This window comes from Spea bombifrons, chromosome 7 (genome assembly GCF_027358695.1).
Source record: "Spea bombifrons isolate aSpeBom1 chromosome 7, aSpeBom1.2.pri, whole genome shotgun sequence".
Classification (NCBI taxonomy): domain Eukaryota; kingdom Metazoa; phylum Chordata; class Amphibia; order Anura; family Pelobatidae; genus Spea; species Spea bombifrons.
In genome coordinates, this window is record NC_071093.1 from 2101312 (window position 1) to 2171008 (window position 69697).

Consider the following 69697-nt stretch of genomic DNA (forward strand, 5'->3'; position numbering starts at 1 on the left):
TATAAATCAATAAATAATAAATAATAATATTTAATTGTATTTTGGCTAGAAACATGCAAGACGTCATTCCGGGGGAAAATAATATTTTTATTTATTGATTTATATAGCGCCATCATATTTTTGGGGGCTCTAAATCCCACGTACAAGCGATGTGTATATATATATATATATATATATATATATATATATATCTATTATATATTGTTGGTTTAGTAAAGTCACCAAAGGGTTAAAGCCGTTTCATGCAGAGTTTTACAAAGTAGCAATTTGTGCGAAACTCTCCCAGACGCCACCAAAACCTCAAGATTTCGGCGCTGTTTAGAAAGCGGATCGTTTATGTAATAAGGGCAACAGACCGCTGGCGTTTTAACAGACGGACGCGGATTTCTATCACATCGCGTTAAATAACTCTAGAAAGTCCCGCTTAAATTTTGGAATTCTGGATTTTATCGACAGTTTTAAGATTTTTTTTCAAAAAATATATATATATTTTTTTTTTTACATTTCTTAGACTTTTTTTTTACTATTCTTGAAAAAGATCGAAACGCTCGCCTCTGGCAGGTGAAGGGTTAAGAGCGATCTAATTAAATTCCGTTTCTTGACGTTTTGCCCCTCGGAACCCGTTTGTGGAGCCCTCGTCACGTGGCCCCCCCCTTGCGATGCGAACGTTTCTCATGTCACTTTAGGTTCAGTAAGAGGTCAGCTTTTCAAACACTTTTGTAATTTTGTTTCTTCTTTTCATTTTATTTATTATCGTCTTTAATTAAAATCGCCTGGAATCGGCGACGGGATTTAAAAAGACATTTTTTAAATTTAAAAAAGAAATTTAAAAAATATACTTTCTTTTTTTTTGTAAATATTCAGTTTATAGTATAGTAAATTTGCATTTTAGCATAATTATTAAGTATGTAAAAATTTTATTTCATAAAACATTGAGCCAGACTGTTTTTAAATTGATATTTAGTTATTGCTCTGACAAAATATAGCATTAGAGAATTAAGAATTTCTATCATATGCTGATGTTACAGATTTAAATTATTTGCAGTTTTTTATTTTTATTTTTTTTCGCTGGTTTTTCTGCGAAATATCAAATAATTTAATAATCTAATAAAAAAACATTGATACAATTTCAGAATTAAATGTTATTTGTATGCCATATTCTAATCTTAGCTTTTATAATTAATCTGGAACATGAGCTTTAATTATTATTATTATTATTATTATTAGATCAAAGGGAAGGGTTAAATCTTCTAGAGTCGCCCATAGCATAAAGCAGTAGAGCTTAACTAGGGTATTTGTACCATAATTTAAATTATTTACTTTTCCCCATAATCTTTGCATTTTTAGCACAATTCTTCCCTTTATCCTGGGTCAGTGCTTTACCATAATCACCTTAATTTAATTCCTACCACTAAACGCCTTAAAACGCCGAATACGTGATGTCCGTGCTCAAATCATGAACATTTTAAATCTGCCGAAAGCTGGCCTTGTCACCGGTGGCCACGACCAGTCCATCAGATCTCAACGTGGAACCGAACCATTCCATCCCATCGGATCTCAACATGGAACCAGTCCATCCCATCGGATCTCAACATGGAACCAGTCCATCCCATCAGGTCTCAACATGGAACCAGTCCATTCCATCGGATCTCAACATGGAACCGGTCATCTCATCAGATCTAAACATGGAACCAGTCCATCCCATCAGATCTCAACATGGAACCAGTCCATTCCATCGGATCTCAACATGGAACCAGTCTATCCCATCAGATCTCAACATGGAACCAGTCTATCCCATCAGATCTCAACGTGGAACCGAACCAGTCCACCTCATCAGGTCTCAACATGGAACCATTCCATTCCATTGGATCTCAACATGGAACCAGTCCATCCCATCAGATCTCAACATGGAACCAGTCCATCCCATCAGATGTCAACATGGAACCAGTCCATCCCATCAGGTCTCAACATGGAACCAGTCCATCCCATCAGATCTAAACATGGAACCAGTCCATCCCATCAGATCTAAACATGGAACCAGTCCAAATCATCAGGAGTCCCACCAGTGTCTAAACCCAGCAGTTACGTTGAAGAAGTAGGCTCTTTCTTGATTGGTCGCTCCCACATAACCCCCCCCCCCTGTATCTATTGGGTGTTCTATTTTAAGTGTCTCTGTCGCTCTTCGATGTACTGCCCTGTTCTTATTGGTTATCGTTCTGCACTGTGGGTTCAAAGTGATTGGTTACCACGCTCCAGGTACTCAATTTCCATTGGTTAGCAATTGAATTCTCTGTGTTCCACTCAATGACATGGTCATAAAGCGCGTTCGTGTTCCGCATCCTGGCCGGCGAGTTGTGTCTTCCCCGTGACTCGGCTGAGAAGAATCTTTCTGCGGAGGGGTTCTTCCCCAAAACGCCTTAATGTTTCAGAAAATACCCAGTTCTACAGGACTGGAAGTGAACATGTTAACCCTTTACGAAAAGTAAAATACATAGCTGGATACTTTGATTTATATACAATAATTTGAGTATTATTTTGCAATTTTTTCTGTTATGTGGGAATTGTTTCCATTTTTTGGGGGTTAAAATCGAGATAAACAATTTGTTACATTACGGCTGATAAGTATATAATATAATAATATTCTCTCTTTTGCGATTACCTTAAAGGGATAAAATATGATTTAAAAAATTCTATGTATTCAGCCCAATATCTATTTTAATAAACCCGATCGGTTCTAACGCATCAAGAGGTTTACGTTGCAAAAAAATATTAAAACATAATTGTAGGAATTTCAGAACACGTGTATTTTTCCAATCGTTCCCAAATCCGCCAAAAAAAATAAAATATGTAAAGGAGGCTGGATTGGAAAGATCTGGTTTCATTCAACAGTTTCCAGAACAAATGTCAGCCCGTGATTCATAGGCAGAGAAACTTGGCATCTAAAGCGAAAATGCCTCAAATATTTGCTCATTCACACTCATCATGTCTGGGTGAGAACGTGTAATATTAGACAACATACCAACCATACGGCAACCACACGACAACCGTGTCCATAACCGAACAAGGAGTCGGTATCTAAAGGTACCTGGGTATTTTTTATACAACTCATATATATAATTTTTTTAATTTCTGCGAGGGGATGCCCGGAGCCCGGCGACCCGTCCGTCCGGAATCCTCCACTAAACGGCGTAGAAGGTTTGCGGAGTCCGCGTTCCAGAACGTCCTTATCTATATATCTGACGTACGAGAATTCCTGTGAATCACGGCTTCTAGGAATCGCGCCCTTCCAGTTAGATTTTGCGATCGAGTCGGATGCCAAGATTTTGAAAGTCGACTGGCGAGGGATTAAAAGCACAAGAAATACGAGAAGCAGATGACGGGAGAGTACTGGCGTCCCACGTGAGATACCGGCCAGACCTGGCTCGAGAACGAACTTTTAACCCCTTACGTTCCAGAGATGCAAGTCCTCGGCTTAGCCCCACTCACACGGTGCATGAAACTATCCTGCGGTGTCTACGGCGATTAGCGTTATGGTCACAGACTCTATAATTGTCCTCGTTCTTACTTCTTAAGGTAAACCTGTCACGTCTAACGCAGAGCACCTGGGTGGACGACCAGCGTAGGGGGTATTTACCCCCACCATCAACATATTTAAACATTTAATAGACAATACAGATTTTTTTCATTCTTTCTAGTCTCTCCCCTTTGATTATTACCCATGGCCAAGGATGCTGATAATTACAGAGGTCCACATCATAATTATTTTTATTAAATTTTTATTAATTTAAGACAAGAATGCAAATTATTTTTTTAAAAAAAATGGGGGAGGGGTAAATCAATTAAGAAAAGAAAAAACAAACTTTGTATTCCTTTCTGGAATAGATTTTGTAAATGTATGATATCTACACTTTTGAATAAATAAACTTATTCAAGCAGCAGTAAAAGGAAATTCTGTACATTAGAAAAATGTCGCATCGAACGGCGGATTCTTCTTATACTTTTCCTTTAAGAAACTATAAGCCATGGCTTAGCCATGAAACGCGTCACGTTTTTATATCAACAGAGCCCCCGGGCTGCGCCGTAATTCCATAGCGATTTATGGAGAGCGTCCGGCGCCGACGGGATGGACAGCACGAGTAATAACGGGCTCATTTCCTGAAGCGTTTGAAGAGGGGGTGCACGTGTTTGTTTGCAGAACCCTTGTTCCGGGGCGCATGGTACTCCATGTAAACCGTATCATCTGCACCCGACATGGAACTCATTGTGCCCACGCGTCGTGCCACCTGCAGGGGGAAAAAATCCCAATATTTAAAAAAAACCACAGAAACAGAAGTTGTCCGCAGATCGCCCCATCCAGTCGCCCGTTTCTCTTGCTATAAAGACTAAAACCTTAATCAGCCGTTGGTCTCGTCTTAGATTCAGGAGCCGTATGTCTATCCCATGCATGTTTAAACCCAATTACTGTATTACCCTCTACCACTTCTGCGGGGAGGCTGTTCCACTTGTTTTGGTGAAAGTGCTCACCATGGTTGAGAGGAGGAAGACTGGAATGGGCATGGGTAACACGTTGGCCCAGCTGGTACGCTGGTCAGTAAAGGCAGACAGAGAATACTTACGTGGGTAGAAGATTTGGATCCAAACTCTCCGGCCACCACCTCCTCCTCGGCATCGAGGTCAGAGGCGGCAAGGACCTTCTGAAGAAGTTGCTGCTGGTCCTCCCTGGTAGAAAAGGCCAGATCTTCCTCCTCCATCCCTGCGAGTTTTGTGATGACCTAAAAAGACAATAATAGATAAAAACAAACTTTAATGTGCAAGTTCAGCTGGAGCAAAAATAAGTCTTGAGACGTAAAAGTTCCACTAAATCAAAGAGAATTACCTTAAAGCTGTAGCCCTGATCCACCAGGAACCTCTGCCTTTTGGTGGAATAGGCCATTTCTTGAGTGTCCTGAGACACCAGGGAGTAGAAGAAGGCGTTGTATTCTTCCGCCACCATGCCTTAAGAAACAGAACAAAGGGTTAACCTGGGAAGAGACGCGCGGTGAATGTCAGCGGCCCCCACGACGACCGTAATAACTGCCACCAAAACATACATTTGCCTTCAAAATCCATTTACAAAATTTATTTATTTTTTTGGAAGGGGGATTTCTTTCTGTTACCTTTCTTTGCTCTCAGAACTCTTCCGAGACGCTGGGCCTCCTGTCTCCGAGACCCACCATGCGACGAGATCTGAATGAGCACATTGGCTTCGGGCAAATCGAAGGACGTGTCTCCCACCTAATCGGAGGTAAACAGCGTTAAACATTCGCCGTGAAACAGCCTACCGTGGTTAAAGCCGTTATTTATCACTCATCAGACTCTTCACTGCTGTACATTTTGAGCATCGAGATAAAGGTCTAACGTTACGACCGTATCCGGGGGTCCGGAGCAGACATTTACGCACCTTAGAGATAAAGATTGTGTTGATTTTTGGGTTGTGTTTGAAGTTTTGCAGAATCTGCATTCTCTCCCCTTGAGACGTCGGGCCGTAGATGTAAGGTCTGGGAGAGAGAAAGAATAAATCAGTAATATTGCGTAATGTTAGCTTGTTGTTGTTACTTCTGTAAGGCGCTTTATTCCGTTCGCTTAAAGCTGGGAGATCGCGTAACCAGACCAATTATGATCAGCGGCGGATCAGCTGCTAACTCCCCCAAATCCCATCCTCGGTCTTCCCGATTTTGACGTTTCTAATGAGGCTTTTAAAAAAAATAATGACTCTAAACTTTGCAGATTAAAAGATCTTTCAGGAAGATTTAGGGGACTGCCTTCAATCTGTCTGAAAGGAGATTAGCGGGATGATGATGGGAACGTTATTAGTCTTTGTTCATTGTTCCGTGTGAGCGGATAAGGAATGAATGCGCCGACTGTGACAAAAGTTCACACTTCCCCATACATCTGGTGACCGCAGATCCCCAAACCTGATCCCCGCTTTCTAAGAAAGTAGCTAGACAGCCGGTTAACTAATTTGGTGCCATTAAGGGGAGCGATATTCTACTCCGACCCCCCCGGGTGTAAGGCTTCGCTATTCTGTGTTAAAAGAAAGAGGGAAACGAGTGTTTCTGCTCAGTTTTCCAATTTTGGGCTGTTTGGTAGAGAATCTTATACCTGCAGAGCCTTACAAACAGTAACAGGACTCTTGATGCGCCGCTTTACTGCAAGTACAAGTTAGAATATAAAAGAGGGGGTTTCGGGGACGAAAACATCGGCAACGGCAATAAAAATTTAAAGCAAAATCTTGCTTATTCCTTTCAGAGATCCGTTTGTTTCACCTGCCTAACATTACATCGGCTGTGGGGTTTAGACAATTTATTGCAAATTAACATTAAAAAAAAAAAAACCCATCCAAGCGGTTCGGGGTCCTGCGAGCCAACGTTTAATTCATAGTTACTTGCAGGCAGAAGCAGCCTTTCCGGTTATATATATATTATATATTTTATAGTCACACAATACTCTAAAATGGTTTCTTTTCCTCTGATTTGATTTGTTTCTAATAATGACCGGTCTGCTACTTTTATCTTGCCGGAAGGGCCACAAGAGAGAACAAACCACCCAATCACTCGCACTACATGAGTGTTTGCTTCAGACGCACGGGTCTGAGGACTGTGTCGCTATGCGTTTCCATGCAAATCCTCATGCGGACTACACTGACCAAGTTAAAAGCGGTAGCACCAAACTGTCCCGGATCTCTGCCTGTAAAGTGGTTTTGCTCACGGGGGGCTCAGTTCGCACAGAGGGTCCCGCCAGGGAGAGGCCTAGTTGCTATTGGGCACCACTTACTTGTTAAGCCTGATGGCGTACTCCTTCAGCGCAAAGACATTGTCCGCAAACACAATGATCTTGTCATTCCTTCTCTCGTGGAACTTAATCAGGAACTGGCACGCTCGGAATTTATTGGGGTTCATGGTGTATAACAGAATGCGCTTCTTTGTTTTGATGGCGACGTATTCTCTGTAGAACTCCGGAGACATCGGGCACCAGACCTGGAGATAAATAAATAAGCGCGATGGAATAAAGGAGCATGTCGGCCGACCGGGAGCCAAGCGCGCACTCAGAACGAGAAAGGATTCTTAATGAATAGACACAATCCCCTTCATTGCCTTTAGAATACAAGTACTTAATACATGCGCGATTTACCAAGGCAACGGGTCCCTCCGGCCCTCACAGACAAAAAAAATGTCTTAATCACTGCTTTTATGCAGCTACCTGGCAACGCGGGCCAACATTCGCTGGACGTGAGGATGAATGACGCGCCAAGAGTTGCGTACGGGAACTAGATGAGGATTTTTACTGCCGTTTGTCAAATCAGTGATTTTTTTTAAAGTATTTTCCCTAAACATGCACATTTATTTTGTTAAAACTGGTCAAAAACTTGGTTGTCTGTTAGAAGTTGATGAAAACGCCGCTAAGATTCTATATAATTCAGGAAAATGTGTGTTTGCTGTATATTTCATAGGATCCCCAGCGTGTGTGCAAATCTGACGCTCCCATTGGTTACAACAGGTGTGCTCTCCTGCCAGCGATTGGCTGCATCGAGCGTCCAAAACCGGGGGGAACCGGAGAGAGGAGGAATCGTCTAAAGCTAGGGAGCTGCGGAGATTTTTCAGACAGTGTTTTTAAATCCAGATTAAAGTAATATATTGATTATTTTAAAAGGCATTCAAGTTTAACGAAGCTGCAGTTTTTTTCTTTCTTCTTTAATTAAAATCATAACGGTAAAATATATTATATCTCCACTGACAAAAATTAAAGCCGTGACTCGAACTAAATATAACCAGATATTGTGCATAGAATTGTTAAAAACAAAAATTCCCTGCAGATTTAATTAACGAAGATAAACATTATTGATCAGGACGGACACACGGACTCGGATTTTATCAATCATAAGTATCAAGAAACGGGGAGAGCGACGGCCTCTCCAGGGAACACAAACTACAGGCTAAAGGTGACCCCGGCCATTAAAGCCGGTCTGGTGAAATCAGGAAAGCAAAGAGCTATTTTAGCCCCAACCCCTTTGTGTTTCCTTCCAGCCGTACGCACTTGTCTGGCGCTAATTGAGCAGGAAAACGACAAGCGGATTAAATCACAAGCGGTTTCAGGTCGCCGGCTGAACCCCTAACAGCCCAGGGTGCAAAAAAACCCCACGAAATTGTCACAAAATCCCTGTTTTGTGCTAAACACTTTTGGTAACAAGTTTCGGCTCGAATCATGTTGTTCATTTTCACTACTAAATTCTTTAATGATTTACTTTTATAGAGCAAAATGAAGCCAACTATATTTCCCTAACTAATATCTCAACGTCGTGCGATTTCTATTATATAAAAACAAATTTAACACATATTTAACATAACACAAAGCGGACGCAGAAAGGATTTAATTCACTCACCTCTGCGCACTGCACCTTGGCTATGTAGCCATTATTCTGCAGCTCCATCCAGTTGGCTTCATACAGTTTTGGACCAATCAGGAAATTCAAATCAACGATTTTATCGTCCTCCCTGACGAGCGTCGCCGTGAGACCCAGCTTGCAATGAGCTTGGACTATAGTCAGGACTCTACGGAACATCTTGGCTGAAAGCAAATTAGACCGCGATAACGTTAATGTGTGACGAAGGGCAGCGCAAATCTCATAATTCATACACTTTTTGTCATTAACCCTAAAATGCCAGGAGCGGCTTTCTCAGTCTCCAAACATCAGAGGAAACGTGTAACCTTTTAACTGGCTGCCTTGAAAGGCTTCATGAGGAAGGTGGGAGAATACAAATCCTTAAAAAAGTTTGCTACGTCTATAATCTACAAAAGATAATTGCTTAAGAATGAAATAAAAAGGACTTAATTTTTATGTTTTCCATTTTTCACTTTTGAAATCAAATGAACTTCGTGACGTTTTAAAAATGCCTCCTTAATATTAGACTACCTGGAATGGTGTGCACTTCATCCAGTATCATCAGCCCCCACTCCTGGCTTCGCAGCCAATCCATCACACGCTCAGCCTCCCAGGACCGCTTCGTCGTGTGTCCCAGCATGGAGTACGTGCTGATTGCGATGGAGCATCCTATCGGCTTGTCCTTCGCGTCCGACGTGAAGCGGCAGATCTGACTGTCATCGATGGTCGACCACATCTTAAACTGGGCTTTCCACTGTTCTACAGACACAGCAGAGTTTCCCAGGACCAGGCAGCGCTTCCGAACCGTACACGCAGCGGTAACACCGACCAACGACTTTCCGGCACCTGCGGGAAAAGGAGGAAACTTAGGTCTGACCTGAACAGCCCTCTTTCCTACCAGGACACTAATATTTTATGTTAAGCATTTGCAATGTGTGTTTTTTTATTTTTTTATTATTATTTATAAGCCCCCCCCGAGCTATATAAACACTTGCACATAAACCACAGAACATTGTGCATTACATAAACCATTCCTGCATATCTATCCTTATTAAGCAATTTTACAAACATTTAAATCCATATTCTAATAACACAAATTCCTTGGATCTCTGCGCATTTTAACTTTTCTTTGGTTGCTTCATTTGTGTCTTTTCTCTTTACATATTGAAAATATACCCCAATATAATTTCCTTTCCTATAGTGGCGTGGATAGTCCTCCTCCTCAAAAATGATCAGTTTATTTGCATAGCAGCACATTGCCCCGTGTGTCAGGGTAGGATCCTCACCGCAGGGAAGCACTATGACCCCAGAGCGGGCACGTCCGTTCCCGAACATCTTGCGCAGACTCTTCTCCTGGTATGGGCGCAGGACAGCTGTGGGCTTCAGGTCAATGTTAATGTCAGGATTCATCGTGTCATTTCTGAAGTCGTATTCTGCCAGCAGAGGGTATTCCAGATGAATACATTGCTTCTGAAGATCTTCTATTTTTTCCTTAAAAATAAAGAACGGTTTATGATGCGATCATTCTTTATTTAAAGGCTGCGGCTCACGGAATACATGCCAACAAAAACCGCTACCTGTTTGACCTCAAAGGATACAGTCTGGGTTTCTTCCTCCTCCTCCTCCTCCTCTTTGTCCATTTGTTCATAAAACTCGAACAGGTCAGAAGGCACATCTGGCTTGTCCTGAGACTCGGGATTCTGCGAGGTTGAAGGACCCCCGGCTGCTTCATTCGCCTTGGAAATCTAGATCAAAAGAAAGCGATCAGTCAAGCACGAATAATGGTTAAAAGGTGACGTTTTATTCTGAACAAACAAAAAGCGCTGACCTTAAAGTCGTCTTTCTTAAAGAATAAAAACAGTGGCAGAAAGACGCCAAGCGAAAAAAAACAATCTACATGCGAGTAATAGCAATCAGAAAACTTTTTTGAAAAATAATTATGCAGGAACGTGCACCAAAAATATTTACAAATCATTTTATGCATTTGCAGGAGTTTGATAAATTCACCATTTTGTGTTGGTACTCGCTAAAAATAATTCAACAACCAGTAACTGATCAACTCAAAAGGGTAGGAGATGCATAGGGGAGGAAGATTTAAATATTTAAAGTGCCTGAATAGGTACAAGAGACATTTTTGTTGCAGTTATATTACAGATTATAAAGGTTGGACAAATGGCATTATGTATTGTGGTGTTTAATATCAGCCAGCAGGTGACAAGCGGTTTATGGATCAGGGCCGGGAAGGTAAAAGCGTCAGACTTACCGCAGACTTGCTGGTAAAAGTTTCCGTGATGAGCTCTGTTTCCTCCCCCTCTGCGTTCCGCAGTCTGCAGCTTCGGATTACCAAATCTTGGAGAAGTTCCTGAATAACCTCTGGATGCGCGCTCTCCACAAAGTACCTGGAATGGTCCACAAACAGGTACATTTCAGTACACAAAGCTGTAATAGGCAATGATTGCCCTCTCAGGGGACATGCAACTCGAAATATAATGGGTAAAGTGGTAAACACAATAAATACAGATCAGAGTATGAAAATTGAGAACACACTTTATGTGTGAGTAGCAATGCTAATACAAAGTGGTAAAGTTGCCATGGCAACCTAGTGATTGCTTCACTTTGCACCGGAATTCCTATGTATTCATACATGGGACACAGTCTCAATGAAAGGGGGGAGTTTACATTATGGGAAGTTGCTGTAAAGTACCTAAATAACATTGTCCACCCCAAAATATGGAGTCCACCTGTCACAGGACACCCTCACCTGTTGTGTTTCAAAACAAGCTTCACTTTTCCATAACTGACCGTGCAGAGCTGCAGAAAAACAAGAGGAACACATGTCAGAACGTCAAGATAAAATCTGTTTTGATCTGTGGTCATCAGATTTTTTTTTTCTATCACCGAGAGGAATCATTAACAAAAAGCGTCCGTACAGCTAAACTCACCTTAATAAACTGCACGATGCCATCTGGCACACCGGTTTTGCTCAGTTTCTGCAAATACTCGATGATATCGCTGGTCTGCAGCCCCACGCTGACAGCAGCATATAAAGAATAAGCAGTTAGTTTATATTCGTGGACGTGGACGGGTCTGCATACGGGCTCAGAGATGGCTACCAAGAAATCTTGAGCATATTTGTACACGGGAGAGAAGGCTTCGAGGAAGATGTGACCATCAGGGGCCTGACAGGAAGAAAAAAAGAAAGAAAATCACTGCAAATTGAACGCATTAACTTAACCAAAAATAATAATAAATCTAGATTCCCATATAGGATGCGGTCATGTATAGTTTGTTGTGGGAAGTTCTATTATAATGCTGTATGCTGCATTCAGTAGTTAGCCATTTGACATGAAGAGAATCCATCCCAGAAAGCTCCCGACCTCCACCTCACCGGCTGCTCATTTAACAGCCGTTTCAATCCTTAAGTGTTTGTTAATGTTTTATAACCAGTGGCTGCTGTACCCAAAACCTCACAATCGCCAGGATGAAAGCTTTAATTGCAAATATGTGAAAATAAGTCATAATATGGCACATCGGGGAAGAAAGCTCTGGTTTCAATGTTATTCCTAGTGGAATCCAAACAGGCGATCACTGACTCTACGACACATGGTGGTCTCCAGCAGACCTGTGCAAACGGACCAAAAACTTTTTCAAATAATTTGTAGTCCCTCCGTTTCTTGCCCCTTTGGTTCGCAGGGTTTTTCCCCATTTGGAAACAATATTAATTGTCACTCACACTCACTCTCAATGTCTTCCCACCTTCTCCACCAATCACTTCAGTGTCCCCGTCTCCTTTCCCACAGCCCCCTTCTATCTTTTTTCCCAGTGCACTTCTTCTCTGTATCAGCTGTTATCTAGGTATTTCTCCAAACGGGCAGAGCCTCTGCACACACCCGGGAGAGACTGTCTCCATGTTGCACGCCGTGTCTCTGCACTTTGTATGGAAACATTCCTAGAGGCCAGGATATTGCAGATGGATTTGCGGACAAAGTACATAAACTCTGTCAATAGAACAAGAAGAGGCGGAGCTGCGGGAAAGGAGACGAGGGAGGGATCAGCAGGCAGGAGAGTGTGAGTGAGAGAATGAGAGAGTGAGTGAGAACATGAGAGCAACAAAAATTCGGAGACCTCTGCTTCGTTGCATTTCTCATCACTTTTAGGGACATTAGGACGGAACTGTCAAATTTCGTTAAAGTCCGAAAGCACAAGTCTAATATCCAGTGTGCGGCCTGAAAACTCCTGCAACACATCATGCCAACAAGGCTTTCTGTGATTTTAGGTGAGAATCCAACACATACCACCCACAGTGGCCGGGACGCATGGTCTGCCTTAAGGGGCATTTGCAGTCTGTAATCTTTGGCTCCGTATTCATCGTGCTTGGTGCCATCTTCATCCACCTGCTTGCCTGCAGCAGAAGGAACGGCTTCTTGGTATTCACCGCCTGGCCCCTCATCCTCTTCATCCTCCTCATCATCATAATGACGCTTCTTGGACTTCTTCTTGTCTGTCGGATAATAAATATGCAAATTACATCTGAAGCTAAAACAAAATATACTTCTTACAAGACCACTGACATTCAGATGTATGTTTTATGGTACTGTGATCTAATCCCGTTTCAAGAGTCCCCTAACTGAGACGTCCTGAAAATGTCCCGAAACTGAGTATTTGGGTCCCCAGAACTGCTGTTAATCCTTAAGATAAAGTAATAATTCCAAGGAATCATTATCTGTTGCTTTAAGCGCCATCGAGGTCCTCAGCACAGCGTGTATGGACTTTCTAGCACCGGCCAAAATCTCCCATCTGACACCATCACCAAATAACATATTTATGATACTAAGTGTATGATAAAATAAGCGTTTTACACGGCAAAACATTTTAGAAACTAAACCCAACCATCTGATTTTTAGATTGTAAGCTCACACGTGCAGGGCCATCGCCTCTCCCGTACCAACATGACTTATATTATCTTACTGCTAATTTGTATATTGGGAATTATAACGCTATCGATTTCACCGTCTGCTATCGTAATAAAGCTGTAAATAATGTGACGTAAACTTTAACCCCTTAAGGACAATGGCCGGTCCCTAAACCTATTCAAAACAATGCATTTTGAGCCAGTACATGTACGGGCTTTGTCATTAAGGGGTTAAGGACGTCCCGCACTCTCTGTTTAGAGCATTTTATGTTTTATTCCAGGCAGCATAAACACTATATTAATTCTGGTCAGGATACAGATTGAATTCACTGCCACAGCAAGGCATTTAGGTAAAAATTGATAAATATTAATATTTAAGGGGCACAACCCCTTCAATAGCAAGGTCCTGGTAGTCTTAGAAGCTTACACTCTAACTGCACGACTTGGCTCCCAGCAGCGTAATACCCTAAACCCCCACCACTAATACCCCAAACCCCCACCACTAATACCCCGTGACAGTAAGCCACCAGTGCCCTCATGGGGTAAAGCTGAGGGGGCTGTTTGCTCACCCCTGTCCGACTTGTCTTTCCTTCCCATGTCGCAGCGTCTCTACGCCACAGCAGCTCAGCTTGAAGCGATCACTTCCTGTTGCTTCTCTCGCTTCCGGTATCTGCTACGAGTACTCAGAAGGGACAATTAATGATTCGCGTGTTCGAGAGCGCCCTCTGGCGGCGGCTGGGAAAGCAGTTATCTGCGCTGACATCGTACGGTTCCGGCCTCAGGAGGGTTATAAAGAGGGCAGTTAATTAACGGGGCAAGAAGAGAGGAGGGCAGTTAATTCACGGGGCAAGAAGAGAGGAGGGCAGTTAATTCACGGGGCAAGAAGAGAGGAGGGCAGCAGAGGGGACTTTTAAATGATACGTAATTTTTGCAAATCAGCTAAAAACGGCGACCCTGACCACAGGCGGAGACTTGGCAATCAGCTGATTATAGTGAGGGGCCCCTAATTGTGTGCTTTACGGGGTCCCTAATATTGCTGTTTACTACTTAGATTGGAATAATCTGCAGTCATTGATAACGCCATAAAGATCCCACTAGCAAGACGTTGCAGATCTGGGGCGCCCCGATATTTTGTGCAAGTACCACACAGGGGGAGAATTGGCAGCAGGACCCAGTCAGGGTGCAAACGCTGCTTTAAGTCCTTGCTATTCTGAGCGGTAAATCTTGAGGTAGTGCCGGTCTTGGCGTACAAACTGTATCCGTTACTATTCCCACGGGCGGCTCTCTCGACATGATCCAAAAGAATTATCAATTTTAAAATTACCGTATTTTAGCGTAAATTGTCAGGCTGGAAGAATCTTAATTGGCTGGACTAACGATTCACAAGGTACATGCTAAAAATCTAAAATGTAGCAAAATAAGAATTGGACGAGTAACTTCCCACCCTTTAAAACAAAAATAGAATTTAAATAAATGCACCAATCCGAATAAAGAGACGCCACGCGGTTAATGGCTTTTAAGGTTGTATCGTACCAATGCATATTTTAATATCAAATCTACAAACACATTTGAAACCATTGAAAAAAAAAAACAAAAAAAAATAAAATAAAAATATTTTCTGAATCTCAGCCAGCTGAAGATATAGACATCTAGAAAATTATCTCTCAGATATTATATATATATACGTATCTTTCATTCTAAATAAACAATGTGCCGATAGAAAAACAAAAGGTTCTCAAGAATACAGAAATACAGAAATTAAGGGGCAAATCAGGCAGATTATGGATCGTTGTGGCCGAGAGTTAGGATTCTATATCTCATTTCTCCTAAAAAAAAAAAAAAAAATCAGTAACAATTGACAGTTTGCTCAGAGATTTTCAATTCGATTTAACAAATTTACAGAATTCCAATCAATGTTTTGTACAAAAAAAAAAAAAATATTTAAAATAAAAAAATAAATTAAAATAATAAAAAAATAAAAATCTCACAATTTCTAAGCAAATAAACGGAAATGCTTTTTTTTTTTCTTGCCCGCAGATGTCATTAGTTTAGTACGTACCATGAAATTTTGTGTACAATACAGAAAAATCTCAATTCGAGTATTAACGTAATAAGGAACTTAAAGAACGTTCTAGAATTCTCTGCGCGTGGGTATTCCGGACAGACGTGTTGTATGCAGTTACCTTTACGGTGCTCGTGTACGTGTAACGACGTTCTAAGACTGCGATCGGGTGCAACGTCCCCAACATCCAGAACCGTGTTAAAGAAAAGGAAACGCCGAACCGGCGTAACCCCGGCACAAAACGCTATCTGGCAGCCCCTCGGTTTATTTACCGCGTCGCAGGATTTCATTTCAGTAACCGCATGCCCTGCACGATGCATAGTCAAATCAGACGGCATTCGAGGACTCTCAGCAGAGTGAGTATGTATTGTGTTCGACCGATGCAGCCCTCCAGGTCCGGGTCGGCCGCTCATGATACAAAGTTAACTCCTGACAACAAACAATCTCGTGGCGGCTTTACAGATACATTTCATTGTGAATTTGGTATCCGAGACGTATCGCGAGTCTCTTCTGAATTCCACGCCAGAGATATATTTCTCGTAGGTAATCGAATGGAAATTCTTGCATAGATTTGTACAGCGCTACGGAGTCTGCGGGCGCTCTGTAAATGAAATGTGATTTAATGTAACGTAATTACAATGGATAAAACGAGGGGGAAAACCAGTGATACGTTTTATCGCAGATACTGAATCCGGGACAATCCATTTCATGTTTTATGGATACATTGATTACCGGGATCTAATTCAGCCCGTGATTGGCTAGCCATGTTTACCCGGAAGTATCAAACTATCCGAGATCTCTAACCCTCCTCATACGCTTAGGGCACCGAAGCATCATACGCCGCTCATAAAACACGCTACAGCAGAATAATACCCCCCTGTCTATGGTAGGTGAGTAAATATGATGTATTTCTGCCTTTTCTGGCATTAACCCCTAAAAGTTATTTTGGGGTTTAGGTACCTGGGGGTCTGGCAAGAGGAGAGGGCAGAACTCTTCTGCTAAAAAAGTCTCCGCTAAATAGGGGTTAATTCCCCTGGAGGGCCACACTGTCCCCCACTAGGTGCTGGAAAGTAAAGAGGGACGTATATAACGCTGACAGACGTATCGCTCAAAACGAAACCTCAAAATATTTACAGAAAATGGTTTAAAAAAAAAAAATACGCTGTACATTAAGGAATCCTATGAATGCCACCCAAACATTTACAATCAGGTGGGAAATATTACAAATTCCCCAACGTTCAAAAGTTTGGGGGTCGCTTGGAAATTGCCTCGTTTTTTTTAAAGAAAAGCACATTTCCTCGTTTTCCAGGAAAACGGCTCAGTGACCCCAAACTTTTGAACAGGAGATCACTTTGGGCGAGATGTGGGATATTGTAATAAAACTATCTGCAGAAAGAGGAAATTAATAATACAAAATAACAACGGTTCTCGATTTAACATGATAAGCACCAAAATGTAAAAAAAAAAGCCAAGATGAACCCAATATTTGGCCAACGCATAATTTCTTGATTTCTATAAACCCTTTTTACGCTTTGCTGGAGCTTCTCTCTCTCCTGCGGCAGATTCTGGTTCAGAAACACGAGAGACAATCATTTCATTCACACAAATCTAGCGTTTTAGCCGCAGAACGTCGATCCCTTCATCGTAGAACAGATTGCGGGTTTCAGAGGCCATCGAGGTCTCTTCTTCATTTTATTCATGTTATACCCCCAAACCGGATAGCTCATCTCTATAGAGTAACCAACAGCCGCGGATACTTCCAATAAAAGTATCAAGTCCACTAAATACGCTCCGTACCCACCGATGAAACCCAAAGTGAATGAAATCAGTAGAAAATTAGGAAACCATCATCTAAAACAAAGATTCAAGTTTAAAAAAAATACAAAATTTACAGACTTATTTACAGCTACTGCAGGGAATTCAAAGGATCCTGGTTAGCAACCCGCTGTTCAGCAAACCCAATTTAATATAATAAAATAACCCAAAACCTCCTAAAATGAGCAGAACAGGCACTAAAATGTTGGCAAGGGCTGCACAAAACCGACCAGACGGCCGGGGGTTAAACTCACGGCCACCAAACGGCTACGAAACGCTTTTATTATCCTATGCGTTTTGCGACGTAATCCAGTAAATATTAATGCTACAAACGGGCCAAACATCCTTTTACCCACAAATGCGGCAAAAACAGAAACAACGAGTCCGACAATAACGAGCAGAATAATGCTTTTACGAAAAAAAACTGTCTTTGGCGTTTAGATAAAAACACGAGAAAGAAACCTAAAGTGGGCGGCGTTTCCGTAAAGATCAGCGTCCCGTCACCGAGCGGAACCCAGCAGAACCGAGCGGAACCCAGCAAAACCGAGCGGAACCCAGCAGAGCAGAGGGGTTTATTCCCACTGCATATCATCAAGAGACAGCCACAGCCTTTATTTCCCTTAGACGGCCCTGTATAATGTATTGTTTAATAAGTGCGATTTGGGAAATCTCCCTACATCAACTATACATTATACAGGGGGCTGGCTCGTTGATTTATCTATACATTATACAGGGGGCCGGCTCTCTGATTTACCTATACATTATACAGGGGGCCGGCCACTTATTTAACTATACAATTTACAGGGGGGCGGCTCACTGATTTAACTATACATTATACAGGGGCCGATCACTGATTTAACTATACATTATACTGGGGGCCGCCTTGCTGATTTATCTATACATTATACAGGGGGCCGGCTCGCTGATTTAACTATACATTATACAGGGCATCTCACTGATTTAACTATACATTATACAGGGCAACTCTGTATGTTGGACACCGGCCAGGAGGAAATTTATCGATTTGGGGTAGAATAATAATAATAAAAAAAGAAATACCCAGTGATAGAATTTGAGATAAAAAAAAATGTCTTTGATAATCACTCACAATATATTCCGGGTAAAAGCTGCCGGGAGGAACTTCAAAGCATCATCTCACATTATAATAAATAACAAACAAAAACCAATAAAACTGCTAATCTTTTACGTCCGTCTGCGCCGCCGACACATTTTAAGGCGGATGTAAGAGTCGCACCCCATGGCCGCCCGCATTATATGTAATTTTACAGAAATTACACATTAAGCGCGGCGCTCATTCTTAGGCTCGTCGCCAGATTAAAATTTATGGACGACGCCAAAAAACTGCTTTTTACAAATACTGAACGTTTGGACAGTAAAATTTACAAATATATTAAGTACGAAGTAAAAAAAAAAAAAAAAAATATTAATCAGCGAATGCCGCCCAGTATTTGTTTGCCGCTTTCTTACAATTCTGTGAAAAAAAATGTTTTTGTGATGGGAAACCTCATAAAAATGGACCCAAGGACAAACAAAATTTAGAAACATTACTTAAGATCTCTCTTGCTGTAAGTTCCCCCTTTTTATCAATCTTCTACAGACAATAAAAACTGTCATTTCCGCGCTAACAATAAAATGTTGTTTCACCTAAATTGCCCAGTTACTCCAAAGCGTACTTTTTAAATCTATGAAAAATCACACCGTTTTATTCTGGCCGCAGCCGACTAAGCCTTCTGTTCCGATCCGGCTCCAAGTAGGGCCACTGCTCAATGGGCGACCACTGGTCTCCCCAAACGGCCCATTAACACTATGGGGGTCCGTGCCGCGTCGGACGCTCCCGGGACTCAGGAGCGTGGGAGAGTAAGCCGGGTAAAGGTAAATACATCACCGAAGCGCACGCTGGATGTGCATATGCGGAGCCAGAATCCCAACATGTCTTCCTCTGATTCTTACCCTTGCTTAGCAAAGCATGTCTAGCAACCGATATCCCAGCATACACTGGTTTCATAGACCAAGGCGTTCTTATCATCCCGTACAACAGCGCACCGATAAAAAGAGAGCGAGTCAAAGTGGAGGAGCGGGAGGAATGTCAAGATTGCATTTGCAAACCCAGCCATGCAGAGTACTAATTCAAGTCAAAAGTACACAATTTAACAAAATTGGCACCTCAAGGCAACAGTGCTACGCTACAGGCGGCTGTGTGTGCGTCAATAGCGGCGCTCAATTCCCTTAAATCATTTCAACAAGGCTCCTCGTGGTTTGTTAAATTCGAATCACAGAACAATGATTCTAGGACTGGTGCGAAAGAACACAGGGATGTATAAAGGAAATTAAAAACCAGGGGGAAAAAAATTATATACATATATTAAAACCAAGAGCAAACAGCTCTGATCCCAAGCGGCGCTCGAACCAGGCGCATGTACTACCCAAGGAAAAAAACAGAGCTGCCTTGCAGGGGGTAGATTTGTACACGTTTGCCCCTTTGTACCAGCGGGTTCCTGTTACTGCAGGACGAGGAATGGAAATGTACTAAAGTGCTATCAGACTGGGGACAGGCCCAGCGGTACCTTGACAGAAGGGTTCGAGCATCGAGCTCAAAAAAGTCCAGGCCACAACTAAATCCAAGATCTCCGGGTCGCCATGGAAATCAGAGAATCGAGAGAAATATTCATCTCTCTTGTCGTTCTTTTAAAGTGCCGTCACCGTTGGAAGAAAAAGACAAAAAACCCCGAACAAATAAAGAAAACGGAAGAGCCGGGTGAAGCGAAGCCGCTAGTGATACTGCGCGAACGTGTGCCTCAGGAGCTCCTCAGCTGAAGGTCTCTGCCTGGCCTCTACAAAAATCCGTTTGAGAAAGTCCCGGGAATGCTCGGAGACGTGCGGCGGCAGCTGCGGGTTCGTTTGCTGGGTTGCAATTTTAAAGATGGCGGCCATGGCCTCAAACTCTGCCCAGGGAGGCTTCTCCGTCAGCATTTCCACCACCGTGCATCCAACGCTCCTAGGGAACAAACACGCGCATTACAAACAGGTTTAAAGGAGTGCTTTCCTACGAATTGCTCTGGAAGATGTTTAAAGGCGTGCTCGTTTACTATATAAAAGCTGTGTGGCGAGAGGCGGCAAAACTAGCATGGATTTCCAGTCCCAATTGGCAAAAAGTCAAAAATCATCTAAATTCCCAAACAAGGAGAATGGCTGGAACGTGAAGCACATCAGAAGCTCGTAACTGAAGGTGAAGATATTTTGTTAATCTGAAACGGTCTCTTTTAATGAGCAGCCAACACCATGATGATGGACGCTTTCCCTATCGGCTTAGATGCGGAGACGAGGCCATTTATAAATGACCGGGGTCGCTTTAAGGAGAGACACATAAGTTACTTGCGTGTCTTGACGGGCAGTTTAATAGCCTATAGAACCCACCAGATATCTGCTTTTCTGCCGTAGCCCTCTCCGCTGATGACCTCTGGGCTCATCCAGTAGGGCGTCCCTGTGACCGACTTCATCCCTGTTCCAGAAAGACAGATCGTCTGCAGCCGCTTGCTGGCACCAAAGTCTCCCAGTTTCACGTTTCCTGAAGAGTCTCGCAGAATATTTGCTCCTGGGGGAAAACGATCAGGTAAGGAGAGGACGCTCTGCACGCTGGGAAAGGCCGGGACAGGACAGAGAGCCCCCGATCTAGGATCTTTTCACAATCGGAGCGCCAGTACCTACCTTTAATGTCTCTATGGACGATCATATTACTGTGCAAATAATGAACACCTTCCAGGATCTGTCTGGTGTATTTCCGAGTCACGTTCTCGGTGAGAGCTCCATAAGCCTTGAGCTGATCCTTAATAGATCCCTGCAAAAAGAGGATTCAAAGTGTCAACAACATGCAAGTAAAAGAACAAACCGGCTACCATTATATGCTGGAAGCTTATGTTTAATGCGCAGGAGCGGATGGTATATATCATGCGGATCTTACCCCTGGCATATATTCCATGAATATGGAGAGAGTCTTTTCCTGGGTATCTCTCAAGCAGCCATAATACTGAACAATTCTCTCGTGCAAGAGGTTCTTCAGCAGCTGAATTTCACACTCCAGAGCGTTCACCTCCTACAACACAAAACCGACTGAGCTACTTCAACCAGCAAGGAAAACGCACAGGGACAGGCAGGCAGACAAAACAAAAGACATGCAATATGTGGAATAAAGCCCCGGACTGAAACTGCCCCGTCCTGGAGATGCAGTAATCAGAATGCAGACGGCCCCAGGTGATAGAAGCCCAGAGATAAAGAATACTGGTGGGGATTCTCTAAATCCTTACCTTACTGGTTTCCGGACTGTCTGGATCAAACTGGACTTGTTTGACAGCCAGTTCTCTGCCGGTATCCGCGTCGTAACACAGGTACACCCTGCCAAAGGCTCCCTGTCCCAGTAACTTCCCAAGCCGCCAGTTGGATGGAGCACGCGGGGCTGGAATCAAAACAGGGAACTTCATCCAAACAGTGCTTCCATGAAATAGGAGAGAATTTAATGGGGAGAAATAATCGTGCAGCTTCGGAGACCAGGAATCATCTCTAATCTGAAGCTGTAATAATTGCTGTATATATTCCCCTTTTCTTGTAAAAATGTGTGGTTTGAGAACACTTTAGTCATACGCGGCATTACTCTGGACACGTGGGATGACAGCCAGACACCATGATCTCTGCTTTCTCGGTAGCTCTTTAAATCACCCGGCTGACCGGCGTGAAAAGAACCAGAATACCGAATACTTACATCGGCTCGGCGGGCTGATATCCATCACCGTCAGCGTGGAGTTGTCTATGTCGCTGCCCCGTCTCATCAGCCGGCTGTCCTCGTACTCGGGCGTGAAGACGCTGCTCCCGCTGCTCGTACTCAGGGAGTGATCGGTGGGGCTGAAACTAACCGGGGATCGGAAGCTGTTGCCCTGGTTTCTGCGGGCTCGGGGGAAGGTTTTGCGACCTGTGTAATAAATTGAAAGCCGCTGTAAGACAGCGAGCACGACTACTCTCGATATAAAAGGGGCACAATCATACGTGATTTATCTTTTATTATTCATGCCTGAACAATAGAGAGAATTTTAAGCGGGATGAGCAGCGATATCTTACGCCGTCCCAACAAAGAGTCAACCTTAGAGACGGATCTGTGACGGACATTAGGCATAAAATGGTTTTAGGCATAAAATGGACATTAGGCATAAAATGGTTTTCAGGACAGGGCTGGAGATAGATCTAAGCAATGGTGTTTTTAAGACTGGTTAAGTGGCCTTATCGCCATGGCAACCATTGGACAGTCCCAATGAACTGTTCCAGTCCATTGCTTGTCTAGAGGTCTGCTTGTCTAATTTTATTATGAATTATATTCCTTTTTAAATAGCGAGTAAAGCTCCAAGCACATTCTCGGTTAGGTTTGTCTTTTGCCGGCCGATGTAAGCCCTGCCGCTCCTCTAACCCCCACATCTGTGCCGAAAGAATTTTAGGAGAATCAGAGACACATAAACCAACTCTACGGGCCGTCCGTGCGATTGCTAAAACAAGTCAAACGGTACTAAAAACCCTGCAAAGAGAATAAAACAAACTGCTTCTCACCGTCATTACAATCCTGGTGATGATATGAAACGTGGTATCTTCGTGGGTATGTGCCGCCCTTTCCAAACTTCTCAAACACTGGAATGTCATATTCTGAAAGCAGAGCAGTCACTTATTAATAATTATCATCAAAAAAAAGAAAGAAACCTCCTACCATCCTCAGCAAGGTTATTAACCGGGCCAGCTTGTCTTTGAGGACGTTACTATTAAACTATGTAGCAGCAAAGTCCTACAGCCATCATAAATACCTAGATTCAAACGCTAACCGATGTTGTTAAAAAAAAACTTTAGCTGTGGTTTTCCCTCAAAGGATGGAAGAGATCGGAAATTTCATATTTTTTTTCCCTCGCTCTTTTTCGGGAATGAAGGTCGTATAAAATCTGTGCGGCCGTAGAGTTTATAACTCATCCAAACTGTCTTAGATTCTCTCTCTTTTTACTTGAACCTTGCTTTTTATTTGGTTATTTCCCTAGTTTTACTATTTTAACTAAAAAGATTTTTGAACGCAGCGGGTTAAACCTCGTCTATAGAACGTTACATCACAGCTCATACCTTCGCCTGTCAATTATTTACCGCATGTCACAAACATCTCACCTTGAAAATATTTTCAAAGCAAACATATCTACTCCAGGTCCGAGGCGACAGAAAACGATACTAACTTTCCTTACCTGAAAACTCCTGGTAATTATCCGGGTAGCTCTGGGCTCGCGGCATGCGCGACTTCGGATAGCTCTCTCTGCAACAATACAAAAGAGAAACGCGGTGAGCCATCTGTATCCTCCGCTCTCCCCGATACAATAAAATGAGAATCCTCTCTTCCGGCTCTATCCCAAAACAATCCGTCGCCCCTGAACGTCACACACACCGTGCGCGAATATCATGGAGGAACAGTGGTTTGTTCCTTGGGGCAAATTAGCTGGAAAACTTATCCGGAAGGGAAAATGATTCTAACCAGGGCTGGAAAAATGTAGCTATGGAGACAGAAAAAGAGCTGAGCAATTTACCATTTTCTGGAATCTCTCACTTACCCGTCCAAAGGGCTATCTAGGGATGGACAGCTTCCCGACCCAGAATTTTCAGGGCTGCTGAGGGACAGGGGGTCGAGCATCTAAACAAAGACAAGAAAGGTACAAAAGGCTTAGGGGTTGTTTTTTTTTACTTATTAAAGGGGATCACTTACGAAAAACAAATCCTCACATGCCCCCCTTTTAAAAAATATCTTGATTGGCTTTTTCTGAACTTGATGACGTATAATGATTACATTTCAAGACTTAGCACACCGGTCAACCGGGGGAACAGAAATGTTTGTTTTTTTGTTTGCTTTTTCTTTTTAAATAGCCAACCAACGATTCATCAGGTTCTTGCATTCTATGAAATCTCTACATAGCGAGTATATAGCAAAAGGGACAAGTAGCAAATCATTAAGAGCTTTTACTTGAATTTGGGAAAAATATTTTGAAAGATCTCCACAATAAGAGCGGATTTTAAATAAGCTATAAAGCAGAAGAGAAACAGGGAGGGGGGTTTACTTGGTCCATGCTTTCAGGTATGAATTCTCCTTCACTGTTGATGCTGGTGAAGGACCCATTTCGGACAGCTTGGTGGAGCTCATCGGGAATGTATCCTGGAGGAGGAGAGCTTCTATCCCTGGTCTGAGTACCTAAAAATGCATTAGGAAGTAATCAGCCAACGAACATATAACATTCAAAAAAAAAGTTCACAAGGAAACATGAAATGGATCAGAGATCCAGCGCAGGCGGGGTTAATGTTATAAATGACTATTGTAGCTGGAAACAGCTGATTCTTAATGGAATATCTTCTTTATCACTCCCATCACTCCTGTGTTCCAATGGCCCTTTATCACTCCCATCACTCCTGTGTGCCAATGGTCCTTTATCACTCCCATCACTCCTATGTTCCAATGGCACGTCGACTTGATAATAAATACACCTTTTCACCTACCAGCTATATTACAGGTCCTCTCCATCATGCCAACCACGGTTTTATCCAGATTTTCCAGGGAAGGTATACGTTCCATGTCACAGGGGCTGGGAACCTGCACATCACAATAATGAATAACATTTTAAACCCATTTACATAGCTGGGAATGTACCGGCGACTCGTGTTTGGACAAACCACATAGATTGCAAGCTTCGTTCACCAGCCACATAGTTCAATACATGCAAGCATTTCACTCAGGTATACTAATTAGGAAAAATGTTTTATCATGCCTCCCTTTTGCTTTGTACATGTTGATGATTTCAGCAGCACCCCGGAACATGAATGTGTATGCATATTATGTTTTTATAGGATGTGCGCTACCCTTTCTGTATTTCTCGTGCATATTTGCAGGTTCAGACCGCACTTTAAGGTTGAGCAGCCGCTCCGACCACACAGGAGCCTCATGAATGGTGTCCAGAGAGGGCTTTAAATTGCATGAGAGTCTCAATGGGTTAAAGTGTGCTGTGCTGAAGTCCCACTGATTCAGCTCCTCGGTAAACAATATAGCCAGGACTGGCCAAACTTGGGGTGCTCTGACGTAGTGGCTGGCGAATCGATATATGGCCACATAGCGTTACGGAAGCCCCAACATTTATGGCTTTTAAATATAGTATTTGCGGGGGGGGGGGTTGACTGATTGTTTGCTTTGCTCATCATACCTGCGCATGTCCGTGTAGCACCAGGAGTATGCGAAGGCTCTTCATGTGAGTGCTTCGATCCAGCAGTTCGACAGCCTTGTCCAAATCATCCTGCGTTTTTAATGGGATTACCAGCTGCAAAGTATATAAATCCACGTATAGTTATATGCGATGAGTTAAACCCAAAATAAATAGAAATTCTGGACACATAAATTAACTCTTAAGGGGCTAACTATGGGCAGACGTAGAGGATCACAGGGAATTAAGACCTAAACCCACCATGTTTCACTCTTTGACCTCTTTTCTAAGCATTTCCTATTTTTGGAACTATACTTTTGTGTCCACAGACTTTCTATGGGCCCTTCAACAGCGAAGAGCACTTCTGGTGCAAAGCGGTGACAGTGGCACAATCGCCATAGCAACGAACAGAATATTTTTAGGATCCTCTGCTCCGGAATAAAGTCTGAACGGCCGCTTTAGGAACGTCATTCTACTGCGGACTACAAAATCCGTAAGATTGCAACATTGTTTTTATTTGGCGTGGAAACCTCGCTGCTCTTCTCCGAGTCGCAATAATCTGCAGCGTTACCTCATTATTGCTGTAATGGAGATCCATGCGCTGCCCGAACGCCACCTTCGCCTTGGCGAAAACATCTTGTAAGAGAACCGGACGGGGGAACTGCAGGATTCTGTACACAGAACAAGAAAAATTAGGCCGTCATAAAAACTTCTCTTTTTAGAAGAATACATGTAAGAAAATCCACAATCAGCTTAAAGTATAAATACACGACTGTTCAGAAGTTTGGGGTCACTTAGAAATGTCCGGCGCAGACGGGGTCAATGTTGTAAATGACTACTGTAGCTGGAAACGGCTGATTTTTAATGGAATCTCTTCATAGGCGTACAGAGGCCCTTTATCACTCCCATCACTCCTGTGTTCGCTGATTCAAGTTTAAAATTACCCCTTTTGTAATTATGTTACAGACAGAAATGTCCTTGTTTTCCATAAAAAACAGCTGAGTGACCCCAAACCTTTGAACAGTTGTGTATATGTTACTACCCAAAACAAGCCAATTTCTGGCAGGGAAAAAGCATCAGAGAGTCGCAAAGAACATAAATCATTTAAAAACAGGTAAAAAGATACGTCACAGAACAAAAACTAACAGGAGTGAGGATGTCGGGCAGGAAGGATAGTTAGTTGTTTATTTGAAAGGAGTTTATGCAGTTAAGGGACAGTTTTGTGGTTTTTAGCGCATTCCTCTATTAGTTATGAATCTTTGAGCTGACCTCGTATAATGTACAATGCGATATGTAAAGAGACTGTCATGAACCTTCTCTAACTATACATTATCCAGGGCCAGGCAAGTTCTTCCTGCAGCAGCAGGTCACTGACTTCAGCCTTTCCAAATGCATAGTGAAGTTGAAGAGCTGAAACACTCGTTTAGTGAATAGACCCCAAAGGCACTGCGGTTATATACATGGCCTTGTGCGGAATTTGTTCTAATTCCGTTTATGACTCCTCTGTATAAACAGCACGCGAGGATTACTCTGTATCAGCAGAAACCTTTGGTCTCTGTCACGGGATCTGTATGTTCATTGACCCGACCGGATTCACAACATGCGCTGCCTTCTATTTTAAAAGCTCTTCATACAATACAGGAGAGGACATGCTTTGGGATATCAGAAGCCCCCCCCACCGACTCTCCCCCAACCCCCAGGGGCTCTAATCAGAGGCAGACGAAATAAATGAAATAAAGGCTGAGGATTAAGTACCATATTGCCCCGATTATAAGCACACCCTTATAGTTTGGTGCCATTTTAATGAAAATATATATTTTTCTCTCCTTGAGAGAGAGAGTGAGTGAGAGAGGGCGACAGCGAGTGAGAAAAGGAGAGAGTGAGTGTGTCACAGACAGATAACCATTTAGAAGACTTGAAAATGATATTTTAGGATAATTAAACATGTGACGGGTCAGTAAGATAGCGGCTCCTGCACAGAAACAGCGAGATTTCCATCCGACGCAGGAATACGGAGGTTTCCTTCATAAACATTCTGAAAGGTGGATTAACCCACCGGTGCCCAGCTACGTGATAAATCCCCACAACAAATTCACAAAGCTAAATAAGTAAGTGGAAGGTCGGCGTTCGATACTCGCCTCTTTTCCCGGCGAAATTCAAACTTCACTCGCACGTCGTTCTGTAACAAACACAAAAAAATACGGAAAATTATTTTATAATATTAATAATAACGTGTGTGACGTCTCAGCTTCCCAACACACTGCGCATTATAAAGGAGCGAGCCCAACGAGTTTCCCCTGCAGCAATGACCCTGGCCCCGTATCATGTATAGATTATGTAGGGAGATTCCTTTAACGTGCACAGCCACGCATCATGCAGGGTTTTTGGGCACAAACGCAGAAGTTTGGTCAAACCTTTATTGTTCTTTACATAGACAGCGAATGCACACAAACCCGGACATTTAGAAAACGAGGGGCTATCTAACTATGAGAAGAGACAGAAGCCATCAGAGTTCGCAGCGTCATGCAGAATTAACCGCTTAAGCTTCCTCGTATCCCCCTTCACTGGGTCCATGACAAGCTTTGCACAGCTTACCTGCTTTTTGGGAGATGTGGACTTGGCGTTGACCGCGTCCTGCAGGCCGGCGGCCGGCCGGCTCGATTTATGCAGCACGGCCAGATCCTGCATGATTGAGTCCAGAGCCTGCTGCTCATCTGCGGGGGACACAAACATTTATTATTATATTATTGTTTTCGACGCGGACGCTCTCCCCTGACCCTCTGGTCTTGGTGGAGAGCACCTCCAGACATCCAGAGATACATCAGACAACTCTTTCAACATCACAAGTACCAGCTGGCAGATCGGCCCTATTCGGCCCACCTGGTCTGCCTGTTTATCCTGCCGTATCCATCGCAGACTATCACACACTTAAGCAGAGTCATTTGTGACACGTTTCCTATTCATTTCCTGTCCTTTTGGTGAAGAAATGGTGCTGACCAGGGTCCCGACGTGTCATGGCAGAGCTGTATGACAGCAGCGTGTTACCATGGTTACGGAGAGGGGGGGGCGCTACGGCTGCAAAGATCACAATATCATCTCCTAAAGGCCCCCGTCTGGTGCTGTCTGCAGAGCATCTGCTCCCCTCCCCGGTCGCCATACAGTTTGGACGCGCCGTGTCACAGCTCGCAGACATGACATCATATGTTTGCCAAACCCGCGCTTTACGTTTGTTTGTTCTGCGTAGACAGCAGTATCTCAGGGCCGCGGCGGACAGACGCATTCAGGAGGTTCCCACAGAGTAAAGATTTTTAACCCTTTACTGTCAAGGAAAAGCATGCAGGAAGAAGAAAAAAATGTATATAACGATCAGCAAAAATCCCTGTTAAAAGTGACAGCGACCGGAGAAAACGCTGTATTATAGAGATTTGTAAAACACTATTCCTCCATTCTCCGCGTGCCGCGCGCCGCTAGCAACAGACGTTAAAGGGAACGATCAGCAAAACAACTTAAAACCAAATACAACTTTTGCTTTTTAGTTGTGTATCATTGAAAATTGTTTTAAGAGATTTAGTTTAAAAGACTCTACAATAAATCCCTAACCTGATTAACTATACCCTTCTACCCCCCCCGCCATCATCAATCAAATAGGGTCACGTAACCAACAGGACAATTAGCATTTTTCATGGGAAACAAGGACGTTTCTGGCTGTAACATAATTGCAAAAGGGTTTCTAACCATTAATCAGCCCTTTAAACTTAAACTTGGATCAGCGAACACAACGTGCCATTGGAACCCAGGAGTGATGGGAGTGATAAAGGGCCATTGGAACCCAGGAGTGATGGGAGTGATAAAGTGCCATTGGAACCCAGGAGTGATGGGAGTGATAAAGGGCCATTGGAACACAGGAGTGATGGGAGTGATAAAGTGCCATTGGAACCCAGGAGTGATGGGAGTGATAAAGGGCCATTGGAACACAGGAGTGATGGGAGTGATAAAGGGCCATTGGAACACAGGAGTGATGGGAGTGATAAAGGGCCATTGGAACCCAGGAGTGATGGGAGTGATAAAGGGCCACTGGAACACAGGAGTGATAGGAGTGATAAAGGGCCTCTGTACGCCTACGAAGAGATTCCATTAAAAATCAGCCGTTTTCAGCTACAATAATCATTTACAGCATTAACCCTGTCTGCGCTGGATTTCTGATCCATTTCATATTAGTTTAATGGACCAAATTTCCTTTTCTTTTAAAACCAAGGAGGTTTCTAAGTGACCCCAAACTTTTGAACAGTTGTGTATCCGTTTAAAAAAAATGTTCCGAGGTTCTACTAAAACACATAAAGGAACATAATGGATACCATTTAATCTGAAACAGATGGCGATAGATCTATTGTTACTTTCATCTTGAAAACATTGTTCTGAATCCACTGCCATGGGCCAGTGTATTAAAACAAGAGCCCTTCGCCCCCCGAGGGCCGGCAGGATGATCAGGGCTTTATATATTAAAAGGTTTTACCTGCAAAACTGAATTACGACTCCTGTGCACCGCGGCAATCGTTGCGTTGTACTTCGCCGAAGGCCGAGGGGCTTTTACCTGCACCTGTTTTAAGTGATTATTTCACCGGCCACTTACTCCGGGGCTGTTTAGGGACCATCGGAAGTACCCCTTTCCATCAAATTCTTTTAAAACACACTCTTGCCTTAGCACCGGGGCAGCTAAGAGATAGCAAATTCCAGCAGCTGCTGAACTACAATTCTCATGATCCTCCGCACAAGATTCCACTTCTTAGAGAACATTCGCTTTTAGGAGACGATTTCAGTCTTGCAAGGGACAAGAGAAGAAAGCTGAAGCGCCAGTAGGTTCTTACCCATGATGGCAGCCGGCTTCTACGGGATCCTTCGGGGAGATAAACTTCCCATGGGCAGTTTCTTCCTTTTCCTGAAAAAAAAAAATAAGGAAAAAAATAAATTAATGTTTCCAAATTTACAGCCCAGACCGCTAGATGCCTTAAATCTAACCATAAAGTAACGAGCGGATCCCAGCTCTCCAGGGGCAGGTCACGCGACGGTGAGGACGAACCGGAGACACGGCGGGCACGTACGAGGACCGTTTGCAAGACCCAAAGTGAGAGAGCGTGCTTACAAGGTATTAATGAAGTAATTTTACCAAATGTGGCTCTTTTATGCAAAATACTAGAACCTACAGATCTTGGAACTCCAGCCGTGTTCTGAAAACGTCCCTGAGAAGCCCCATCGATGAAGAAAGTCTATAAAAGCTGGAGCTTCCCTCTTACAGAAACCGGTGGCCGGAGCTTCCCCCTTACAGGAGCCGGCGGCCGGAGCACCCCCCCTTACAGGAGCCGGCGGCCGGAGCACCTCCCTTACAGGAGCCGGCAGGCCGGAGCACCCCCTTACAGGAGCCGGCGGCCGGAGCACCCCCCTTACAGGAGCCGGCGGCATCTTCTTCATATCGCATGACCTCAGCCGTCGCACCACTTTCCCAGCAGGACCCCCCCAGGACTACCAGACGGAGTAACACTTAAAACGTGGGAATAGCGAGGAGAAAAACAAGTATAAAAACCTGCAAAGTAGTCAGACCTGAAATACCAGAAGAGTAGAAAAAAAATCTGTAAAATCTCTTTCCAAACGAGCGCGAAATAACTCTGTGCTGGAAGATCGCATTTCTTACCGTAATACGGCTTTGTAATTCTCCCATAGTATAAAAATAAAGAAAGTGTGAGAACATCCAGTGCAGACGGAGACGAAATCCGGAGCTTCAGACAGAATCTCTCCTTTGGGAAAAAACGCTTCCAAAAAAGAATCACGAAAAAAAAAGGAACGAAATACGCCGACTCGCCACCCGGCCGCGGATAATTCTACAAATAAAAGGAACCGAGACACACAGAATAACACGCAGCAATAAAACTGCGAGCTACACGGCGTGCCGGCAGTCGCCCAGCGCCCACGGGGGTTGCCGGCCAGAAGTATGTGCAGTGTGGGTAACGCTGTGTAGCCGTGGGGTCTGCTGCATGCCGGCAGAAACGCTGTGTAGCCGTGGGCTTCGCTGCATGCCGGCAGAAACGCTGTGTAGCCGTGGGCTCCGCTGCATGCTGGCAGAAACGCCGTGGGCTCGAAGTCCCGTGTCTTGCAGCGCTCGTGGTAATACAGCATTAGAGAGAGTATTTAGGAGAAGAGCAGAGCGGAAAGCGTCCGGCTGCCAGAAGCCTCAGACCACGTTAACCCATTCATTCTTAATCATATCTATCCTGGGCGCCTGTTCCATGCATCCACCACCTTATCCGAAAGGGAACACCTTCCATACCAAGGTGTTTTTTTTTTTAGCACCCTACGTGCCTTTTATCATGTTGGTTTAATCTTATGTATGCCAGTGATGTCACAATGACATCACTGAGCTTATCGTATTGTTTATTTTTTTATTCTTATTTCATTCTTCTCTTTGATCTTCCCTGATTCTCCTGCTGATCGCAAAGCGTGTGATCCGCCAGCAGGGGGAGCACTCTGAGATCTAGACAGACCCTGCAGGAGTTATCCTGACCTCCAGTGACCTTCTGTTAGGTGTCAGCAGCGGCACCTACCAAAAGGGGATACCTGATCGGGCATTCCTGATGCACCGGGATACTGGCACTTGCGTGTCGATGGGAAGCCATCATCTGCTGACGGGGGGGGGGAAGGTGTGTGTCCTAAAGGTAATCGTGCCACCTTGTGTACAGGGTAACGAAGGGGTTAATGTACTCAAAGTACTTTAGCATGCATTCTTCTTCACTGGGGCCGTCAGTGACATTAGACCGTCCCTTTAAAACAATAAATTGAGCGTCATTATTAGCTTTAGATTGCAAGCTCCACTGGCGTCCTCTTCAGCTGACATTAAGATGGTTCGTGTCATAAACCAGCTGAGCAGATCTACCAAGACTTTGTCTTACTGCAATAAACCGATCCTGGACATGCTTCGGCCCCAATAACAGTTTAATAAACGCAGTCGCTTGGTGCCGGCGGAAGCTTCGCGCAATAAAACCATGCGATATTTCGTCACTTTAACAGAGCCTTTCTAACCCGTCAGAGGAGCAGGAACTGCAGATTTCGTAATCAGCGGGTGGTCTGTATTCAGAACGGTATCGCAACTTCAACAGTGCGGCAATATCACTCGCACCCTGACACACAAACACACCATAACGCGCACGCTCAAAAGTTTGGGGTCACTTAAAAATTTCCCTATTTTTTAAAGAAAATCACATTTTGTCCATTAAACTAATATGAAATGGACCGAAATCCAGCACAGGCGGGGTTAATGTTGTAAATGACTGCTGTAGCGGGAAACGGCTGATTTTTTATTGAATCTCTTCACAGGCGCACAGAGGCCCTTTATCACTCCCATCACTCCTGTGTTCCAATGGCCCTTTATCACTCCCATCACTCCTGTGTTCCAATGGCCCTTTATCACTCCCATCACTCCTGTGTTCCAATGGCCCTTTATCACTCCCATCACTCCTGTGTTCCAATGGCCCTTTATCACTCCCATCACTCCTGTGTTCCAATGGCCCTTTATCACTCCCATCACTCCTGTGTTCCAATGGCCCTTCATCGCTCCCATCACTACTGTATTCGCTGATCCAAGTTTATAGGTAAAAGGCTACTTGATGTTTAGAAACCCTTTTTATAATTATGTTACAGCCTGAAATGTCCTTGTTTTCCATGGACACAGCGGAGTGACCCCAAACTTTTGCACGGTGGCATGTGCGTTATATACCGGTATATATATATACTTACTTTATGTGCCAAGACCGGGGTGAGATAAATGACGACTTTCAAATTGCTTTACCTGCGGGAATACCCTACCGGGGGCAATAAGTCATCTCTTTAAAGGGGTATAAACAGGGCAGGAATTTTTTTTGCTCCTGGCCCAGGGATACTGTTCTATTGCCCCTGATGCCGCCTGCGTGGAAGGGTATAAGGTGCTGTGGCAGTGGGTAGAGGCTCGTCACCTTAGAATTATGAGAGCCCCCCAGGGGGCACTAGGCTGGCATGTTGGGTATTAAGAAATGCTGATGCCCGGCAGCTGGGGTATCATGTGACTGAACCTGTATGCAGTAGTGGATACATGTACCCACTGTGTAGTTGGGGGTTGTAGGGGGCACCAGGAGATGTAACTAGGATATGGGGGTCACTACCCGGGGGGAATGTGAAAGGTGGCACCTTGGGGTGTCCCTGGAATAGGGGTTACCCCTGTGTCGGATGCAGCTCCCGGTATGCCAGTCGGTGTGAACCACGGCTGCCCCGCCCCCACAGGTACGTGACAGGTAGCTGTAGACCCCCCCTCACCCGGGGCACTTAAGCAGGAGGTACCCACCTGTGCACAGAGTGCTCGGGGGTCACGGCTCCCCCAGCTCTGAGGGGCCCGCAGCTTTGAGGACAAACACTCACATGGGGCCCGGCTCCCCTCTTCTCCGGGGCCCAGTCTTCCTCACAAAATGGCGGCCATCCCGCCAGAGCGGCACTGCTGACAAGAATTCCGAGTCCTCGCGCTCCCCGTCGCGTATCCCACGTCTCCCGCTCTGGAAACCGGGATCCGGGGAACCGACAGTCCCGAGCTGCGGCCACCGAGACACACTGGACACAGCGAGACGTCACACCAGGCGCTACGCACCCGAGACACAAACAGATTACAGAAGCGGCGGGGGCCGCTCTGGCGTAGGCGGAGCCGGCCATTTGCCCGGAGACCAAGAGTGTCTCTTCTGCGCTTTGAACTCCAAGAAAATGGCGTCCACTGTGAAACAGCGCAGTTGACTCCAGCGTTTACATCCTTGGTTCCATTGGGAGACGTGAGAAGTGTACATCCCAAGTGTCCCATTTTAGCGTGGCCAGTCCCTCTGTCCTCCCCTGAATACCGGTATTTATAATGAGCAGAGCCACTGACCAGCACAACTCTAACACAACCATAAAGATCAGATAAACGAGAAAACAGATTAATCTCTTTTCTAACCTTCATAATCAACAACAGGCAGACGGACAAAAATGACACAATTGTGGCCTTAATTGTCATTTAATATTTAAGGCTTTAATGTAATTAAAGTGCAATTAACAAAATAGATCAGGAAACTTTTTTTTTCTTAATGTCTATAACGCGGCAGGACAGCGAGTCCCTGCAACAACTCTGGGCTCCGGATTTAACCCAGTGGCGGCTGGGTTGCCTACTAGATAACGTGGTGGATAAAAGGTGAGGGCACAGTCTTCGCAGACCTGCATTGAGGATGAGGGAATTCAACTCTAAGGACCTTATCTCCATATTCTGAAGCAGCCGGGGTATCCAGATCAAGCAGCAAAAACCGTCTCTATTCGGTGGGTTAACAATGTAGCCAAAAATGTACATTCAATTAAACAAATATATATAAAAAAAATCTGGTTTACAATCTTCCCGCAGGCTGTCACTCGGCGACGCGGGTCCCGTACCCTGCGCTCAGAGCTTTGGCGGCGGGACGTCCGAAAGCATCTCCTTTAAAGCTTTGCTGTTCTCTCCATCGGGGGCTTCTGGCCACCGGTTATGATCTGAGCCCAAAAAAAAAAAAAAACAGCCGTTTGAGTGGGAAAGTTCAATTAATCATCTTTGGATAAAAAAAAAAAGTTAATTATCACATTTAAAGTTAAGTATAAAGTTTAGATCAACATCAGTGTGACAGTTTATAAGACGCCAACTGAGTGACGTAACATTTATGTCCAATTTTAAGCCAAATCTGCCCGTTTATATACCGAGAAGAGATTTATGACGGCAATCTGGTTTCAGGACTAATAATTAAGTAATAAAGTAATATTTGGTTATACCTGGTACTTCCCAGGGAGATGCGTACAAGCTCTGTCCGGCATCCACTCTCACGGTCTCTCCGCTGATGAAGGAAGCGGCGGGCGACAGCAGGAAGCAGACCATCGGAGAAATCTGGGGAATCGCATAAAAGGGGGTCATATAGCCGGCATGAGCAAGCCAATGGGAACTGATCACTGGAGAGGGGATGGGGCATTCCACACACGTCCCCGAGCATTATGAAGGGCCGACCCACCTGCAGAAAGCCCTGTATAATGTATAGTTAAATCAGAGTGCATGATCCAGTCAAATTGTTATGTTATATACTACTTATGCCCTGTTTACCCATTGTACAGCGCTACGGAATTTGATGGCGCTATATAAAACTATAATAATAACAAAAAAATAATAAATAATATCACGGAGTTGAAATTTCCAACTAAATCTCAATGACCGCTACCTGGGAGACATACTTTAACCGATACCGGGAGATCTTACCAGTTTAAACCATTGGAGAAAAGGATAAAACGACTAATCTGCTATCATTCATTCACTTGGCATTTTATAGAGCGCACTTTGTGTCAGTGGGACAGCACCTTTAATGAACGGTCAGTGCCGTATAATTACACAACAAACCCCGACAAGATTTTTTAGCGTCACACGAAGCGCCTGATGGGCTGGGGGCCGCTAGCGTTATGGCGTTACCTCTTCTGGAAGACCCAGTCTCTTGGCAGGAATCTTTGGGATGTAGCTTTCAAACAACCGAGGGCCCATCTTGTAATTTTCAACCGCGGTTTGTGAGAAAATTGTTCCCTGAAAAAGAAAGACCACCAATAAATCGTTATCCACGGGTGGCAGCGCCTGGACTTTTCTCCAGCCCGGCCCCCGGCGGACAGGTTCAGTGAGCGGAAGTCAAACATGACATCAGAAGATATGGTTTGTTACCCACAGGAGCGATGGAATTGATTCGAACGCCATTGTGCGCCCATTCAATGGCTAAGCTCTTCGTCAAGTTATCGACAGCGGCCCGGGCTGCTCCGGTGTGCCTTTTAAGACAAAAAGAGCTTGATTAATGATTTTCACAATAAAAAAAACATTTCTGTTTAATAATAAATGCATGCGCAGGTTAACAGGAGTATGCAGGGGAACAATGTTTTGGAGAAGATGGACGGCTATTCTGCTAAAAGGATAACATTGTCTTACGCCATGCCAGGGAACCCTTTCCACATGTCCGCCACAATATTGACGATGGCTCCTCCATGCTCTTTCATCCAGGCGTTGTATACTGCGCATGCGGAGAAAACACAAAGAGGCATTAGCGGCACAACTAAGGAAACGATAGAATTACAGACGGGTCCTCGCTATAAACACAATGGGGGGGGTTACAGCCCTCGTGGCCCCGGTACAATATTAATAACTTAAGTCTATTCATCAAACATTTCAATTTTCAAAGTCCCCTCCCCCCCCTTAGTTCACAGCATTGTAGATTTATCTATTGACATATGGCATCAGGTATTAAAATTGTGATGTCATCGGATATGCAGTTTTTGTCATGATCCATTCCTTTTTACACAATTATCCTGACCTCTTTACGGTTTCTCCATTCTGTTATTAATTTTTTAAATTTCTTTTTTTTATTATTTTTTTTTTAAAATCCCACGTTTTTGGCTCTAGATCCCAGCCGTCACATCGCATTATCTCACGCAGGGCGACTACCTGCTTTGCAGCAGTAAAACGTCCCAGTAAGGTTGGTGTCGATCACCGCATTCCACCCTTTGGCACTGATTGCTTCACTTGGACTTGGGAACTGGCCTCCTCCGTTGTTTACCAGGAAATCAATCCGCCCGTAGAGATTAAGAGTAGATTTTACCAGCGTTTCCACCTATTATAAGAAAAAGTATATATTTAAATGGGATCTTGTGCAGTTTTCTTTATAAACTGGTTTTAGTTTCTCCCCATAATTTAATGTTTTCAGGCAGCTGCATATCAGCCGTTTGTATGATTCTCCCTCTGTTATCTGACCCCCAATCTACTGAACCCCCCGACTCCTTATCATACTGCCTGTGGGGGACAATAGAATGGCTCAGTCTTGATCACCCACTTTGATTAAAGTCTATGGAGGAATAGACTTCATTAGCATTGCCATAAAGCAGGGGTCGACAAAATTGGTGTTTTGAATGAAAATCTTAAGTCAGGAGTCTCCTTTTAACCTCATCTTCCTTGCGGATGTTACACGGGATAGGAGTCAGGAGCGAGGGATTCGCTGGAGATATTTTAGAAACGAGTTCTTGGGCAGCTTCTTTTAGCCGTTCCACTTTCCGTGAAGCGATGACCACGCTGCAACCTGCAAAGAAACAACCGGAAAATAAAAATAAATACATATATATAATATCTAGGGAAGCCGGGGCTCTCTCAGGACTTCTACATATAATGATCTGCTACAGACGTTACAGAAGCCTCCATGTTTCTATCTACCAACATATAGAATATTTCACACCATGCGGCAGTAGGATCGCCATAGCGACCCCTTTTATTCAGGACACGTTAATTTTACCTGTTGCTGGGCACCACCTATAGGGATACCTATAGGTACTTCTCTGAGGTCTCTTGACAGACCCAAAACTAGGACTGTATAGATTATAAATAAAGCGCCCAACTGTACAATGTCATAAAAAAACACCAGTGTGACAGCTACACATTGTAGACAGAGCGCTTCAATATATAAAAATTCATGCAATTCATTCAGTTTCTATGACAACCCTGGATCCAGCCCCAGAGCCCAACGTATGACATTGACCCGTATTTGACCGTAAAGAGCCCCAGCAGCCCCAGAGGGTATTTGGCTGCCCAAGACGCTGACCTAATCCCAACAGCTCGGCCGCTATGGCTTTTCCGATGCCGGTTCCTCCCCCGGTAACAATCGCCACTTTGTGCTTGAAAAGACCCGGTTTGAACACAGTGGAGGCGGCCATGATGGGAGAGCGGATCGCTTCCGGGTCCGCGGGGTCAGGCAACAGAGCAGGGCGCCGCCTAGTTACCATGGAAACCAGCAGATTGACGCTCTGTGTCCCTGCTTTACCCCAGCCCCGCCCCTCTGCAGTGACCCCTAAACAGGGCAAATCCTGTAAAACAGCCCAAAATGTGAGAAAGAAATATGGATTCATGATAATATTCCATGCATAAAAATGTGCAATAATAAAAAACAACTTAAAAAAAAGTGTCTCTGTGCGTCCTACACGCCGCATAGCTGCCAAGTGGCCCAATGTTCTCAGGCAGGTGTGCATTAAAACAGATCGTCCTGCTACATCTGGGGGTATTTATAAAAGAAATTCTGGGGCAAAATTCTAGAAGCCCACGTGAGCCAATGGAATGGATCAATCAGTGGAGGCGGCCGATTGGTTGCTATGACGATAAGACCACTTTTTAAACTTTGGTCCACAATTGCTGCCCTTTTAAATACTCCCAACAGTTACCGGTAGCCACGGCCGACATCTTGCACGGATGATGCCCTTTATGCTCACACCAGAAATACACTTTGGCCCATACACCGGCCTTCCCTATTGGCACTTGACCTGAAATGCCACGTTCTTACGTCACATTCTGGTTCCATGCGCGTTTGGGCTTGTACGGCATGCGCCACGCTCAGCCACATCAATGCTCTTCCTGCATGACGGCATCCAGAAGGAACAGGGTCCGTTAGATACCTGTATATAGGGAAATTTGGCCAGGACAATGTATAGATCAAGCCTTATTCTCTTGAAGCTGCGCCTGTGTCACCTCCGGGCAATGAAACCGGACACCGCAAACCCCATGGAGACCTGATAATGCCCATTGAGCTTGCCCCATTGAGGCTTCTGTGGGATCTTTCTAAGTGAGCGGACCCTGAGACTCTTTAAACAGTAACCCTTTAATAGCCCATTGTGCAAATACTACATAGTTACTCATCAAATCTGTTCCTCAAATGACTCTATTACCGGTTCTCATTACTTGTCATGACTTACACTTGGTTGAGTAACCTGCATTCAAGCAGGGATATGAAACATAACATACAGGGAGCAAAAGCGCCAACTGGGAGTCTTATATATATGATCACAGCGGGGAGAATAGGAAGGAGTCACATTGTGTGACCCGGATAACTTACCCCTTCGCACCTGAAACGCTGAAATTGGGGCAATGGCTCTGGGATTGTCCAAGATGACCCCGTGTTTTATTCTGAATATTTAGATTTTATTATATCTATTATATATGTTATATTATATATATTTTTATTTATGTATATAAATATTTGGGTCCCTTTTCTAGTGACCCAGCTTCCTATTATTGCCCATAGCAAAGGTTCTGCCGTCTCCAGCCCCAGAGGGGTTAAAGCTCCCAGACAGCTATGGCTGCTATCAGCTGTGCGGGGATGACGTCATGTGAAAGAGCTCTATCTCCTCCCTGGGATGCGCTGGTGGGCGTGGCTTGGTGGAGTGAGGGTCCCTACACATCTTTGTCCAGGGTGCAGCAGGCTGAGTGTGGTGGGGATGGCAGTCATCCCCCTGAGCTGGAGGTGAGCAGAACCCCCCCTCCAGGGAGCAGATCGTATGGTGAGGAGAAACGTCTCATTCTCTGCTACATTGTTACAAATCTGTCATTATTCATTCTGTGTAAATATTTGTGTGGATCATGCTTTTTAAATATAAATATTTGTGTGGATCATGCCTTTTAAATATAAATATTTTTATGTGATATGTAACTCTAGCCTAAGGCCACTTATCTATCATGGCCTAAAGCATGCATCATATTAAATAATGAGGTCATATTATGGGAGCAATCAGAATCCCTGCTTTGGGAGAATATTCTAGGATGTTATTCATTTTAACCTTCAAAGTCTTCTAGTTTTTGGTATTTATGGTCAGGCTGGAAAAATGTGTAATTACCAAAAACATTAAGGATCTGAATGAATGGGGATTGCCCCTATTACCCCCAGCCCCCCCCCCCATACACACCCAGCTGAGGTTTCATGGCAGGCAGGGTAACTGGGTGCATTTCCTCTCTCTGTAGAAATGTCTCTCCAGTAGCTTCCCCCTCCCCCAGTCTATTCTTGGATATTTTTTCCTCCCCTTGCAGTGAAACTTGCCAATTCTTCTGACTGTTTAAATGACTCAAACACTAGGCTCTCAGATTTGAGATCAATGCGCTAATTGATCGTATCAACGGCCATTCCGGGGGTAATTCCGCTGCAAATATTTCGTTTCATTACACACCCTATCATTTAACTGCTAAAAGGCTCAATAGATTGCAAGCTCTTTTCATCTGCTAGTTTTAAGTATACCCTCTGGCACACAGATGGTTAATTAAATGCATGGGCTTAAGAGGTAATTTACCGACTGATATACATTTTAACCATTTGGTTCCCGGGCTGGAGGAAGTTAATCGGGAATTCTGTGAATGCCAGCACCGGCGTTCCAGTCTTAGCTGCTCCGTAAACGTTTCTTTCAGGCGTTAATCCAAGATTCCCATAATAACTGCCCTGGAAGTCCAGTCCAACCAGTAGAAGGGGCGATTAATGGGACTGGGCTCTACTAATTCATATATATATATATATATATATATATATATTCTCACGTCACCTGTATCGTGGGAATGTATAGGTTTATTAATGGTCAGCTCTTGGGTTCAATGCTTATATATGGCTCTTTAGATGTTGATGGAAGAATGTGAGGCTCTTCCTTTGAAGGACAGTCCAAGTTGGACGGGCTGAATTAGCGTTATTAGAAACGGCCCCGTCCTCGCTCCATGGAGATTGGAATGGGGGGGTTTTGACTTCAGTCCCATTTGCTCCAACGAGCTCCCATCTCCTAGGAACCCGCCTGGCTCAGTGTACACTTTGCTCCCATCTACGCTCCGTTACTGCGACGTTAGCCTAGGAAGCGGCGTGAACGACGTCCGGAAGATCGCACATCTAGGTGTGACGTCGTATTCGGACATTTGCTCTGTTTCCCATTTCATCAAAGAGCAACGTTCCCGGGGCAGATGTGATTCCCACGCGGCGTTTGTGTGAACAGATGCTAGAAAGAAAAAAAAATGCTTTCCAAAGTCTTGGGGTATGGAAGCCCACCGGCCTGGGGTCCTAGGTGGGACGCGGTAAAGAGACATTCATTCTGTATGGGAAACACCTTCTAATTTCAATGTCCATTAAGAAGAAGACTTGAATTTTTATGAAGTCCTTTATGTGGGGTATGTTTGTTTCTTTTTGCCCTACGTGTAAAGCGAGCGGAAGAGGGGCCCCGGAATTAGTATCTTGCCCAGGGCCCCATCAAGTTCCATTTATGGAATGAATGATAGATGGGGACCTTGAAAAGCAACGTTCCATTAATTTAAAAAATAATTGAATCCTCCTCAACGCAAAGCAGATGTAAAGGAATCTCCGTGGCTTGCTAGAAAATGCTGTTACGTTGTAACGACCAATGAAAACTTTCCATAATATCTCAAATTTCTGTCTTTTAGGTTTAAAGGCCCGTTGTCGGCGCCGGGTGCCGTGGAAAGGAATGGGTTCTGCTTATGAGCTGTAAATCCTCTTCCCATCCCAAAAATGCAGAGCGAGGAAATCCAGGAGGATACGGGGAAGGTGGAGAACGCCACCAAGAGTACTAAAAGTGCCCCCCAGAGCCCCCTGAAGGGCACGCTGAGGAGAGCAGCGGCGGCTGTGTCTTTCGAGGGGGTAACTGGAGAAACTACCATAGAAAGGAAGAAGAAAAAGAAAAAGGAGCCTCGGCCGGAGTCCATCATTGTGTATCGGTCTGACAATGAGAAGGTGTCGGAGGAAGATCAGGCAAATCGGGAAGAGGGAGAGAGGACTGCTGAGGAAGGGGCTAGGTTTCTTGGAACCCCGGTATCTGACGGTATGTAATACCCCGTCATCACTTAAAGGGGGGGGTCATCACTTACATACAATATGTGTCTTATCCCACGTTATATATTTTAACAGGATGTCCTAATATTTACGGCTTTTTAGAAAAAACGCTCGTCTGTGAAGAACCTTTATAACTCACTCATAGTGCATTTTGGTTGGAATGAAACAATCCGTATCAGTATTGTGTAATCTGTTACAATAACCAGTCCTCGTCTTAGATTCAGGAGCCGTATGCCTATCCCATGCGTGTTTCTATCCCCCTTACTGTATTAGTCTCTACTGCTTCTGCTGGGAGGCTGTTCCGCTAATCTACCACCCTATAGATAAAGTAAAACATGTACTTGCTAACCTCCCACGTGTACACTCTTACAGGAGGATGGAGTACGCACCCCGACAGTCGCTATGTTACTTTAACCGGGACGATTACTCGTGGGAAGAAGAAAGGCCAGATGGTGGATATCCATGTGACCCTAACGGAGAAGGAGCTTCAGGAGCTGACCAGGTCCAGGGAACCTTTACAAGAGAAGACGGCGGACGAAAGGAAGAAATGTTCCGTGGGCTTGGACAGAGGTCCGCATGTCCTGCTTTGGAGCATCCTTTGTGTGCCGGTCGTCTTCGTTCTCGCCTTCGTCTTGTCGTTTTATTATGGAACCATCGCGTGGTACAACATCTTCCTGGTCTACAACGAGGAGAGGACTTTCTGGCACAAGATCACGGTGTGTCCCTTCCTGATGATCTTCTACCCCATCATTATCGTGGCCCTGTCCTTTTCTCTGGCTCTGTACTCGGCTGTGACCCAGATATCCTGGTCCTTCGGCGAGTGGTGGCGTGCGGTCAGGGACATGGAGAAGGGGTTTTGCGGTTGGCTCTGCAGCAAACTGGGCATGGAGGACTGTTCCCCGTACAGCATCGTGGAGCTTCTAGATTCAGACAATATCTCCGGGAGCCTTTCTGCAAAAGGTTCTACTCAAGGAGTGGAGACGTCGGCGGTCTGAACCAAATATCTTCCATCATTGGTGCTTCACATGAGCTGCTTCTTCTCCTTTTGCCTGAAATGATCAAAACCTCCAATCTACCCCCAAAAAAGCCTTTTTTATTTTTTTTTTAATTTATTTTTGTTTTTGTTCAAAGCTCTTCACATTTCTTCCAAAAAAACTGTAGCTTTTAGAAAGCACGTGCATGTCACATCTGGGAAAAGCTTGGCAGCGGAGGCAGCTCTCGCTATGTTGGCTGTTTTGATTTAAAAATCCAATTGGCTGAGGGTGATTAGAGTTGCCGCAGCCCATAAAACCAGGTGCTTCTCTGCTCGTGGGTTGTAATGCGGACGCTGTGCAACCGAAAGCTGGAGAAACAAATATTTATCGAATTGCATTTCTTAACGGAAATCGGTTAAAGAAAAAAAAAAAAGCATTTTCTGGTATCAAAAAAATGTACTCGGAAATGAGTTCTCTCTTTTAAAATACAGATTTTTAAATGTGTCTACAGTACAACAATTTAATTTCATTTATATGTTAGAAGTTCTACAATTCTTTCTTTTATTTCGTTATTCTGGATTCTGCGGAATTCGGCACAAAATTTTCTCACCTGAACGCATGCCGTTCAGACTCCCCGTTAGCTCGGAAAGCTCTCCTAGTTTCTTTCATCGCAGTGATTGACGCGGAACATCAGCAGGGGGGTCGGGACGTACCTGGGACCTCCGTGCCGCTTTTCTGTGTCTCCGGGTCTTCAGTGGCAAAGACTGCGGAGCGGCGGTGCGAGACGCCCCACTTTCCTGCCAACCATGCCGGCTTTTTTTAGTTTTCCCTTTTTTTCTGATTTAAATAAAATGCATATGAATTTTTTTTTATGGGGGGGGTCCCTGGAAAACTGAAGTGACCCTTTAACATGTGCGCAGGAATAGAGACGCTGTGCGTTTAAACCCCCAAACAACGGAAACGCTTTGGTTACAGAAAACTGTAACTTTGTTTCTTCCCAGGAATGTTTGGAAAGCTGCCTGTTCGGATCAGAATAGGAGATTGACCTCGCTTACGAAGGGGAGGAATAGCGAATGAACTAGTTTTGGATAAAGCAAAATACCGATTTTTTTTTTTATGAAGGTGTCGCACGAGTAATAACGGGGAAAATTCTCCAGGATCTGCGATCGCTCCGCTATCTGAACAATTTTATTAATTTTATAATAAAATTAGAATAAATAGGAGTGCAATCGGTATCTGTGTTCTAAACACGCCAGAAACAACAACAAAAAACAAAATTATTTTTCCAAAGGGGCTGCAACCTTGTCATTATTTAAAGATACATTTTATTGCGTCACCTCTATTCAAGCAGGAACGTCAACCATAAAATACTGGCAGTAAAAGCACTAATGAGGCGCCTCAGGTATTAGCAGATCAATGAAGAGTATGTGTCCACTGCGGGCTGTGTGACCCCGACAATCTGCCCCTCCACTCCGTGACCCGACAATCTGCCCCTCCACTCCATGACCCCAACATCAGGGCCGAAACTCAGGGGCAAATCCTAAGAGTTCCCAGGTAGGGGGAATCACAGAGCCCACAGCGGGAACGACGGAACCATGGATAGACCGGTCTGGTTATTTTATGAATGTTGGGGGCTCGCAGATACTCGTTACTGATACTCAGACCGGCCACACAATGCTTGCAGTCTCTTCCTGCAGAGTCGCTGCGAACGTCTCGTTGTCCGACACAGACAGCCAGAGGCAAGAAGCTTCTGCCCCCATACTGAGGTCTTAACATCGTTAGAAGGAGCGGTCGCAGCGAACGCGGTTCCCTTGTCAGAGAGCAAATTATCTGTGAAACCGAGCCATTCCCTGCTGTTTCTATACGCATTATCGGGGCTTTTAGGGCTGCAGAACCCTGCGATCCCCTCATACCCAGCAAACATTCTGACCTCCTGGAAAAGAGTAAAGAGGGGCATCTGAGGAGGAAAGCGGATCACCAGGAGAGGAAAGAGGGGCATCAGGGAAGGAAAGGGGAGCAACAGGAGAGGAAAGAAGGGCATCGGGGGGGGGGGGCATCAAGGAAAGAAAGAGTGGCATCAGGGAAGGAGAGGGACTGTCCCTCCTAAACAGGGTCTCTACACTTGGGAGGTATGAGGTGATCCATATTGCGTAATGTGGTTTATATTCCTATTTACTTTTTAAATGTTAAGTTAGCAGCCGTGAATTAGCCGCAGGGTCCAGGCTGCATCTCCTTCTAGAAGACTTAAAACACAATGGAAGACAGAATGATCTGAATGCAGCCCTGTAGTGTAGGGGTTAAAGGGTTATAGGGGGGCTGGTTTATTGCAGATGGACCAGGAAGTATTGATGCTGATAACAGGACGGGGCACATGCCCGTGCAATACCCCAATACCGCCACTAGGGGCCGCTGCTCCCCTGCTCCTTTCTGACGCTGAGTCGGAACTGTACCCCGCCGCCTGTGTGCCCGGGGAAGGCATTCTCTGATACACCTGTCTGCAAACAGAGGGGCAATAACATGGCGAGGGCAGCTAAGGTAGGCAAGACCCCCCCACTCCGCCCCTTGCAGTACTGGGCCTGGGGTTTGCCCTGAGAGGGGGCTTTACAGCCTATAGTGCGTTATGTAAACAAACACACGTGACACTGGGGTGCTGGGGGTAGCAGGGGTGGCAGATGCAGTACCTGGGGTGATGGGATTTGCAAGTAGTTTGGGGTGAGGGAAGCTGAAATGATATAGCCCGGGGTGAAAAGTGTACCTGTAGCTGGACTGATGACGGCTGGTGTAAGTGGGGAAGGATGCAATGACTGTGGTGTAGCCGGGGTGATGGGAGTTGGTGTCCCCGGGGTGATGGGAGTCGGTGTGGCTGGTAGGCTGTTCCCTTTGTCCACCACCCTCCCAGTGAAGAAACGCCGTTGTATGTTTTTACCAACGATTCCGTGTAATGTCTCGCAGAGCGCCGTCGTTCTCTGCATGGATGTGGGATTTGCGATGAGCCATTCCAATCGGGGAGAGGAGTCTCCTTTCGAACAAGCGAAGAAGGTTATGACGCTCTTCCTGCAGAGACAGGTAATCATCGTCATAAAACACCCCTGCGGCTTTTAAAAGGAATATTCCAGCTAAGATATGTTTAGTATTCACAGATTTTAAAGATGCAGTTCCACCGGCTCTGCTGAATTTAACACTCCTGTAACAAAGTGCCTCGTTTAGATTGTATCTGCCACGGTTGAAGATTTGTATGCTGGAAAACGCGTCGGGGTCGATGTAAAGGTGACCCCAATCTGCGCTTTTCTGGGGACAGCAGCTGATGTTCCTTTTACGACTCACAAAGCTTTCATTCCCCGCAGAGCTCGCAGTCGTTGAGCTGATTTACACGACGTTCTTCCGGTAACCTGCTCTTTCTTTGGCCCAGGTGTTTGCGGAGAGCAAAGATGAGACGGCGGTGGTCCTGTTTGGCACGGACGGCACCGATAACGCTCTGGCTGCCCGGGATCAGTACCAGAACATCAGCGTTTTGCGGCACTTGTACGTTCCAGACTTCGAACTCCTTGAAAAAATCCAAAACGAAGTTGAGCCCGGCTCCCGGCAAGCCGACTGTATCCTTCCCAAAGCTTTTATCGCCTCGGCAGATGTCCCGATCCACGTGGAGGAGTGTTTTGATTCACGCTAGTATTTCCAGCCATACATGTACAATGCATGCGACAATATTCCCCGGCTAAGAATGAAAGATCAGACCTCGTTCCTAGGGAAATAAATACTTTATTCGGCGTACATTTGGTTTATTTCGCCCCCCCCCCTGTTTATAATGGAGATTATTAACCAAGCGGCTCACTCATTTCTAGCGTTATTATAACAGACCGATCGCGGTTAGCGTCTCCGGCAGGAAGGGCTGAGCTGGCAGATTCGGGGTTAACATTTAAACATTTTTTAATATGGTGTCACCGGCAGCTCATGGTTAAGTAAATAAATCCCCAGATTTATATAATATAAAGAAAGAAACCTTGGCAGATCTGCTATTTTATTCTTTCCACCAAAAAGTTTAATGACTTGAAAACAACCCAAGTCTCCATGGCAACAACCTATCAGCGGCTGCCGTTCGTGTCACATGACCGTAAAAGCGGTAAGCGAAATTAATTTGAAGTAAGAAGGCTTTGAGTTTTCAGGAGGACTGAACTAAACGCTGCGTTTAGTTATACAAGTAATTCAGGTGAAACATCGACTTTAACACCCGTGATCGCCGAACACGTCATTAACCCTTTAATATTATTTAACGTGAATTGACCTTAACGCGGAAAGTCTTGGACGCTCTGGTCGTGTGCATGGACATCCTTCAGAGAGAGACTCTGTAAGTATCGACAGCCGGAAAGTGACTCTGGATTTAGAATGCGGGATGGAATTTGCCTTTCCCCAGGGAGCTGATGGCTTTATTCACTAAGCCGTGAGTTCATGTCTGATCATGCATTATGACGTGTCGATCCACCTGATCTCCTCTGGCATACGACGGGTTTGCTGTATGTTGTGTTAAACTCTCTGCGTGTCTCATAACGCGTCTGTTGTTCGTCTCTTTATTTAGAGGCAAGAAGTTTGAAAAGCTTCACATCGCCGTTTTCACTGACCTCAGCAGTCCCTTCGTTGCAGACCAGGTGGAGGTCATCGTGGCTAACCTCAAGCAAGCTGGGATCACCCTTCAGTTCTTGTAAGTTACACGAGCACTCCGCTGAAGGAGAACGCTGTCTGCGTGGTAACGAAGGACAATCCGTGTTCTCCATAGCCTGCCCTTTCCGGTGGACGAGGAAGATGAAGGTCTGGGTGAAGGGCCGAGCGGCAGAGGGGATGCAGGCAACGCCGAGACGCGCCGGGGACCCGGCAAAGGGTTATCCGATGATCAGCGGGCTGGCGTCCAGATGGTTCGGAAGATCATGTTTTCCTTGGACGGTGAAGACGGACTGGATGAGGTTTACACATTCAGGTGAGGTCCTGCGAACGCGCCTGCCCGCTAGCCGCATGGACCCGGTGGGCAGCCGCATCGACCCGGTGGGCAGCCGCATCTCACCCTCTTTGCATATTTACCTTGATTTAGGGAGAGCTTGGAACAATTATCTATATTCAAGAAGATAGAAAGGCGACCGATGGCGTGGCCCTGCCAGCTTACCGTAGGATCCCATCTTTCGATCCGCATCGTGGGGTATAAATGCGTACGTAGCGCCTCTGGCTCTGGTTCACCTCTATTTTTTTTCCTGTTTCCATTTTTTTGTGTGTTTTCTTCTTATCTGACGCTTAAAGCTACGCGATGTCTCACGTTTGGGTTACTTCGTGGCGGAGTGAACGCGATTGTGTTTAATTTTTCCCCTTTTTGGTACTTTCAGGTCACGGAGGAGAAAGTGAAGAAATCCTGGGCGGTTGTAGACGCCAAAACGCTGAAAAAAGAAGACGTCCAAAAGGAAACGGTTTATTGTCTGGATAACGACGAGGAAACGGAAATCGAGAAAGACGATACGATTCAAGGTATTCGGGGCCGTTCATGGTTATTTCTGACAATTTCTTTACTCTATAGAACCAAAAATATTCAGCCGTCCAAAGCCCTGGGCTGCACTTATTCTGGGCCAAAAGCCTTATATTTGTGTTTTTTTTGGTGTTCAACACAAAAGTAAATATATTAACACGGATTGTATGCATTGTTTACGTTCCTGGATCCTTTCCATGTTTCTATTATGGGACCCCTATTCTAGGTAGCCCCCTTTTGATGGCTTTATGTTGCGTGCCCCATATGCCGAATCAGGTTCAGCGCAGGTTTTGTCCCTTACAGGCTTCCGTTACGGGAGCGACATCGTCCCGTTTGCAAAGGTGGATCAGGAACAGATGAAATATAAGACTGAAGGAAAATGCTTTGCAGTTCTGGGCTTCACGAAATCATCGCTGGTACGGCCCGGGGGGGGGGCTATTTAAATATATAATATACATTGTATACAGTTACATGGGTTCAGCCGCCGTTTATCACTATAATGTCTAAGATTTGGCAAAGTGATAAAAAAAAGTTCTTTTTTTTACTTGTAATGTTGATTGATTTATTTATCCCCCCCCCCCGGTTTCTTTACAGATTGATAGAAATCATTATATGGGAAACCAGGTTGTAAAGATATTTGCTCCAAAGGACGATGAGGTGAGTTTGGTTTCGATGTTTTATTAGGTTCGCTGATATTAGCAGCAGAAACACTTAGGCGGTCTGCGTCCAGCCGGATCTATTCAGCTTCTACGCGGTTCTTTTGGTGTTGAGCCAGACCACAATATCACATAAGAGTCATTGATCTCTTTGCTGTTTAACCACTTGGTGTACAGAGGTAAAAAGCAAATATAATATATCTTCAGAAGGATATAGATAGGCTAAAGGGAGCAAAAGGGAAAGAATATCCCAAATGTATAGCATGGAGGAAAGATGGGGGGTTAGGGGTGGTAGATAAGTGGAACAGCCGCTCAGCAGAAGTGGAAGAGGGTAATTGTCCATCAAGCTCATCATCGCCTCTCTCCCTCTTCTATAGGCCGCCAACGTGGCGCTCTCGGCGCTGATTAACGCGCTGCATGAAATGGAAATGGTGGCCATAGTGCGCTACGCGTACGACAGACGATCCAACCCCCAGGTCGGGGCGGCCTTCCCGCTTATCAAGGAGAAATACGAGGTGCGCGCCACGGAGCCGGCGGCAGATTTATCTGTCAGATCTGTGGATAAAAGTTGAATATTTGCTTTATTATCTGTGTTTAATTATTATTTTTTCACCATACGCAGTGTTTTTATGTTAATCGATGTTCCGTGTCGGTTCTCAGTGCTTGGTTTACGTGCAGCTGCCGTTCATGGAGGATTTGAGACAATTTCTGTTTTCATCCCTCGAGAACAACAAGAAGTTCACGCCAACAGGTAGAGCCGAGAAAACCTTCCCTTTATTCGTCTTCAGCCCTGTATAATGTATAAATAAATCAGCGAGCCGGCCCCTGTATAATGTATAGATAAATCAGTGACCGGCCCCCTGTATAATGTATTGATAAATCAGCGAGCCGGCCCCCTGTATAATGTATAAATAAATCAGTGAGCCGGTATAATGTATAGAAAGAGACCCAACGTCTGGGGCCACCATAAGCAAGGCTTAGTAGGTCAGCCCCTATCACTCTCAGCCTTTTCGGCTACAGGTTGCCCAGTGAGCAGCGCATGGTGACTCGGCGGGGGTCACCGTGAGCGTGACGGTGTCGTGGGGTAGATAGTGACGTGCCCCTCTGGGGCGTCACGCTGTGCTATTGTTTCCTCCGTGTTTAACCCTTCGCTGAGTCTTCTCCTCTCGTTGTTAGACGCGCAGCTGTCTGCTGTGGATTCCCTGATTGACAGCATGAGTTTGGTGCGAAACGATGGCGAGAGCGTCGAGGATTTATTTAAACCCAGCAAAATCCCCAACCCGCAGTTCCAGAGGCTGTTCCAGGTGACCGACCCCAAAGTATTTCTCAGTATCTACATTATAATTCCTCCCCAATAAGTTATCTCTCCCCTGTTGTTACTGATCATTGCTGATTGGCTCCGGCCGCCTGACCTTTGCCCTCAGAGGACGTCGTATCGTTACGGAGCGTGATTGTCTGGAACGTCTCTCGTTTTTCTGTCCTTCTCTTCTTTCCTCTTGTCTTTCTTTTTTCCTCCCCGTATCCCCCGGCGACCGCTAAGAATGGAAGATCCTGTTTCTGGATTCTGATAAAAGTTTTTTATAATTTAATATAGAAAATCCCCGATTAATCAGAGTACCGAGTAGAATCCGAGCTCTTTGGTAGAATTGCCAGGAATTATTATTAATGCGGATTTACATAATTGCCTCTCTCTTTTTTTCTGCCCTGACCCCAATTTAGAAGTTTTTCCCGCCCTGACCGGTCACTGATTGGCCGCTGTTATCGATCCATAGATCTTCCGGCCGTTAGGCATCGCAGGCTTTTCCCTCTCTTGAGTTCTTATGGATATCTTTACAATAAGGTTTGTTTCTATGGCAACCTCCGATAACGGACGTTTGCTGATTCGCGAAGTACAGAGCGTCTCATCCTCTCAATTATGATTCCTCAATTCCTTGGCTTGCAACCTACCACCTCTGGCCGCGAGCCATTCCACGCATTTACTACACGATTGTGAACAGCTTTGCATCACATTATCCGTCTTCTGCCGTTTGATCTTTGTTGTTGTGTTGTGGTTTTTGTATCGATGCCATCGTTCGTTTTATGCGATAAATGGTGAAATGGGCTTTCCAGATTTAACTAAACTATAAATATGTACTTTTATACACGAGACCGTTCAAAAGTTTGGGGTCACTCAGCTGTTTCCATGGAAACAAGTACATTTCTGGCTGAAACATAATTACAAAAGGGTCTTCTGACCATCAATTATCCTTTTAAACTTAAACTGCCGTTGGAACACAGGAGTGGTGGGAGTGATAAAGGGCAATTGGAACACAGGAGTGATGGGAGTGATAAAGGGCCATTGGAACACAGGAGTGATGGGAGTGATAAAGGGCCATTGGAACACAGGAGTGATGGGAGTGATAAAGGGCCATTGGAAAACAGGAGTGATAAAGGGCAATTGGAACAGAGGAGTGATGGGAGTGATAAAGGAGTGATGGGAGTGATAAAGGAGTGATGGGAGTGATAAAGGGCCTCTGTACACCTATGAAGAGATTCCATTAAAAATCAACCATTTCCAGCTACAATAATCATTTAACGCATTAACCCCTTCCGCGCTGGCTTTCTGATCCATTTCATGGTATTTTTATGGAGAAAAATAGTTTTTCTAGCAAAAACAGGGAAATTCCTAAGTGCCCCCAAACTTTTGAATGGTTACGCTGGGTGGCGGTGTTTGTGGGAGTGTCGGGGAATGGATCAGATAATGCCGGTCGTTCCCCCGTTCAGACCTCGGCTGTAAAATAAACGTATAAACCGATCCGGGTCCTCGTCTTACGCCGTCTCCTCTCTCTGTCTGACCGCCAGTGTCTTCAGCATAAAGCCCTGAACCCCGACGACCCGCTGCCGCCCGTCGAGCAGCATCTCCTGAACATGCTGGAGCCGCCGGCGGAAGTTAAAGCCGCATGCCGGGCGTCCTTGGAGAAGATGAAGCTCAGCTTCCCGCTGCAAGAAGCCGTCAAGAAGAAGGAGCAGAGGACGGCGCAGGACGTCTTCGAGGACAAGTAGGTTCCGGCCGCCGGCGGCAGTCTAAATGAAAGGGTAAACGTTATCTCTTCTGCCCTGGGGTGGGGGTGGGGGGGTCTCACGTCTCCCTTTTCTTTCCTTTTCTTTTTCTTTGTTTTTTTTTTATTTTTTTTATTTTTTTAACAGAAATGAAGAACCCGACAGTAAGAAGCTGAAGGTTGAAGATGATGATTTCAGTGTCATGCGGCTGGCCGACGGCAACGTCACCTCTGTAAGTGCAGCCGTGAGAGACGCCAAGTTTGCCCAGAGCCGCGTCGGATTCACTCGGGGCCACGGGGGTTCTGCGCAGAGCCGTGCGGGGGCCGAGTTCACCCAGGACTCATGCAAGGATTTGTTCGGAGCCGTGCGGGGTTCCTTCTCCGGGATGTCCCTCCGGTCACCGACCTGCATTTAGATGCCGTGGTGGGATTTTTGCGGCTGAATCATAATTTTTTGTTGTTTTTTTTAGGTGGGCAGCGTTACTCCGGCAGAGGATTTCCGTGTTTTGGTCAAACAGAAGAACACAAACTTCAAGGAAGGTCGGTTCCCCCGAATCTCCTGTTAAACCTTAAGCTGCATGCGCAACCCTCTAGGCATCGATGTCATAGTCTGTCTCGCAGCTGTGATGATGAATACCGGCCCCCCTTACGCGAGACAGTCCTGAAAAGCAGCTAAGTGACCCCAAATCTTTGCACGGTTCCGTCTATATATCTATGTCCCCTGAATGGATAGAGCGGCTGTCTCTGGGCTGATGTCTCTGTCGGAGACGTCTCTTGGCCGATGTCTCTGGGCCGATGTACGGAGATGTTTCTCCGGCTCTCCCCCCTCGTACTGTCTCCGTACGTTTAGTTCTGTATTCTTCTTCCAGCGAGCGATCAGCTGGTTAATCGCGTCTACGAGTTCCTGCAGACCAAGCAGACGCAGTACTACGCCAAGAGCATCGGCTGTATCACGGCTTTGAGGGCCGAGGCCGTCCGGGTGAGTGAGAATCCCAGCATGCGCAGAGCAGAGCCCCGCGGAGCCGTGACGAGACCACCTGCTCCGTACAGTCCTGCAACAGCAGGCGGCTAACGCTCCCCCACCGGCCCCCCATCTGCCGTATTAAAGGGACAGCGATACCCGATGCTAAGCGCCGCTGGGGTTTCGGGTCGGGTTCTCGTCGTTACGGTAACTTTCGCTCATTATATTTTTTCTTTAACGCGGAAGTTGTCGCAGGTTCGGATTTTTAATGATTTCCTCCAAGTCCTTAAAGAAAAGGTGGAAGGCGGCGCTCTCAAGGAATTCTGGGAGATAATAGTTCAGGGTATGTATGCGCGTCGGGTCACCTGACCACCCCCCTTTCTTTCTAGTTGCCCCCTTCATACAAGGATGGGGCAAATCTTTCCTTTCTTTCCTTCTCCCTCCTTATTTAAAGCTGCTGTCCCACCTTCTCTGCTCAATTTGACACTTTTGCATCTAAGTTTAACATTATATCCATTATTCCCGTTACCCCGAATGCCCCGGACCTTTCCCAGGAATAACTCTTTAATGGTGTAAAAACTTCCACAGATTGGTTGTTGCCATAGAGACTGAAGAAAACATCTTTAAAGTCCCTGTGTTTTATTGAGAAATCTTGAGAGAAAAGAAAATGACGGATCTGCTCGGGATTTTTTCTGTAACGTCTCCTTTTATGTTCAGTTTCGGGCTGTTAGCAAGTTTGTTTATCTCGACTTTAAAACCCATCTTAAATCCCCCGACGCGGACTCCGGACGGGGTTTGGGGCGCTGTGGCCGGCCGGTCTGCGCCCCGTAATCTCCTTTTGGTTTTGTTTTATTAGACGGCGTCTCTCTGATCACTCGAGAAGAATCGGAAGGCAGCTCGGTGACTCCCGCGGAAGCCAAGATGGTACGTCGTCCGCCGGGGACTGTGAAACGCGTCGATACCCTGGGTAACGGGGGGCTTCTGTAAAGCCGCGACACGAAGACCCGTTATCAATTAAAACGTTACTTGGGGGGGGTCCGTCCACGTTCTGCGCCCTTCCTGCCGCGTCGGGGGTTCTGCCGATACAATGTATTCAAATCTGGAAAATTCAGTCCTCTTGCAAATTAAAAACTGGTAACGAGCGAGCCCCCCGTGCGTAACGTTCCATAAGAGGAGCCGGTAACGCACCGGTAACCGCGCCGTACGTCCGATTTAACATCTGATTGACCGGGACCTGTCTGTCCGTACGTCTGTCTGTCTGTCCGGTCGTCTGACCGGCTGATTTTTCTTCCAGTTTCTGGCAGAAACAGAGAAGAAACCCGAAGACACGTCCATGGTGGATGAAGACGGAGATGTCGATGATCTGGTGAGGATATGATATTAGTAAATATAATAGTAAATTATTCCCCAAAAACACAGTTTTTTTCACTTTTTTCCCCCCCCCGGCTCCCGTTTATTCCCGTTTTTTTAGCTCGACATGATTTAACCTGCAAACAGAAGCAGAGGCGGCCGCAAAAAAGCAAGCGCTTGGAGATTCGGGCCGACGAATCCGACACAAAGTAACGTTAAACGGCAACAGTTTACATATTAACCCACCGAGTCCCAGAGTGACGTGGAGCGTAACCTGCCACGCCTGGGGCTGAAAGGGGTTAACGCTCGGACCGGCGGATCGCGTCTCACGGCCGTGAAGTTTATGTAGATTCCTTAAACTGCGTCCCTTATGGGTGACCTGGGGAGCCCATCCAGAACGGAGGTGGGGGGAGGGGCACACAGATTGATTTACGTTATAATCCCCCCTTTATTATCGGTCTGTGTCTTTTTTTACCCCCCCCCCTAATTAGCTAATAACGTCCATCTGATCGCTGCCCCCCCCCTCCGAAGTGCCTTTCGTCCGGAACGCTCATGGCTTCCAACGTTCAGCTGTAACTCCAGATGAAGAAATAAAATTGTGTTGGTTTTTTTTCCCGTAACGTAGTTTTTTGGTTGTTTCCGCATACATGTCACATGGTGATGTCTCCGGAAGGATCCATCTCTCCGGCGACCGCCTGCCGGAGAGCCCTGCGCGGAAACGTCACGAGCCGCAGAATGCGAGATGGAATCGCCGTCGGTATCCGGCGTCTCCGGGAGATCTTCTGACTCGTAATATTTATTCCGTGTGGTTTTTTCTCCAGCGGCCCTCGGAACGAGCGTCATCTCGTCTCCAACTAGTTTTTAGAAATTGGGGGTAATGGGGCTTCGATACACATTAAAGGTAAACCGAGTCGCTCCAAAATGTAAACAAACTACAGGAAGCCTAGAAAAAAACATTTTTAAGGATTTTTTGGGACTAAATCCACCCCACGATTTCCATGCAAATATTCTAAAATAAAGCGTTTCAATCGATATCATTTTTTTCACAACTTCCTGAAAGTTTTTTTTCCCAACAGACCTAAAAAAAAAAAAAAAAAAACGCTTCCGCGAGCTCCATCCGCTCGTAAAGCCGCCGAGGAGCGATACGCCGTAAATCTATGTGGATATTCTAAGAATTAATGAACCCCCCCGGGGGGCTTCCCTTTAAATGTGTTTTCATTAAATGAATTCATTCTCTTCATTCCCGGAATTGGCTTTTTTTACACAGAGAAGAGCGAGTCCCGGAGCCGCCGTCTCGCAGGACACAGGTGTGTCGGTAACGAGGTGCCGGCCGGGAAAACGCCGTTTATTTCTCTCTCTTTCTCTTGTTTTCATTAAATCTGCAGTAAAATGTGAAATCCGGGACACGGAGGGGAGCCCCGATATATCGGGGGGGGGGGGATTCTGCTCAGGGCCCCCTTTTTTGTTTTTTAGATGTGGGAATGAGATTTAAAGAGCAAATGAGAGGTGATGTGAAGTCTGTTTTGCATGCAGCCTGAAGAGCTTGCACTCTTTATTTACAAGACAAAGAAGGGAGCAGCCGTCTCGGTTATTCCTCCCCGTTAGGTTATCTCTTCTCTATGGTTAAGTTGCTGATTGTTGCTGATTGGTTGAGGCAGCCTTTGTGAGCGCGGGATAATGCTGGCTCTGCCACAGGCTGCCACCGGCCTCGGCTTCCACACCTAATAACCCCCAAATCTTTTAAAAGCATCAGCCCCACAGAACCCAGGATTTCAACCCAAAATTATCACAGCGTGTGTCCAGAGGCTGGCTGAGTGTCAGAAGAGTTGTCGTTCACAGCAGCTTAGGTTCCAGATTTGAGTCTTTACAGCAGGTGAAACGGGCGACTAGACGGAGGCCGCCGGGGGCCGATCTGCTGGCGTCTATCACACGCTCGCTCGCCTGCCCGCCCAGCCGCCCCGTCATTTGGGCAGTTTGGGGGGGGGCAGGTGGAACGATTTGTTTTCCACGGAACCGCGAACATTAAATAAAAACAACCATTTCCATACCCCGTTCTGAACTCAAAACACACGCAAAGCCCGTAATTATTGCTCCCCGGGGGGCCGAAGCAGATTTAATTATCGTTTCTAAGGGCTGCAGATTTGGAATCAGTTTTTGTGGCTAAATAAATGTTTTATTTTTTTTGTTTTCCTTTTAATTTTCAGTTTGTTGTGTTAGAATTTGGGGTGTTTAACCCTTAATCACCTGTTTTTTCCGAATGCGATCCACGCGGCGCAAACCTTATAACGTAAACGACATTTTATAGAGGTCTGTAATGGGGTGAAATCAGTCGTTGGTCTCGTGTTAGATTCAGGAGCCGTATGTCCGTCCCGCGCAGACATACGACTTTTATTGGAATTATTCACGGTTCTCCCTCTCCTGTTAACCCTTTTAATCCAGATCTGGAAATCATAAGATTAAAAAAAAGACCAAAAAATAACATTTTAGCCAACTTGACATCGGGCCGGGAAACGGCGAGCGGACGTTTTATTAACGCTTCGACGCTACGGACGGCTCAACCTTCTACGTTTGCAGTAAAGGAGCGACGAGGCATGGAGCCCACCATGTGCCTCTCTACACCTCCCCCACCCCGTGCCTGGTATGATAGAAGGGGTTAAAAAGTTCTCCACCTTCCTTCTTTTTCTACTGTCTTTTCTTCTCCCTCTCTTTTTTCTTCCTTTTTCTTCCTCCTTCCTCCACCTTCTTCTTCCTTCGTTCTCTACCTTTGCTTCTTCTCTTCTTTTTTCTTCTTCCTTCTTTCTCTACCTTCTTTTTCTTCTCTTTTTTTCTCTTCTTCCTCTACCTTCTTCTTCTTCGTCATTTTTCTTCTTTTATTTTCCTTTTCTTTTTTTTATTCCTTCTTCTTCTTCTTTCTCCTCGTCCATCCCGTGGGTGAGAGGGGTTTTAGTCCGATTAACCCTTTGGAGAGATACAGAGCCATCCCCAGGTCTCTTCTCCTCCCCCCCACCCCCGTCGTTTCTAATGATGAAGTAAAAGAATAATTGTTGAAAGCCGCCGCGGACGCCATAATGTTTGTTAATTCTATTGATCCAACAGTTGGCTCCATAGATCTGTTCTCCTGATCGCTGTTACGGCGCGGCGGCGAGGGACTTGTCTGCTATTTATGAACACAAAGGCTTTAATAAGCTGATTAATTCAGAATTGCAGCCTCTTCTATAAACTCATGAATATTAAACACACATTCGAGAAATCTGTTTTCTTTTCTCAAAACTTCAAGAAATGTCAGGATCTGAGAGGATTCAGGGAAAAGACGTAGATTTGATGAGTTTCTATTGGGATTTGAGCAAAATTCTAAATTCTCTGCAATACATCAGGGGCTTGAATACCAAATTTAACTTATTTCCCAAATTATGCCGAGTTTATCTGCCCCTCCCCCTACGCTTTTTCTTTTGCCGTTGGAGCAAATAAAAGCATAATACAAATAATAATAATAATAATACAAATAATAATAATACAAATAATAATAATACAAATAATAATAATAATAATAACGTGGATAATTTCACTTTTACATTATAAAGGCAGCGCAGAATACAGTCTCCCGGCCCTAGGGACGGCTCTAATTCCGCCTGCGTTTCCGCAGATATTAGTCTTACCGAAAATTAAATATCTCAGTTTCCCAAATCTCATAAAACAAACAAACAAACAATAAGCATCGCGTCCCGGCAGAAATGAGGCTAAACGAGGCTTTTCTAATTATATTAAAAACCAGGTCAGCGCTGCGTTCCCCGACAATGCCGAGGATTACGTGGGGCTTATTCACTAAGTGCTTTTCTCTATGATTCTGCCGCGTAATTAATAATTTCCCGAGGAACGGCGTCAGTGAACGAGTTCAATCCTCACACAAAAGGCGATCGATTACAGATGAAAATAAATCGTTTCCTTCGCAGCGGGAATTTTGTTGAACATTTTCCATAGAACAAAAAAATGGAGATAAAAAATGTACAGAAAAAATGATTTTGGTTGCGCAGGGGATTAAAATCGTCACTGGCGCTTTAAGGCCAGCCGCTGCTGGATACATCGTTACACCTTTGTGGCCGCGTGTATCCGGCTGGCGGCTGCACACAGAGTCTTCCGCGCAGAGGTACCGGCCCACTGGGAAATTTGCCCCATAGCCCAACCTGGCCAGTGAAAGAATTATTTGCATTGGTTGATACAAAATTGACGCGGCCTAATGCCTTTATTTCCTTTTAAATTAACTCTAAAAAAGCTGGTTTCCTTTCATCCGGGCGATCGGAGGATTACCAGGCACCCTCGACCATCCTCCTGGATGGCCTCGAATGCGGTCAACGCTCCATAGGTTTAGGACGTCACTCACTACGACTCCATAGATCTCTAACGCCCCTCTAAATGCCAAAAGACTCTTAATGTATTTAATTTTATCATCATTCTGGGAGGGGGGGGTTATAAATAAGCCATTCGCTAAGAACACCGCGATCCGACGTCTGCCGGAGACGGGGTTCCAGAAAGTTCTTACGCTCGCCTGCTTGTTATCTTCTGTAAAGCCTTCATTTTAAGGATCATTTATAGGATCCACGCCGTTTCTTTTTACCTCCACACGAGAGACGAACTCAAAGAGGACTCAACAGGACAAATCCTACAGACGTTCCCACCGGCAGAAGCTGGAATTCGTCTTTGTTATGGGATACAATCATATCGGATACTTTGTTCCCTTAAATGAATATCGTTTTTTTTTATGTGATCGTGAAGTCTTTGTTGAGAGGATCTTTGGTTGCTTCTGCCAGGAAGCCCACGCTGCGTTACTCGGTTACGTTATTAAACAGACGGGCGAGATGGGCCGATATCTACCCCCCCCCCAGGAATACAGGATTTGCCGCCCTCCCTCCTCACCTTTAAGGCACTGAACACAAAATGATTACATGAACCAAGAAATAACGCTACAGAGAACCAAAATCCTTTGTTTTCTGTGTATAAATACACAGGGAATTTGCTTTATTTTATCGCAACATATTGTGCTTCAGAATTTGTCCGATTGGATGTGGATTTTTTACCAGAACCAGCGCAGGAAATTTTTTGGCACACGGAGGGTTTTTGAAGTCCTGGATATATATATCTTTTTTATATATATTTTGGTACGGAGATTTCGGCACAGGTGCGTGGATCTCTTGTAGAAAGGCGCAGAAATGAAACGATATTTGTTCCCAAATTGTACCAAACGGTCGGTCATCAGGCACTTACTTCCACGACCAGACGTCTCCGGAGACTCCTGGCTGATATATTGTTTTTGGAACAATGGCACTTTTTTCATGCAGAGCTTTTGTTTTTCCCAAAATGCACCAAATGGAAACTATTATTTTAATTTCCCCTTTTGAGGTTCCGTATCGGAATGAAGGAAAAGAATAATCTTATAATAATGAGATCTTAACGCCGACCCTTAATAAAAACATTAAACATAAAAAAAGGGTCGACAATTTACCTTAAATGTCAATCTCTGGGCTCTCTGTTAGTGATGGTCAAGGAACTGAGCAGGGGTATCCGTCCTCACGAGGTGGTGGTGACGTTAGGACGCGCTCAGTCTACCCTTTATTTCTACGGCCTCCATCATGGAATGGCATCTATGGACAATATGGCGGCGCCCATTGGTAATAATCTACCCTGTTGTGGTCGTTTTCCATGCCTATAGGACCTCACTTGGGCTGAAGATGCCACCACCAAGATCTTGACTTCATCTGAACTTCGTTTTACGCTAAGTGAACTTTATTGGACCCTTAAGAGAAATATGTTTCACTAACAAATACATTGGGGATCGGGATAAATAATTATCTCCTGGGGTCAACGAAGGGACATAAATTGGAGTAGAAAGCCAGAAACACACATCCCTTACTTAATGGGACCAGAGATGGGCCACTTCATGGGGTGAAGTTTAATAACCGGTTACATTGAAGCAAGTTCTCGGCTCTAGAAGCCTGGAACTCCAGCGAGTTTATAGAACCTTTGTGCTTCGAGGATTCTAAACGGAGCCACAATACATAGCATGGAATTTACCGGCCTTTTTGAAAGGAAGCTAAGAGATCCTGGATGTTACGAGGGACCCGCGATCTCCCCCCTCGGATCGTACGAGGACTGCGCATGCTTGCCACGTTAGGTGGTTCCATCTATTATGCTTCCAAGTCTTAGCTCGGTCACATGTTTAAATTGAGCACAGAATGTGATGTATCAGCTTCTCCAGCCTTCCGGAAGCCTTCTGTGAAGGAGAAGGTGTCGCTGACGCTTGTTGACCAAAGGAAAAGGCACACACCCGGCTCTCGCGCTCTACCTCGCGGCCATCTTGTGTTCTCAGACCGTTGTTACCCTCATTACAAACTCTCTGCTAGCGCTAGTTTGGCTTCTCTGTTCATGCGGCCTAAGGTTGCTAAGGATGTGGAAGATGGTGTAAGCACAGTGTTGGTGAGACATCATTCCAGGCGGGACGTGGTTATGGTTGCCACCGTCGGTTGCCGTGGCGTTGTGCGCCGAGCCGACACCGGTGGAAGAGTCATTGGCCTGGAAAGAGGTCCGTTGGTTCGTCTGTTGGCTGGTTCCTAATTTCTGGTCCTCCAAGTCTTTAGATTTATCGTAATTCAATACCCTCCACTGTTGGTTCACGGCTTGCCACCGCTTGAAGATCCGATAAACGGAGGGTCCCTCGTGGATTATCAACCCTGAAAAAAGACACAATTTAAACGTAAAATATTTGCCAATCAGACCCTAAACACGCGATAAGGAACAAGAAAAATGGAGTTTATGCTCATGACAACCAGATGAAGCCTCGGCATGTCAGACTCAACCGAAGGCTGTTTGTAAAACACAATGTAAAATAATAATAAAATGGCTGCTTTTTTTTTTAACAAATCTCCCAGAATATAACCTGTGGGGGGTATTAACGGCGGGATCTGGCAATTACACGGTGAATGTAAACTACTGATGGAAAAAAAATAACATGTTTCAAGAAATGGAACCGAAGAAAATCATCAAAAGGAGGTTGTACCCCCCGGGGTGATTTCACTGCATTGATATAAAATCGACGCTCCGTACACACAAAAAAAAAATGAAAGCCGCAGCGAAGGCCTCGGAAAGATGTGCCCGTTAAATGTTTGATTATTATTTGTTTTATTTTATAGTGTTTTTTTTAATATATGTTTTACATAAATTCATGGTTTACTCGCTAACACAAAACTATTACTTCCTGTTTCCTTTCCGCGGTTGGACAGGAAGTGCTTAGGCCCGCAGGAGAAGTAACAGATCCACTCTAAAGGGTTAAACCAGTGTGGCCCCATCGGCTCCATGCTCGTATATTTTAAGACGCGGCAGCTGTTAGAGGCTTTTCGATGCGGTTTACGCTCCTGGGTGGCTTTGGATTCGTCGCGTCGTCCAAGTGAACCCAAAGCGTCGAAATAGAACATTTTTCTTTGTTTGTTGCAATAGATGATTTTCTGGGTAATTTATCATGAAAACCAATCATTGGACGGCGTACAAAAAAGATAATTATTTGACGATATATAACATAAAAGAGTGGCCTTGAAACGAGTTGGGTAATAATGCTGATCCTTATTGGAATGCGGGAGTTATAGCGTAACAACGCTCACTCCTGGCTACAGATTTGATTGATTTTTACACCAATCAAGGCGGGACACTGCGGACTGATCTGCCGGTTATTATCGGAATCAGTGGAATCGGATCTGATAACCGCAATCACTTGAGGCTCTAACCGGCTGAAACGTACAAACGAGCGAAGTTAGAAGGCAAACAAACAGTCGCGAGTAAATAATTATTTGCCATCTGTCAACATGAGAGGGCCGGAGACCGTAATCTGCATAATGATTTGTGCCGAGACTCCAGCGCTGGCTAAGCCCGACTGCTCCTTTTTATGATGCCACATAACGGCTGCGAGTCTCACGCGCCAGCCGGCTATAAACATTATGACCCGGAAAAGCTGCGATTTATCTGCGGACGCTTCGGCTAATAGTCCGGGCCGAAGAGAGGACCTGCTCACTGTGTCTAAAAAGACCAAATGTCTCTGTGTTCGATGTAATATATGGATCTCCCAACGATTGTGGTCTGCTTGTCTGCGAAAAAACAACAAAATACCCCAAACTGGCTACAAGAAATATTTATTTTTATGAGCTAGAAAATCCTCTGTGTTCCGACCGACCGGCCTTATTGTTTATTGATTTATATAGCGCCATCATAGTCCGCAGTGCTGTACAATCACATAGCAAGTGATAGGCCTCTAAACAGATGACTTTTATCGGCTCAGATCTCTTGGGTTTGATAATGAGTCTAATCCTTAATCTGATTTACTGGAGGTGAAGGATTCATGGTGAGCGATTCAATAACCCGTCTAAAAGCAAATTAGACAAAGGACACTGAAAGATTCGAAAATGAAAGCTGAAAGATCCGCGCTCAACGGATTCCGTGGGGTCAACGGAAAAAAAGAGCATTAAATTGATCCTTTGACCTTAATTGATTTCTGGGACATTTGCCAACAACTTGCTACAAAAGCATCATTAGAACCACTTGTAACGCTCTACAATGTATCAAGGTTTCGTTCTTCTTTCCCCCCAACAAGGAATAACATCATTCTGTCAGGAATCCTTAAGAAATAAACCTTTTCATGACTGGTGAAAACCCCTCTAGCACTGGGCAAATGTCCCAGGAAAAAGAAAAAAAAAAACAGCCGTAACATGATCATAATATGTAGAGTTTTATATATATATGTAACAGTTGTAGTTGTCCTGTATCAGTATGAGTTTGTATCAAGGGGATCTGGACACATTTTCCCAGCTACAGAAAGATTTTTCATGATGAATATTCCACCCGAACAAGAGACCTCCACGGCTCCAACGGTTTATATGACTCTAACTCTTCTTTAAAAGATTACAGACTCTACGACTATAGACTCCAGGACCACAATATCTGACGCCAGGCTTTGTTCTTCACTCACCTATACAGACAATGTCCATAAACCCGTACATCCCATAGCAGATCTGGAAAAGGAGGTCCTGGCGTTGCCATTTCGCAGAGGGGCTAAATGTGGACCAGATGAGCCACGAAATGCTGGCGATAAGAAAGAGGGAGCCCAAGATGGCGGCTGCAATCTGGACCTTCTCAATGACGGTCAGCGAGATGGCTTGCCACTGCAATGATAAGGAGACACGCGCATGCGACACACAGGAGCTAAATTATTCTGGGGGGAAATCACAAAATATCACAAAAATAAAACGTTCTCCATGATCACGGGTATTAAAGAGACAGTAAACGTTTCTTTTTCTTAACTCTTAAAAGGAATAAGCAAATTGGAGAGGGACAGAGACGATGAGATGGGTGTGTCATACGTATGTGTTGCCTATTTTAAAATGGAAACAGTATCACATAGGCTTCCCGTGGCAAAAAGTATACAAAGTATCCGGCAAATGAATAAGAAACGTATCCGTAATAAATGAAATGCAATAATGCAATAAACATACTGTAAGCAAATAGATCGCTATATAAACTACCATTCAAAAGTTTGGGGTCACTTAGAAATGTCTTTGATTTTGAAAGAAAAGGGGTTAATGTTGTAAATGACTATTGTAGCTGGAAACAGCTGATTTTTAATGGAATCTCTTCATAGGCGAATAGAGGCCCTTTATCACTCCCATCACTCCTGTGTTCCAATGGCCCTTTATCACTCCCATCACTCCTGTGTTCCAATGGCCCTTTATCACTCCCATCACTCCTGTGTCCCAATGGCCCTTTATCACTCCCATCACTCCTGGGTTCCAATGGCCCTTTATCGCTCCCATCACTCCTGTGTTCCAATGGCCCTTTATCACTCCCATCACTCCTGTGTCCCAATGGCCCTTTATCACTCCCATCACTCCTGTGTTCGCTGATCCAAGTTTATATGTAAAAGGCTACTTGATGGTTGGAAACCCTTTTTGTATTTATGTTCCAGCCAGAAATGTATTTGTTTTTCATGGAAACAGCGGAGTGACCCCAAACCTTGGAACGATAGTATATATATGTGTGTGTGTGTGTGGATATATATATATAGATTTAGATATACAAAACATATACGATGAAGTACGTTGAATGGTGGCGATCATTTTTATTAAATTTAATGACGTTTAAAGCCAAAAACGGCTGTTAGAGGATGAAAGAAATGTAAATGTTGATAAAGGGTTAAATACCTTCACCTGAAGAGGGTTCTTTGTGCTTATAGAGATAACGTGGTACTTGTAATAGCAGAGCTCACAGCTCCACGACCCCCTCTCGCTTATCCATTTTATCAGGCATGGCTGGTGGGTGCACCGGACGGAACCATCACAGCGGCACGGACTCAGCAGCTCCCCCTGAAGGACAAAGCGCAGCGTTAACACAGAGTGCCCAGGGTGCCCGCGGATACATCAGCCAATCCAAAGAGTATTTCCTAAAGGTTCCTGACCAGATGAGAGGAAGAGAATTAAACTCAAACAGAAAGGACAACAGGAAATAATATTTATGAGTAAAATTCACGTAAAAGGGAAAAAAACGAGATTGCCTTGAGTTTTACTACGTGCGAGCGGTTATAGCTTTATGATGTCATCTACAGATACAGGCAGCTGACATCATACGTATTCAACTGATGCCCTACCTCGGGAGCGCGTTTCACGTCTCCTACCGGTTGCTGAGGCGGCCGCACCACATTTGCCATTTATGCCGTTTATTTATAACCCGTGGACTGCGTCCTTTAAAATAACATTTCATGGCTTTAGAGGATAAGGGTACTTTAGTTTAACCCTTTCATTTTCAGCGGTGGGGAGGTTGCGCAGCTGGTTACAGACCAATTTGCCCTGGTGCGGGCAGCTTTTCCTGTTTCTGCCACCGGGGGCAGCACAGCAGACGGGTGCATTACCGCTCATCCATCACGGAGTAAAGCTGACCTTTCAAGTAGCTGACGGTTAAGCTGTTATTTTACATATTAGATTTTATATCTTTTTTATTACCGAAAACATCAAATCCCGATCTTTCCTGGGCATAAACAGTGCAGTTAAAGGGACCGTATAACAATTATCACACATTATTTATTATTATTATTATTATTATTATTATTTATTATTATTTATTATTATTATTATTTATTATTATTTATTATTATTATTATTATTATTATTATTATTACAACCCTGGTGATAGTAAATATTATGCTGAATTAAAGTGTAATTTTTCCTGGAATAATTATGCAATTTTTTCTAATTCTAATATCCGGCCCCCTGTGAAAGTTTGGCACCTGCGCCCTATCCATGCACAAAATCTTCAATACAATGCATCAGAAGCACGGATGTTCCGCGGTAATGCGATTAACCAGCAGCAATGCAACCAAAGCAGGGAATTCTGCAGCAAATGCACCAACTGCAAAGACTGCAGCAAATGCATTGATGGCGGAGAATCCATGCTCTGTCCGTGGTACTGATCCATGTCATGCTCTGTCCGTGGTACTGATCCGTGTCATGCTCTGTCCGTGGTACTGATCCGGGTCATGCTCTGTCCGTGGTACTGATCCGGGTCATGCTCTGTCCGTGGTACTGACCCGGGTCATGCTCTGTCCGTGGTACTGATCCGGGTCATGCTCTGTCCGTGGTACTGATCCGGGTCATGCTCTGTCCGTGGTACTGATCCGGGTCATGCTCTGTCCGGGTCCAGTAGCCAAATACCATAATCATATAAGAACATCATATTCATGCGAAAAGCAGCTTCCAAGGGCGAGCTCAGGCCGGTGCTGCGGGTGCCCAGGTGTCTGGTAGAGAAGTACAAGTGATGATGATGATGATGAGGGCTCCCCGAGACGTGAGAGGGAGAGGGGAAGGGAGAGCTGAAAAGCTATACTAATGATGGAAGAGAGGGAGAGTAAGTGTGTCTGTGTATCTAGTCCATACGTGTATGATGTTATTAAGAGTGAGCGTGTGTTAGCGTGTGCGTGTGTGCCTATGGTGTTAGCATGTGTGAATGTATATTGTTAGCACATGTGCGCGTGTGTTACTGTATGATGATGTGTGTCAGCATATAGTGTGATGTTATTATATGGTGTTAGCGTGACTGTGTGTGTTTGTGTATTTTGTGTTAGCATGAGTGTGTGTCAGTGTATGGTGTGATGTTATTATATAGTGTTAGCATGACTGTTTGTTTTTGTGTATTTTGAGTTAGCATGAGTGTGTGTCAGTGTATGGAGTTAGAGCGCCAGGGGTCAGCCAAGGGTCAGTGGTACGAGGAAGGTATGCATGTGCGTATGTATAAGTGCACGGTGTGAGAGTGAACATGTGTTTGCGTGTTAGTAGGTATATTGTCTTCATAAACGACAAAACCCCAGACATCGTTTAACCGTTTCAGTGCTGGGTGGAGTGGCACATCCATCGCGGAGCTGTCCACAGTAATTCACTGTTGTAAAACCTCACAGCTCATTTAATCCGCCTCCTCTCCCCCCCCCGTCTGTCTCTTCTCTCCCGCCTGTCGCCGCGGGTTACGTCTCTCCACATTTGCTTCTGACTCATTCCGCTATAAAATTACCGGAGCAGAAACGAGGCTTTCGCAGACCCTTCGCGTCCCTTAATATTTCAGACACCCGGGCTGCGGAGACTCAAAGTTTAAGTTTTTTTTTTTTTACTTAATTCACAAACAGCCGCGATTCCCAATATTTGATTCCAGTCCTGATAAATCTATCAATACGTATTATCCTTAAAATATCACTTCTTAAAGATATTTTATCCCAACAAAGTAAATATTCTCACAAACCTCGCCCTTAAATCAACCCTTTTCAGTTCCTTTTTGGTACTTTCGTTTTTTTGCTTCTTGCCCTTTCGGTTCGGACAAAATTCGTTGTCACTCACACTCATTCACTCTCACTCAATGTCTCCCTCCCTTCTCTGCCAACCACTTCCGTGTCCCGTCTCCTTTTCCGCAGCTCCTCTTCTTCTCTTGCCTCTTCTTGTTCTTCTTTCTTCGCCCGCTTCTCCCCGGTATCAGCTCCGTTATCCAGGTATTTCTGCGATAGGATGGAGCCTCCGCTCACACTCTCTCTCCCGATTGGAGGAACGAGGGAAAGACTTTCTTCGTGGTAGGCGCCGTGGCTCCACCCTTTTGTGAAAATACACCAAGAAGCCAGAATATTGCAGACAGATTCACAGATAAAGAGAGGGGCAGAAATGCTTCTCTTTCTCCGTGGATCCCTCTCTAGTATTCTGGCTTCGTGGAGTAAATCTGCAAAGGGATGGAGCCACGGCGCCTACCACAGGGACTGACTCTGCTCCGTTCCTCCAATCGAGAGGAGCACTGGGAGGCCTGGTTAACGGAGCGGATACCAGGAGGAAGCGGACGAAGAAAGAAGGCAGAAGAAAGAAGAACAAGAAGAAGCAAGAGAAGAAGAGGACAAGATAGGGAGACATATGAGGATATGATTAAGGTCTTCACAGCAGGAGAAACGGGCAGACTAGACGGGGGCCGAATGGGGGCCGATCTGCCGGCAGGTTCTATGTTTCTAAGTTCCCTCTAGAAATGAATTTCTGCATTTAGTGCTTTGTACGTTAAGCTTTGAAGCCCCTGACATCCAGATCCCAGAGCATTCAGAACATATAAATTAAGAGCAATTTCCGCTTGGTGCAGATCTGTCGCCCACTTGCCTTGACGCGGCGCGGCGCTGGCATTTCCAAGCCGGAATATTATCAGCAAACAAAGAGATAAGGTCACGGATATTTAAAGAGCTGGAACGTACAGTAAACCCCCGCTGGTAACATTTTAACTTCCTCTTCACTTCTAAGTCTGGCTCCTACGTGGGAATAACACAACAAACCATCGTGAAAATACGGCAATAAACTGCTGATTTGTAAGAAAAAAAAAAAATATAACTTTATTTTTTTCAAAATTCTTACATTCTTGGGGATAATTAGCTGTTTGAGGCGAGGCACGGTTTGCTTCTTTGTATCAATTTTACACACCATGTAATGGTTCATATTTTACACATAATGTTTATAATTTACATATATAATGTATGTAAAGATGCTGAACAGCCAATCGGAGCCAAGTAAAGGGGAAACGCCATCTTCCATTGGCTCAAAGCTTTTTGGAAGTCCCGCTGGCGTCTGTAATATCAGGCTTATACGTAATGCAGAAAGTTTTACCGTACTGAGAGGGTGGTGGATACATGGAACAGCCTCCCAGCAGAAGTGGTAGAGGCTACGTGAACAATGCTTCATACATAAAAATCCAGACCCTGCCGGCAGATCGGCCCCATACGGCCCCCATCCAGTCGCCTGTTTCTCCTGCTGTAAAGACTCAAACCTTAATCAGTCGGTTGTCTCGTCTTAGATTCAGGAGCCGAATGTCTATCCCGCGCATGTTTAACACCCTTACTAAATGTGGCCAACACGTTCATGTCTTTCCATCATTCCATTATTGTTTTATCAAGTCTCCCGATTGAATATGTCTACCGAAGGCTCGTCAACTCAAGATTCCACAAACGGACCCCTGTTTGAAAACTCCACATCCAACAAGGAGCTTGAAAACTCCGGAACCAACAGCCTGAAACTCTACGTGTGATCAAAAACTCCAGAATTCCACTGCTGACCCCAGATCTGCACATTCTAAAACCAACTCATTCCACCAAAAATCCAAAGAGGACATTGAAAGGCTCCTGAGATGCTGGAGAACCCATTACTTGGCCAAAAAAAAGAAAGAACCACATGGTCTTAAAAGCCCACATGACTTTACGATCCCAAACCTAGACCTGAACCTCAATCCCACCAAAGGTGCTACAATCTAGCAGCTCCCCATCAAAGTTTATTAGGCCTACAGGATACCTGCGTTGGATGCTCCATGCTACGTATTGTTACGATGAGAACCCTTGCCGAGAGGATACATCTTCTTTTCATTCCTTACGCCGAGATGTCTCGCTTGGATACAGTAGTGACATTAATCCTCATGTCTCTCCTTGTAAACACGGCTGCGGAGCCGGCGAACAGAACAAAGATTT

At 44.9% G+C, this 69697-nt stretch overlaps 6 protein-coding genes across 7 annotated transcripts in view; 2 read left to right on the forward strand and 4 right to left on the reverse strand.

Annotated features, from left to right (window-relative positions):
* Positions 1-3817: 3817 nt before the first annotated feature.
* On the reverse strand, positions 3818-13990 carry ERCC3 (ERCC excision repair 3, TFIIH core complex helicase subunit). The gene is made up of 15 exons (XM_053471636.1): positions 13901-13990; positions 12715-12920; positions 11362-11598; positions 11181-11230; positions 10683-10818; positions 9997-10164; positions 9706-9910; positions 8951-9265; positions 8420-8604; positions 6814-7016; positions 5441-5537; positions 5157-5274; positions 4877-4995; positions 4617-4772; positions 3818-4283 (listed from the first exon to the last, which is right to left on the reverse strand). The coding sequence occupies exons 1-15, from the start codon at positions 13926-13928 to the stop codon at positions 4149-4151; spliced, it is 2358 nt and encodes a 785-aa protein (XP_053327611.1). The 5' UTR covers positions 13929-13990; the 3' UTR covers positions 3818-4148.
* Positions 13991-19604: 5614 nt separating this feature from the next.
* MAP3K2 (mitogen-activated protein kinase kinase kinase 2) lies at positions 19605-34262 on the reverse strand. The gene is made up of 17 exons (XM_053471150.1): positions 33835-34262; positions 30338-30408; positions 28068-28186; positions 27611-27651; positions 26044-26143; positions 25476-25589; positions 24778-24871; positions 24345-24475; positions 23844-23923; positions 23484-23551; positions 22816-22908; positions 21983-22189; positions 21531-21679; positions 21188-21319; positions 20935-21064; positions 20644-20821; positions 19605-20224 (listed from the first exon to the last, which is right to left on the reverse strand). Exons 2-17 carry the CDS (start codon positions 30339-30341, stop codon positions 19999-20001), a joined length of 1866 nt encoding a protein of 621 aa, XP_053327125.1. The 5' UTR covers positions 30342-30408; positions 33835-34262; the 3' UTR covers positions 19605-19998.
* A 258-nt stretch (positions 34263-34520) lies between these two features.
* Positions 34521-38297, reverse strand: PECR (peroxisomal trans-2-enoyl-CoA reductase). The gene is made up of 8 exons (XM_053472094.1): positions 38141-38297; positions 37491-37624; positions 36997-37162; positions 36484-36565; positions 36230-36326; positions 35986-36093; positions 35304-35415; positions 34521-35030 (listed from the first exon to the last, which is right to left on the reverse strand). Exons 1-8 carry the CDS (start codon positions 38250-38252, stop codon positions 34942-34944), a joined length of 900 nt encoding a protein of 299 aa, XP_053328069.1. The 5' UTR covers positions 38253-38297; the 3' UTR covers positions 34521-34941.
* Positions 38298-39732: 1435 nt separating this feature from the next.
* On the forward strand, positions 39733-43642 carry TMEM169 (transmembrane protein 169). 2 transcript variants are annotated; one of them, XM_053472093.1, is made up of 3 exons: positions 39733-39866; positions 41770-42164; positions 42548-43642. In XM_053472093.1, the coding sequence occupies exons 2-3, from the start codon at positions 41855-41857 to the stop codon at positions 43168-43170; spliced, it is 933 nt and encodes a 310-aa protein (XP_053328068.1). In that variant the 5' UTR covers positions 39733-39866; positions 41770-41854; the 3' UTR covers positions 43171-43642. The 2 variants fall into 2 exon arrangements, with proteins under 2 accessions (XP_053328068.1, XP_053328067.1); XM_053472092.1 differs by having other exon boundaries at positions 39733-39829.
* A 1940-nt stretch (positions 43643-45582) lies between these two features.
* XRCC5 (X-ray repair cross complementing 5) lies at positions 45583-55114 on the forward strand. The gene is made up of 21 exons (XM_053472090.1): positions 45583-45684; positions 46102-46215; positions 46559-46742; positions 47443-47491; positions 47720-47842; positions 47918-48115; positions 48227-48341; positions 48513-48651; positions 48953-49065; positions 49244-49306; positions 49683-49820; positions 49966-50056; positions 50482-50609; positions 52147-52343; positions 52492-52576; positions 52814-52883; positions 53213-53322; positions 53551-53647; positions 54161-54228; positions 54599-54670; positions 54776-55114. Exons 1-21 carry the CDS (start codon positions 45667-45669, stop codon positions 54788-54790), a joined length of 2187 nt encoding a protein of 728 aa, XP_053328065.1. The 5' UTR covers positions 45583-45666; the 3' UTR covers positions 54791-55114.
* Positions 55115-60793: 5679 nt separating this feature from the next.
* The window catches only part of MARCHF4 (membrane associated ring-CH-type finger 4), a 15063-nt gene continuing 6159 nt past the window's right edge, over positions 60794-69697 (reverse strand). The window contains exons 2-4 of the mRNA XM_053472097.1: positions 64887-65048; positions 63659-63851; positions 60794-61376 (exon numbers count right to left, since the gene is read on the reverse strand). Of these exons, the coding sequence (XP_053328072.1) occupies positions 61012-61376; positions 63659-63851; positions 64887-65048 (720 nt within the window). The 3' untranslated portion in view covers positions 60794-61011. The remainder of the gene's footprint in view (positions 61377-63658; positions 63852-64886; positions 65049-69697) is intronic.

What these genes read in the sequence shown, in the direction of transcription:
- XRCC5 (XM_053472090.1), top strand. An exon ending in GAAAGACGATACGATTCAAG is followed by an intron (nt 48,652 to 48,952) that starts GTATTCGGGGCC and finishes TGTCCCTTACAG; the next exon opens with GCTTCCGTTACGGGAGCGAC. An exon ending in CCGACGGCAACGTCACCTCT is followed by an intron (nt 52,577 to 52,813) that starts GTAAGTGCAGCC and finishes TGTTTTTTTTAG; the next exon opens with GTGGGCAGCGTTACTCCGGC.
- MAP3K2 (XM_053471150.1), bottom strand. An exon ending in ACAGTCCGGAAACCAGTAAG is followed by an intron (nt 21,320 to 21,530) that starts GTAAGGATTTAG and finishes TTTGTGTTGTAG; the next exon opens with GAGGTGAACGCTCTGGAGTG. An exon ending in CGTCCATAGAGACATTAAAG is followed by an intron (nt 20,822 to 20,934) that starts GTAGGTACTGGC and finishes GTTTTCCCCCAG; the next exon opens with GAGCAAATATTCTGCGAGAC.
- PECR (XM_053472094.1), bottom strand. Translation starts at nt 38,252, where the DNA reads ATGGCCGCCTCCACTGTGTTCAAACCGGGTCTTTTCAAGCACAAAGTG. An exon ending in GACTGGGTCTTCCAGAAGAG is followed by an intron (nt 35,416 to 35,985) that starts GTAACGCCATAA and finishes GCGATTCCCCAG; the next exon opens with ATTTCTCCGATGGTCTGCTT. An exon ending in ATCTCCCTGGGAAGTACCAG is followed by an intron (nt 35,031 to 35,303) that starts GTATAACCAAAT and finishes TTTTGGGCTCAG; the next exon opens with ATCATAACCGGTGGCCAGAA.
- ERCC3 (XM_053471636.1), bottom strand. Translation starts at nt 13,928, where the DNA reads ATGGGAAGGAAAGACAAGTCGGACAGGG. An exon ending in GAAAGACAAGTCGGACAGGG is followed by an intron (nt 12,921 to 13,900) that starts GTGAGCAAACAG and finishes ATTATCCGACAG; the next exon opens with ACAAGAAGAAGTCCAAGAAG. An exon ending in GCATCGTGCAGTTTATTAAG is followed by an intron (nt 11,231 to 11,361) that starts GTGAGTTTAGCT and finishes GTTTTTCTGCAG; the next exon opens with CTCTGCACGGTCAGTTATGG.
- TMEM169 (XM_053472093.1), top strand. Translation starts at nt 41,855, where the DNA reads ATGCAGAGCGAGGAAATCCAGGAGGATACGGGGAAGGTGGAGAACGCC. An exon ending in TGGAACCCCGGTATCTGACG is followed by an intron (nt 42,165 to 42,547) that starts GTATGTAATACC and finishes ACACTCTTACAG; the next exon opens with GAGGATGGAGTACGCACCCC.